The 72,089-nt window shown below is 31.9% G+C and overlaps 7 protein-coding genes, 2 long non-coding RNA genes and 1 pseudogene across 9 annotated transcripts; 6 read left to right on the plus strand and 4 right to left on the minus strand.

Annotated features, from left to right (window-relative positions):
* Positions 1-12,848: 12,848 nt before the first annotated feature.
* LOC115228925 (N-acetyl-D-glucosamine kinase-like) lies at positions 12,849-13,847 on the minus strand. Its single transcript, XM_029799374.1, has 5 exons — positions 13,763-13,847; positions 13,588-13,729; positions 13,392-13,537; positions 13,200-13,284; positions 12,849-13,168 (listed from the first exon to the last, which is right to left on the minus strand). The coding sequence occupies exons 1-5, from the start codon at positions 13,820-13,822 to the stop codon at positions 12,849-12,851; spliced, it is 753 nt and encodes a 250-aa protein (XP_029655234.1). The 5' UTR covers positions 13,823-13,847.
* A 4,290-nt stretch (positions 13,848-18,137) lies between these two features.
* On the plus strand, positions 18,138-18,662 carry LOC115228940 (40S ribosomal protein S12-like). Its single transcript, XM_036499043.1, has 4 exons — positions 18,138-18,144; positions 18,176-18,294; positions 18,326-18,428; positions 18,462-18,662. Exons 2-4 carry the CDS (start codon positions 18,176-18,178, stop codon positions 18,585-18,587), a joined length of 348 nt encoding a protein of 115 aa, XP_036354936.1. The 5' UTR covers positions 18,138-18,144; the 3' UTR covers positions 18,588-18,662.
* A 9,323-nt stretch (positions 18,663-27,985) lies between these two features.
* On the plus strand, positions 27,986-35,514 carry LOC115228926 (cGMP-specific 3',5'-cyclic phosphodiesterase-like). Its single transcript, XM_029799375.1, is given in 10 exon segments — positions 27,986-28,084; positions 28,282-28,389; positions 28,436-28,545; positions 28,578-28,665; positions 28,697-28,797; positions 28,828-28,916; positions 28,919-29,067; positions 29,100-29,176; positions 29,889-30,008; positions 35,232-35,514. Coding segments are annotated over 10 exon segments (1,224 nt in total).
* A 405-nt stretch (positions 35,515-35,919) lies between these two features.
* On the plus strand, positions 35,920-36,714 carry LOC115228941. Its single transcript, XR_003883280.2, has 4 exons — positions 35,920-36,035; positions 36,066-36,370; positions 36,404-36,574; positions 36,605-36,714. It is a non-coding gene; the product is annotated as an uncharacterized LOC115228941 (long non-coding RNA).
* A 915-nt stretch (positions 36,715-37,629) lies between these two features.
* On the minus strand, positions 37,630-38,271 carry LOC115228927 (tigger transposable element-derived protein 6-like). Its single transcript, XM_029799377.1, has one exon. It carries the CDS (start codon positions 38,269-38,271, stop codon positions 37,630-37,632), a length of 642 nt encoding a protein of 213 aa, XP_029655237.1.
* Positions 38,272-38,284: 13 nt separating this feature from the next.
* Positions 38,285-38,677, minus strand: LOC115228928. The gene has a single exon (XM_029799378.1). It carries the CDS (start codon positions 38,675-38,677, stop codon positions 38,285-38,287), a length of 393 nt encoding a protein of 130 aa, XP_029655238.1.
* Positions 38,678-43,354: 4,677 nt separating this feature from the next.
* Positions 43,355-44,245, plus strand: LOC115228929 (protein quaking-A-like). The gene is given in 5 exon segments (XM_029799379.1): positions 43,355-43,503; positions 43,579-43,712; positions 43,714-43,857; positions 43,892-44,035; positions 44,123-44,245. Coding segments are annotated over 5 exon segments (693 nt in total). The 5' UTR covers position 43,355.
* Positions 44,246-49,080: 4,835 nt separating this feature from the next.
* Positions 49,081-49,588, minus strand: LOC115228930 (annotated as a pseudogene).
* A 12,703-nt stretch (positions 49,589-62,291) lies between these two features.
* On the plus strand, positions 62,292-63,110 carry LOC118761276 (segment polarity protein dishevelled homolog DVL-3-like). The gene is made up of 2 exons (XM_036499044.1): positions 62,292-62,751; positions 62,782-63,110. Exons 1-2 carry the CDS (start codon positions 62,310-62,312, stop codon positions 63,108-63,110), a joined length of 771 nt encoding a protein of 256 aa, XP_036354937.1. The 5' UTR covers positions 62,292-62,309.
* A 7,364-nt stretch (positions 63,111-70,474) lies between these two features.
* On the plus strand, positions 70,475-70,810 carry LOC115228919. Its single transcript, XR_003883276.1, has 2 exons — positions 70,475-70,548; positions 70,582-70,810. It is a non-coding gene; the product is annotated as an uncharacterized LOC115228919 (long non-coding RNA).
* Positions 70,811-72,089: the final 1,279 nt, after the last annotated feature.

The raw sequence follows: 72,089 nt of genomic DNA on the forward strand, positions 1-72,089 counted from the left end.
ATTCACAAAGCTGCAACGGAAACCATTGGAACGACTGCATTCAGAAACCACTCAAACCCATTGAATCCAAATGTTGCCGAAATGGCAACAAACAAAAAGCCATCCAACTGAAAATTGAAAACACCAACGACAAGGAGGCAAAGGAAAAACTCAAAAGAGAACGTAGGAAATATCGAGAACAATCAAGAAGGAAAATCTTAAATACGTGAAAGCTTTATTAAACTCTCGAATATCAGAAGTTGAAGACTTAAAGGATGGTGCGCAAATGTACGCAGCCATCAGACTACTACGCCGACGACAACAGAAAACAAAAAGGTTTGTGCACGATGAACATGGGAAAACAATTGGAAACCCAATCGAAATGGTAAATACAATCGCCGACCACTTCGAAATACTATTCAATGGCAGGGCCGATGCTCTCGATGAGGGTGAAGAACGTTATCTAAACAACAAAATAACACACCTTGAAGTTTTGAAGGCTATAAAAAAATTAAAAAACAACCGTGCGGCGGGTCCAGACAACATCAACGGTGAATTGATAAAGTACTCCCCAATGGAGATCTCAACTATAATCACAAATCTCCTGAACGAGATGTTCCATGGAAATACCATACCGCCTATTGGGAAAGGAACGCTAATTCCTCTCCAAAAACCAACAAGCCGCAAGGTCCTCTTAACAACATTCGCCCAATCATACTCTTGAACACAATAAGGAAATCTTCTCGCTCGTAACACTGGAACGTATTAAGGACCCTGTTAATGAATATCTGTCGGCTAGCCAAAGTGGATTCAGGCCTGGGCGATCAACTGCAGATGTAGTATGGGGACATAGATGGATCTGTGCCATATCTCAGAAATTTAAAATGGCGACCACAATATTGGGCATTGATATGAGCAGGGCATTTGATACAATCCGCAGAGACAAGCTAATGGAGATCCTCAAAACTATTCTTGACAATGACTCGATCAGAATGGTTCGAGCACTACTTATAGACACCGAGTTAACGGTGAAGATCGGACCCGTACAATCAAGATCTTTCAAAACAAGCATTGGAACGCCCCAAGGTGATTCAATATCACCTGTACTATTCATTGTCTATCTTGAAGCGGCACTAAGAGATCTGAGAAAACTAGTGAAGCCACTTCAATAACTGAAGTGATATATGCCGACGATGTAGACTTTTTGTCTCATGATAAGTCGACACTCGAAGAACTGCTGAACATTGCTCCCCAGGCACTGGAAAAATGGTTCTTAAAAGTGAACATAGAAAAAAACCGAATATGTAACAATCAACCGGAGGAGGCAAATAGAACAGACGAAAAATGGCGAAACTCGAAAAAAGTGGAACTCTTTTAGGAGATAGTGAAGACATTATGAGGAGAAAGATGCTATCGACTGTTGCACTTAACAAACTGCGGACCACTTGGCTACGAAACCGCGAGGTTGGAACGGCCTTACGTGCCAAATTATACAATGCTTTTATTAAACCCATACTTTTGTACAACGGAGGAACATGGGGAATATCTGAGTCTGAATCAAAATCTCTTGATGCATTCCATAGAAGACAGTTAAGAATTCTTTTGGCATCAACTGGCCAAAGAAAATCAAGAACTCCACCCTATACAATATCTGCAACAGCAGACCCGTCAGTGTGGACATTACCGAAGCACGTTGGCGCCTATTGGGCCACATTCTAAGACTCGACCAGGATGTTTATGCTAACTGGGCAATGGAATCATATTACGCAAAGGACGAAAGATCTGCGTCCCGAGGACGCCCACGAAATACATTACCTATTGTAATCTCAAAAGAACTACAACGCGTTAAAAGACAACTGAAAAATGGAGAGACGACTAGATACTCTCAGGAGTATAGCATACAACCGCACATCATGGAAAATTATGACCGAAAAGATAGTCTCATATGTGGCACATGTGGGAACTTAATTAGTTTAAATTACATTATGTTCCTATGACAGTGCTAATAATAATAATAATAATATACAACATCATGGGCGATTCAATTCAAATAAACTAGCTATTTATTTCATCACAAAACATAACCAAATAACCCAGATCTCACATCATAGTATGAGACCAGCGGCTAGTAGAAACGACTGCGTTTTCGAAGGTTACTCCCAAAGGACCTCGAGGAGTGAACAGCAAGTTTTCTGCGGATGGGAAGTAGACTCAGTAGCGAAAAAGTGATCAGTACAGTACTCGTCAACACAAAAAAGGTTACAGAAAGGAAAGCTCTAGAATTAAAGATATAGAGATAAAAGTGTGGATTTTTTTAGGAATAGGAATAGGAAGTTTTATTGGAAACAGAGAAGGGTTAAAGGTTAGGGGGGAGTTGTATAATGAAACAATAGGACTACCCTATCGACTTCTTCCCAGAAAAAAAAAAGAGACCCCCTCAAGTAAATTTTTTTTTTTTTTTTTTTTCTTTTCTACCTCTGCAGGTACGTCCCAGTGACAATTGAGTTGGATTTATAACCACTTATAGCTTTTTCGACAGTTTCACCGACCATGGAGGATTTACTTTCAAGCCACAGGGGGATTGGATCTTCAACTTTTGGTGGTAAGCAAGCTTCAAAGCGAGCCTGCGAGACTTTTCAAATTAGTTAAGATGGTGTCCTTCTTTTTAGAGAAGTACCATCCCTCTTTTCCGTATAGTAGTCCCGGTAGGATCACCGTATTGAAAACGTAGAGGAAAGTATCAGGCTCCAAATTTAACTTCCTCAGGCAGAACAGAGCATTAGTTGCTTTCCTTTTACTTAATTTTGCGTTTTCGAGATAGTTTCCCTTTTCATCGATGAACAAGCCAAGATATTTAATTGAGTTTTGTCGAGGTATGTTCTTGATCAGGCACGGTAAATTTATTAAATTTCTGCTTTCTGTGATTCTCAGTAATGCGGACTTCTCACGCGCAATAATGAACATATTTTCATCGCACCATTGCTCCACTGTATTCATATATGATATAATCCTTTGTTCGGATAAGGCAGGTTTCGATGAAATGTCAAGGATTACAACATCATCGGCGTATATCAAAATTTCCGTCCGTGTGTTGACAGGAGACGGCAGATTGCTCATCACAATGTTGAATAATAGAGGACTGAGGACTGATCCTTGAGGGACGCCTCTTTAAGTTTCAGTTCATCCGAGTCATAGTTCAGAAAGCTTATCACAGAGCGCCTGTCGCGGAGGAAGTCTTTTAGCCATAGGAATAGTCCTTTGTCTATGTGACACTTCGCCAGATGTCTAGGAGACGAGGTGCCAAACCATATCAAAGGCTTTTGAGATGTCTAGAGACACAATTGTCAGACACTCTTTGAAATCCAGAGCCTTTACAATCGACGAATTGAGTGTATAAAGACAGTCAGCACAGGAACGACCCCTCCGAAAGCCCCACTGCACGTCTTTGAGATAACCATTTCTCTCGACGTGTTCAGAGAGTCGTTCAAACATTACCCTTTCCATTATTCGACTGATGGTAGGAATTAGGCTTATAGGCCTATAACTTGTCGCCAAGTAACCAGGTTTTCCAGGCTTCCGTATCATCCTTACCTCCGTCAGTTTCCATGAAGAAGGGACGTATCCCAAGCTCACACTGCGGGAGAAGAGACATCCCAAATATTCGTAAAGTTGCTTGGGAGCTTCTTTGAACATGCGCATGGTTATCTTGTCCTTTCCCGGAGCGTTATTTTTGGAGTATCTAACTGCATTTTCCACGTCTTTGCACGTTATAGATTCCGAGCACATTGGTAATGAGCTAAGATTGTCTTCCAACTTTTTCCATATCAAACAAAGCTGAATCAGATAGATTTGTATCCGGATTGACTTCTTGTATTCTTTTGAGACTATCAGCAAATATGTTCGGGATTTCTTCATGAGATGCAGGGGATCCATCTTGTTTTAGCAGTTTAGGTATAGTTTTCTCAGACGTCGAGGTTAATTTCGAGTAGACCTTCCAAAAATTTGGACTTCCTTTATGTAGCTTTTTGCACTCAGTATTCCATTTTTTATCCTTCGCCACCTTCGCCGATTTTCTTATTTCTTCCGTAATGGTGAAGATTTCACTTTCCAAAACGGACCGGTCACGAAAATCTGCGCAGCGCCGGAGTTTGTTCCTTAGACATTGTTTTTCCTTAGTAGGATTTCAACATTCATGTTTGGCATGTGAGTTTTCCTATTGTTTGAGACGATTTTTGTAGAATATGGTTCCAGATAAGACTTTATGTATCCAATAAGGGAATTGCTAGACTTCTCGAGGTCCTCAGATGAAGAATTTTCGTCAAGTTTAGGAGCGAAATTGCTCAGATAAAGTGTAAAACATTTTCGGTAGTGTTCCCAGTTTATAGTCGAGAGGTTATATCGTATAAAAGTTGGTTTACCCTTTAAAGGTCCAAGGTTGAGTTTGTATAAAATTGGTAGATGGTCACTTCCAATATCATTTAAGGTGTACGGTTGTTCCATAAATTGAAGAGTAGACATAGAGACCAATGCTACGCCCAAATAGTCCCACCCTCCTGGTGAGTAATGATTTGGGGTTTTTGATGTGATGACCGAGAAACTGAGAGATTCTGAAAGCTTCTTAAGAATGATGCCATCCCTGTTGGTTCTCAGACAGCCAAAAGATGTGCATTTGGCATTTAGATCCCCGAGGAGTATTGACAAATGATTGTGTTTATCGGCAAAAAAGTCCTTGATAAGCGATGAATAATTGGAAAGGGATTTTGAGTACATCCCTCCGATTGTTACCCACCCTTTTTCCAGAAGGACGTCGATTGTGAGGAATTCACACAATTCCTCGGACACAATTTTTAGATTTTTCACCCTTAGAGTTGATTTGTAGTAGATAGAAGTGCTGTTCCAGCGATCGAGCCCGGCTTCCACTTAATATCAAGGGAACGATAGCCATCCAAGTAGTAATCATCATGTTTTTTGATTTTTGTTTCGTTTACGATCAAAAGGTCCACGGGGTTATGGGATAACATATCCTCAATCTCTGAACGCCTTCTCTTTAGAGAACGTGCGTTCAGCGATAATAGACAGAAAGGGGCTCACGCCTGATCAATCCTTTCCCTTCCAAGAGAAAGGGACAACAGATTGTGATATCGAGGCCTTTTTCATCGCATATAGCGATTATTTTGCGAATCATAGAGGTAAGCTCAACGTCGATAGTTGGTGCTTTCCTCTTAAAGCGGGTTGGAGGCTCTGTGTGTTGTGTATTGGGAGGCAAAGTTGCGTCTTCACTAACATCTGTTGCGTTGAGGAGTCAAAACAGCGGGAAATTGTGGGTTTTCGCCATACAGATTCAACGGCCTCCGCTTTTGACCATACAGTTTTTGAGTGTTCTGCTTTGGCCAGTCTCCCTGTCCCTGGCACTGAGCTGCTTTTTTAGTTGTTCAGTGGCTGCCTTAGCTGAAGAGCAGCCACCGTAGCAAGCCAAATGCCCACTCAGACCGCAGTTTATACATTTTTTCTCAGTTTTTCTTTAACGGGCACATTTTCATATTATGATCACCACCACAGAAAAGACATCTTTCCACTTCTTTGCAGAAGTTAGCAATGTGACCAAATTGTTGGCAGCGAAAGCATCTTGTTGCTGGGTTTTTAAACCATTCGCATCGTATTTTTTGAAATCCCACTTCGATTCCCATCCTTACAAGCGAGGTGGCTTCTGCCCTCGAATTCAGACTCAACTTCCAACAGGTATACTCCGTCCATTTTTGTAGACCGTTGGAAAGTAAAACCGGGGTTGAGAATTTCTTTGAGGTAAAGATCCAGGTCTTCTCGGAGACCCAAGATGGTATCCCTTCAAGACTACGGTCGATGGTTGCAGACTGCACGCAGAAATATAATGGCCGTCCTGGCCAAATGGTTTGTTATACTCGAAGTCATTCACAAACGAGTCCCTATCACTAGAATTTGAGAATTCGAGGGTAAGTCCCCAGACTTCCTGGCAGTAATTCGGGCCTTCTGTGCAGTCTCGGATTTGGTTAGAATATTAAAGGACTTTATTCGTCCAATCGCATAATTTTTTATCTGCAGCGAGAGGACAAGAGACTCAGTACAGTTTGGATTGTTCAAAGAGACTTTAGAGGAGTGTGACCCCTCCTCATCTTTGATACGGATTTCATCTTTGCGTTCAAGCTCTTGAGACACAGAAGATTTTGAGTTTTTGATAGTTTTATTTTTTGCACCACGAGAAACGAACGTGTCATGCTGATTTTTTTATTGGCTGTAAAAATGGTTTAACCCGTTGATTTCAGCACGGATCCGGGACTATTTTTAGCGGGCGTGCTTTTCAGTGCACAGCCATTGTGATTTAGCATGTTTAGACCAGTTTAAGGGTGATAGGATTTACGCGAAACAAATAGGAATTGTGGTCCTCTCATATTTACATGTTCTTTTATCGGAGAATATTGGTTTCGTAGTGCAGATAGTCGGTGAATGTTGATTTCAGACACCCGGATATAATGCGCTAGTTTTATTTTGAACTGATTGAAGTTGCTTGGTAGAGCTTGCACATAAACAGGGAGCCCAGCTCGGACTTTTGTAGCTTAGAACAGGGAGGATTTATTGTTTGTATACTTGTTTGAGAAGTGATTTCTTGATACCATTTATGCAACCACTTAATGCTTTTAGAATGTTTGTTGAAGGACATGGCTGGGTAAAAAATAAGTCCAATAACATTTGGGTGCTTGGATAGCGAAAGGTCAGAAGCAAAGAGAGGTAGCTTGGGATGTGTGTTTGATGTCTTAAAAAAGTGACGAATACTTGGATGATGAAGACTCGAGTCGTTTTCGATGTGCCAATTCTCAACGAAAAATAGTTGTTGCTGAATGTTGAAAAAGGGGGCTTTCTAGTCTCCGTGTTTTGAGAAAATAAGTAGTCTTCTTGTAAGATAGTTCAAGTTGTTTGGGTCGTTGACCGGAAAGTCGTAAAATAACATGGTTGGAAACAACATAAAACCAGCGGTACCCCGTTTTAAAAGATAAAGTTATTAAAAAAATGGTCTAAAGAAAATAATTATTTCACGTTTTTACATCATCGGGAGCCACTATAAGGAGGAGTGCGCGCTAACGGGTAGCAGATACTCGATCAAGTTGACTAAAAGTCGGGGAAGGACTGGATCGGCGAACATCAAACGAGATACTTTCAGGTACTCTCAGAGTCCTCTTAAAACAATTGACTGCATATAAGCATGTCATAATTATCCCCAACCAACTGTTTTAAGTACCTCTTGTTTTACTTAGTCACATGCTAAAAGAGCATTTCATGTTTCATCTAGATTGACTTTACTAAAAATGATCCAATCCGAATAAATAAAGAACATAACAAAAATAAGAGATTTGGAAGAGTTCAGAAGTATATAAATTGTGAACAATAATGGTTATCCTTCCATACAAGGGTAACAAGTCGCTTTTTGGGCAAAATATTCAAAAAACTTTTGCGCCTTCTATCCAAATTTTTTAGATATGACTGCAAAATATTCTCTTAATTCAATTCCAAATAATCTCATTTCTAGTGGTAAAAAAAGTATTGCAAATAAATCTGTTTGTTATGTCTTCAAATTGAATTATTAACTAATTCTATTAAAATTATGTTTGAATATAAAAAAACTTATATATTTATGTTTTTTATTATACAAATATATTAAATATAAAATCCTGATTAAAAATGTGTTTTGCAAGCCAAAAAGAACTTTTACATTCACGTAGCGCTGAGCTAGAGTGAAGTCTTCTCTTCTACAAACATGGAAACCCTTGTGCTCTAATATGGACAAACATATAATGCAATTGCGGAGACTACGGCCAAACAAATCTGCGCGGACTCACGTGAAGAAAACGGGGGTACTTATTTGTTCCATTTTTCTTGTTCTGTTTAAGGAATAAAAAAGACATTAAAATGAATCTACTGGAAAGTTTATGATTTAACTTTCGTCAAGTTTTTTGAGGTTTCACACCAATCAGCGTAGAAGGTAAACTTCCTTAAGAGAAAAATCTTTTTACCCTGTCAAATCAAAAATTTCTTATTTGATCGACATTCACATAAACACTTTTTTGCTACAAGCATACCTTACCGATTTATTTCTCAGTTTCGTTGCTTTAAAACCCAAAAAATTGAAGGAGGGGATTATTTATATTATAAATTTGTTTTAGGGAAAACTTTAGTATGATGTAGCTTAGAAACTCCAAAAAAACTGGTTGATAAAAAAAGATGAGAACAAGTCTCGGAAAGCCATGTGGCTTTAACGGATTTCTCGGAGGATTCTCGAATTTAATTCTCAAAACGTCTCCCTCAAAAGTTTTAAATACTAAATTAAATGTGATCGTATATATTGTATTAAAATAATTCGGTAAGTATATCACCAAATATAGCGATCTTGAGGTTTTTAGTGAAAAATTATGACAATTTTTCACTTGAAAAGATAATTGAGTGTTTCTTCCAATTAATTATCAATTCGTAATAATTTTTCTTAAATAGTCGTAAATTATTATCAAAAAATGGTGCTGGCATGCATTAAAACTTTCTATATGATTATTTGTTTGATTTTTTGGGGGTAATTGAGTTTAAACTAAATATAGATCATCTCTATTATAAGTTGCTTTGTTGGAACTGATATATTAATAAATTACAAATTACAAAAATTATTTGAAAATTACTATTTGAAATATGTGGGAGTTATTTCATTAACCATTGGTCTTATAGCATTTCTTGGAACGGTTTCTGGAAGTTTATATGCATATAAGAAAAAAGGATTTTATGCAAAATTTTTCGTAAGAAATTTTTAAAAACAAATTAGTTTGCTTTTTCCCTTTTTACTATTCCTATTTTGTTATTTGGAGAAACAGTTATATATTGCAACAAAAAACAAACAGTTATCATTTTTAACCACAATTATTAGGTTCTAAACGAAATGCGCAATAATTTCATCAATGCAGTAAAAAATTATCCAATAAATAAACATGCTCTGGATAAATACCAAAATTATCATAAATGTTGTGGTTACTCATCTCCATTAAATTGGAATGGGAATTTTCCAAAAAGTTGTTGTTCAATTAGTCCTTGCAATATTTACAATGCAAATCAAGTTAATTTATTTTTCAGTCATAATGTTTAGGGATGCATTAGAAAACTTGAAAACGACGCAGAAAATTATAAATTATATTTGATTTTTGGGACTGTGATGGTTTCTCTAATAGCGGTTATATGCGCTAATTTAATTTAGTTATTCGGAATCTATTCCGCCTACGCAGAAATTACTGAAAATTAGGAATGTCGAAATTGATTACTAACTTATATTAACTATAGTATTTGTAAAAAGTTTTTAAACATTAATATCTAGTAAAAAGATAAAAAAAATATCTAGAAAATTTATGAATTTTATATTCAATTTTAGATAGATTAGTCCGCGTGTATTTTTTCATGAATAAAATCTAATTTTTTAACAAAACAAAGTAATCACAAAAAGCTATCATTAAAACGACAATCATCAAATAGCAGACCGCCCGTCGTTAATCATAATCATATAGCATTCAAAAACCAAATCACACAAAAATTAAAAGTTAGTTAAGTTAAAAAAAATTCCACAGTAACAACAACTAAAAAAGCTTAAACTAACGTGTAAAAAATCTTTTTAACAATTTCTGATCATTTAAAATTAACAAATAAATAACTATAATTTAATTAATTACTATTATTTTTCAAGTCCAAATCACTCTTAATCCTTTATTCGTTGAAAGACTGGTAATAAACCTAGACAAAACGGAAAAAACTACCATATCCCATCTATGGACGAAAAACAAGAAAAAGTAGAAAACATGCAAGAAAGTTGAATCTCTCTTTGAGGACTCGTTATTCGAAGGAAAGTGCTGGCTCTTGCCTCTTTCAAAATTGGACAATCTGGATGAGACATAGAAACCCGCTTTCGAATTCGACTGTAAAACTTCAATGTAGAATTAATCCTGCTCTACAACTCGGGGACCAGAGTCTAACCGTCAAATAACTAAAAAAGTTTAACTCTTCTCACAAAAAAAATTAAGACTACTCTTAGGAATTCGCTGGCCAAAAAAGATGAGCAATAAATAACTCTACATAACTACTTATACATTCGAAATCGCAGAAAAAAGTTATGTCCAATGAGTGATTGCTCTTTGGAGATGTTATGGAATCTTAATTCTGCTTACCAAACAAAACAACATATCGAGGTCATAAAGAATAACATCACCGACCACGCTTGACCATGAACTCAAATTGATTGGAAGAAAACTGAAATCGATAGGTGATCTGGACGATCTAAGAAATCTTACACGAAACAGGAAGGATGGAATTGACTAACAGGAAATATACCGAATCGCATAGAAATAGTGGAATCGTACTTAACTTCATGATTTTCCAAAAATTGCATTAATAAAAAATAATTAATCACTCTTTGCTAGTTATTTAATGCCAAAGAGTGTTCAATCCGCCAACAAATTAAATCGAATTCGAATATAAATAATCTCATACACTTAAATAATTAATCAACTTAGCTTTCAGATACAAGTAAAGATAATCAATAAACTAATTAAACATCGGAAACAGGCTTTAAATTGTCTCAAGTGCAGACGACTTAAAAAATTGAGTTTTTTCATCAAAATTTTTCAACCATAAATTCACTTTAAATCTCAGTTGTTAAATTTAAGTAAAAAATAAGCATAAAACAGAAACCCAATTAAAATAAGAATATCACGATATTATAAAAATAAATTAAGATAAACGAGGAAACTCTTCCAGACTCGATAAGTTGATACTTCCTGTATTTTTCTGAACTCTATTATTGATAAGTTTTCCATCGGGTCCATATTGAATAAAAGGAACAAATTTCTTTTCTTTTTCTTCCTGTTTTGGAGCAAATTTGATAGGAGCTTTATTCCAAACATTTCCAGAAGGAACAGGAATTTCCACAGGCTGGGGAACTGGCTTTTCACATTCCAAAATCTCGTCAGTGCTTAAATATTGTTAATTAAATTATACTCTTTTGCTACTGGAATTGGCGTTTCTTCCTCAAAATCATCTTCTTCCACCTGTAAATACAAATTAGAGGGGGAGATGTGATTTACCTTGTTTTGCTTCTCAGAATTCGCCATTTTTAAAGCATATTTCTGCTTTTCTTCATCAATTTTTTTGAATAACCGCTGCAAACTCATCGTCGTTGATTAACAAATAGAGCACAAGAAATATCAACAAATCGATAATGATATATATTTTATTTATTAATCCAATTATACATAAAAATAAAAATATAAAATAAATAAAATAATAATCTCAAATATAAACTTGATCAACACCGCCTGGCCTGTCTGCTTTCGGGGTCCCAAAAGTATTCAGGAGCCTGACTGACAGCTATCCCAATGGCGTCAGTCGAGACATTACTGGATAACGAATGCCTTTACATAGCAGTTTCTCTGGACTTGGGATTAAAAATCTGCTGTGAGAATGAATTCCGATCGACATTCTAGGATTACACTTGCTGTCGTAGTGCTGGCCGATTTTGTGGGCTTAATTATGTGGCAAGCTGCGTCATTACATCTGCTGGATTCCCTAATGTGCTAGAACTAGTCGTGTTGGATCGCAAAGATGGAAAGCGCCCAAATTGCCTGAAAATATTACCCATTGATCACGGGAAATGCCTCATCTGAGACGCGACATGCTCGGACATATTTTTAGCACATAAACTAATCTCGACAGTTGCTGAGTCCGATTCGGCGGCAAAAAACGCGGAACTCGTCAAAAAATACGCGTCCTTGGCTAGAAACCACACATTTGCACCAATAGCCGTTGGGACATTCTGACTCATCGGCCCAAATCGCTTTCTTTTCTACGTCGACGTGGAACAAAGATTGTAAAAAATAAGGAACCCAACGAGACTCGTCATCTTTCCTTGTTAAAAAAAAATCAAAATCAAAATTTATTCCAAAGACCACCGTTAACCAAAAGAAAAAACTAACTAGGTGATCCCGACGAATTTGATCATTGCTCTCAGCTTCGCTCTGTGCTGCTCTCTTGAGCCCACACAAGATCGTTGAGGGCGGATCGTTTCTTTATACCATTGATGCCCTTTTGTATTCTTCTCAATGAGAGTTTCGAAAGAGATTGGTGGTTTGATAGCTTCACCTGTATACCACCTTTCGGTAAGTGTGAAAGCTCTTTTCTGGGTTGCGGAGATTTTACGGATGTTTGTATTTGAAATCAGTGGCCCCCATGAGGCACAAACATATGAGATACATGGTTCCATATACTGTGAGTAGTGTTTTAACTATAGAGTGATTTCCCATTTTCCATAAACCAGTTAGGCATTTCAGGAGGTTGATTTTCTTTTCACACTTGTTCAGCACATTTGTGACATGTTTAGAGAAGTTCATGTGCGTGTCATAAGTTAATCCCAATATCTTTTGCCATTTGCTGAAAGGTAATACTCTTCCCTCCACAACAACTTCGATTGAAATTTTCGATAGTCTTTTGACTGAGGAGTAGAGAGTTGTGACAGATTTTTCTGTGTTGATCGACATCCGGTTTACGTTAAACCACTCAACTAGGTGATCCAGGTTTTGTTGTAATCTTCCTTTTGCTGTTGGAACTGGATTTTATGCGCCGGCAATTTAAAATAATCTTTTTCTGTGTTTTCTTTTTTTTGAAAAAATCTATACTCATTATTTAAATATTTACCTTGAATTAAAAAAATTCTTACTAATCGCCAAAAAATTCATAATGGATCTCAGTCCCTTCTACAACTAAAGTTTAGATTATTTAAGTGAAATTTAAAGGTTAATCAAAAATCAAATTTAAGGTTTAAATTAAAGAACTTCAAAGTTGGCAGAATAATCATAATTTTCAATTAAAGAACCCTTGGAACTGCATTTTGCTGCATATAAAGCAGCTCCGATAGCTGCAGTCTTTTTTAGATAAAGTAATCTATAGTCGACAGTTGGTTCCATTCCAGATTTGAATCCAGATTTCAACAAATCCCAACTTTTCCACATGGATCCTGTACAGACAATATCTACTGATGATTCGATCCCTGCCTTTCTTATCACTGCCATTATATGAAGAGCTAGATCTCTTCCAGCTTTATAAAAAATCGACTGTACTAATTCATCTCCATCTCTACCCAAATCTATCCAAAATAATAACAATACAAAATCAACCGCAAAGTGGTTTAGCGAGGGAAGCAATATTTGCAACCTTGAAATTCGAATAAAACAATTCCAAAAGATTGGTTATATTCTCCAACTATTTTAAATTTAAACTTCAATCAACTTAAAATGACTCATTATCATTTTTTCGGCACGTTCTATACTGAATGTTGACTTTTTTAAACCTTCAATGTCGTTTAATACGGTTTTAATAGTTTTTAATGATACAAAATATCCTAGAAAATATAAATTCATTCTACCCGATCCCTGATCTCCAAGAATGTAGCCCCAACCTCCACAAGTAATTTGGTGTCCAGTTTCAGTTAATAATGTGCAGTTTGATCCAGTCCCTGAAATAAGAGATATTCCACCTTTATTTTTAGAATAAAAAATATTAAACCACTAGGAGTAGCCGTATATATTGATCCCACCGTATCATTAACAACTGTAAAGCTTTTAGCGACATTTGAATAATTCTGATAACAAATTTTTAAAATTTTTTCTTGACATGCTGAAGTATTCACACCAGCTAAAGCAAGTCCCTGATATAATGATAAATATATTATTAAATAAACCACAACAAGCACGTTTACTTCATTCTTAATACGCTTGAGTGCTTCATCAATTAGAGACATGATTCTTCTAACACATTCCTCAAATCCAATATGCTAGAATAAAACTAAATAATATTAAAACCCAGTGATTAGAAGATTCTCCGACAGATTCTGATAAAATGTTGCCCTTTAAATCAGAAATAATTGCAGTCGTGCCTGTTGCTCCACTAATAGAACAATAATTATATTACAGTAACCCTTCTACGCCTGCCAAAACATCCATTATTTGTTAAACAACGACGGTCAGCTTAAAATATCAATTCTGCCACACCTTAATACTTTTGAGGTTTCTTTTGATCAAAATAACTTGTTATTTCAATATTATCATAATTGATTAAAAGTAATTATTCCTCATTATTACTATTGATTATGGAATAATCCTTAATTCTGTATATTTAAATATTTAGTTATGGAATATTTGGTTATGATTTTTTGACATAATTAATAAAATGCCTGAAAAATTCAAATATTGATATCTTTTTTTCATTTATATAACAAATATAAAAACTAATTTTATTCTTTATCTTTTGTTAAATTTTTTTTAAATGATTTCAAATATATTCTTTTAATAAAAGTTAATTTAGTTTATTTTATTTTGCTTCATTACAGGATTTAATGTGGAAAAAATGTTTGACTTTCTTTGCTGGTATTCTCGTCTCGTATTATATTTTGCGAAAACGAATTCCCAGATTTATTCTTAGCATTTTTTATCATCAAGCGACAGTTTCCACAAGTTCTCAGGTTAATATTACCCACCAAACTTGTACAAAATGGGACTACGATTGGGATAAGTTGTATTTAATAATATCCATCTACTAGTCCAAGTCCACTTAACGGAACTCAAATTGTTAATTCAAGCGCAAAGAGGAAAATTTATTTAATCAGACATGGACATTTCGATGTTGAAGATAAATCAAATATAGATAATTCTTTGACTAAATTGGGTTTTTATATCGTTTAAAAAATGTTAAAGGTCGTGAACAGGCACATTTTACTGCCATACGGTTACTATCGATGAATATCCCTATACAATTAATTACAACATCGACTATGGAACGATCTGTTGAAACGGCCAATATTTTTTATAAGTTGCTTAAAAAGCGATTAAAATCTAAAAATTCGTCAAAATTCATTTTGCCGAATTTTGAATCGTCGGATATGCTCAGAGAAGGGGCTCCATTTCCCCCAGAACCTCCATTAGAGTCATTTCATTCGTTTATCCAACATGTTGGTGTTTTGAGATACAAGTTTATAGTTTTTTAGTATTTTGAAGATGGTCCTCGTATTGAAGCTGCTTTTCATAAATATTTCTACAGGCCACCTTCGACACAAAAAAATGGCTCAGTAGACCTCCTTTTTTGTCATGCCAATGTTATTCGATACTTTGTTTTCAGGTATAAATCAGATTTATATTTTAGGGCTTTACAATTGCCACCTTGTGGATGGTTAAGAATGACTTTATCTCATGCTTCTATCACTGAGCTGACAATAAATTCTTCGGGAATTGTTTCGATGCATCTTCTAGGTGATTGTGGACATATTCCAGCTGAGAAAATCACATCTTAGTTGTATTAATTTTGTAAATACTTATGACGAACTTGTTTAACGAAAATTCCTTTAAAAATCTATATTTATGCGTCATTAGTATTTCAAGTCACTTTGATTAAGGACGTCAATTTAATTTTTTGAAAAACTAAGTAAAAATTGGTTTTGTGTTGTTGTATAGCCCCGATCTCACATGATAGGCTGGTTTAAATTCATTAGCTATTTATTTTATCACCAAACATAACAAAATTGGCAGTGATTCAATAAATAACACTAAAATTAGTGTAATGGATACAAACACTAGTCATCACTAAATAAACAGCTCGGCACGCAACAATTGTTATGCAACTACAGGTACACGCCTGTTGTTGTATAGCCCCGATCTCACATCATGGTATGAGACCAGCGGCTAGTAGAAACGACTGCGTTTTCAAAGGTTACTCCCAAAGGACCTCGGGGAGTGAACAGCAAGTTTGGGAAGTAGACTAGAGTAGCGAAAAAGATGATCAGTACTCGTCAACACAGAAAAAGTTACAGAAAGGAAAGCTCTAGAATTAAAGATATAGAGATAAAAGTGTGAATTTTTTTCATTAGCTGTAAAAATGGTTTAACCCAGGGGTCGGCAGGATTTTTGTCTTCGCGGGCCAAAATTTTATTTTTGTATGCGATCCGGGCCAAACGAGAAAAATCCTTATCGGTCACAAAAATAAGGCAACGCTTGCACATTGCGATCTTTCTTTATCAAGTTTTTTTTGCAACTTTCTTACGAAATAAAAATTTATCAGTTAAAAATGATTATAAAGAAATAATATATCGTTAATCTGACTAGTTGCTAAACGTAATATATCGTTAAGATGTGAATCGGTAATCCTCGTTCTCAGACAATTTTTTACATTATTCATTTTAGAGAATAACTGTTCACATAAAAATGTGCTTCCAAATATACAAGCCATTTTCATAGCATTGTCGGTTAATTGCGGATATTTTCTGACACATACAAAATTTTTGTAGAAGCTCAAAATATCCATTTCAGAAAAATATTTTGATTTAAGTGTACTGTCGCATTGAATTTCAAGTAATTCCATTTGATAACACCCTGGTACTGTCTCAGTTTCAACATCAAATGGGATTGAAAAAATGTTGAAAAGATTTTTATGAGCCTTAAAAATTATATATGCGCATTTTACTCTTAAAAAAATGTTGTTTGCTTTTGGTAATTTTGTTCGAGTCTCTTAATTTCCTTTAAGCGAGATTCTCCTGTAAACTTGCTGAATTTTTCTTGCCGACCCCTGGTTTAACCCGTTGATTTTAGCACGGATCCGGGACTATTCTTTAGCGGGCGTGCTTTTCAGTCCACAGCCATTGTTATTTAGCATGTTTAGACCAGTGTAAGGGTGATAGAATTTACACGAAACAAATAGGAATTATGGTCTTCTCATATTTACATGTTCTTTTATCAGAGAAGATTGGTTTCGTAGTGCAGATGGTCGGTGGATGTTGATTTCAGACACTTGGATATAATGCGCTAGTTTTATTTTGAACTGATTGAAGTTGCTCGGTAGAGCTTGCAGATAAACAGGGAGCCCAGCTCGGACTTTCGTAGCTTAGAACAGGGAGGATTTATTGTTTCTAGACTTGTTTGAGAAATGATTTCTTGATACCATTTATGCAACCACTTAATGCTTTTAGAATGTTTGTACGTCTGCTTGCTTTGTCCAAGATCTTCAAGACATGTTTGTTGAAGGACATGGCTGGGAAAAAAATAAGTCGGATAACATTTGGGTGCTTAGATAGCGAAAGGTCAGAAGCAAAGAGAGGTGGCTTGGGATGTGTGTTTAATTGTCTTAAAAAAGTGAATACTTGGATGATGAAGACTCGAGTCTGTTTTCAATGTGCAAATTCTCAACGAAAAATAGTTGTTGCTGAATGTTGAAAAAAAAGCTTTCTAGTCTTCGTGTTTTAAGGAAATAATAATGTCGTCTTTGTAAGATAGTGTCAAGTTGTTTAAGGTCGTTGACCGGAAAGTCGTAAAAATAACATGGTTGGAAACAACATAAAACCAAGCGGTACCCCGTTTGAAAGATAAAGTTGTTTGGAAAAATGGTCTAAAAAAATAAATTATTCCACGTTTTTCATCATCGGGAGCCACTATAAGGAGGAGTGCGCGCTACGGGTAGCAGATACTCGATCAAGTTGACTAAAAGTCGGGGAAGAACTGGATCGGCGAACATCAAACGAGATACTTTCAGGTACTCTTCAGGATCCTATTAAGAACAATTGACTGCATATAAGCATGTAGTAACTTATCCACAACCAACTGTTTTAAGTACCTCTTGTTGTACTTAGTTACATGCTAAAAGAGCACTTCATGTTTCATCTAGATTGACTTTACTAAAAATGATCCAATCCGAATAAATAAAGAACATAACAAAAATAAAAGATTTTGGAAGAGTTCAGAAGTATTTTAAATTGTGAAAAATAAATGGCTATCCTTCCATACAAGGGTAACAAGTCGCTTTTTGGGCAAAATATTCAAAAAACTTTTGCGCCTACTATCCCAAATTTTTTAGATATGACTGCAAAATATTTCTCTTAATTCAATTCCAAATAATCTCATTTCTAGTGGGTAAAAAGTATTGCAAATAAATCTGTTTGCTATGTGTTCAAAAATTGAATTATTAACTAATTCTATTTTAAAATTATGTTTGAATGTAAAAAAATTATATATTTATGTTTTTTTATTATATCAAATATATTAAATATAAAATAATATTAAAAACGTGTTTTGCTTTTCTCTGGTGGTGTTGTCAATTTTTTATTTTATTATAGATGACATCTACTATTACTCCTGAAAATGAAGAATCTGTACAAAAATTGTTTCAGGCTGCCTCTCTTGAAAATAAATTAGTCTGTGGATTGAATCAGTGTGTAAAGGCTCTTCAAGACTTGTATTAATTCAATGATAAAACTTTATTTAAGTGAAGCTCCAGAATTATGCTTTCTTGCAGCAGATTGTGACAAACCAGAATATGTTAAACTGATCCAAGCATTTTGCAAAACAAAGAATGTCGATCTTCTAACAGTTTTCTAAATTTAAGAAATATTTTTAAATTAGTTTCCACAAAGAGCGAAGCTTGGTCAATTTTGTGGACTATTTAGAATGGATAGGGATGGGGAAATTATTCACTCTGTTGGTTGTAGTTGTGCTCTTATTAAGGTTTTATATTTAGTAATATATTAGTCCGGCTTTGCTGATTCTGGGGATTTCTTGAAGCTGAAATCACTTGTTAATAAATAATTTGTTCTGATTTTCTGATTTACCTTTTTTCTTTTGAAACTAATATCTTGTTCAAAAATCATTTATATAGTCTTTATATTTAGAATGATAAATTTATTTTAATGCTGTTTTTTAGTATATTACATTTACTAATGCCTAGCCGTGATATTTCCTATTTAATAAAAATGAAGTAGTATAAGTGTTTTATTTTTTTATTCAAAGTTATTTTCGACCAAGAATCTATTTTAATAGTTAGGACTGGATACTTGAGTTGCTATTGAATAAAAGCTAAAAATTGATTTAACGTCGTAGTTTCTCTAAGTTTGTTTAGGTCGAATTAAATCTGGGCTTAGGTCTCGATTCTTGGGCCGACTTTAGTTGCAGACAACCGCTAATAGGTCTCCATTCAAGATGGTTAAAGGTGTCGCGCTTGCTTTTCTACGGAATCCAGACACTGTTTGGGCGAAGAAATGATTCATTCCGAAATTTGAAAATACTAGGTCGATTGAACGTAGAACGTGGCCAAAAATGATCTATTTTTATTTGACAATATCTTTTGACAGGACACTAAATTTTCATTATTTATTTTCATGGGCCATTTGATTTTATTCATTGATTTTAGCTAGGTTTTGTGAAAAGAATCAATAAAAAAACTTTATATATCATTTTTGAACCTATTTTTTCCTTGTGACTCCATTTAGTCGATATTTTTTCGATGCACTTATAGCAAGAGTCTTCCTGCGAGTAACATCTTCAAAGTCTTCTAGAAGCGGACCCGCTTTCTTTTGCCTTTTTCATAAATCTTCGAATTTTTGATTAGCATATATGATCATTGTAAGTCCCGTTTTGTCGGGATTTACGGATAAAAACCATTTCAAAAATACTTCTGAATCCGTTTCCGAACTGGCAGAGGCCTCCTTGGCTTATCCTCTTGGACAGATGCACCTCAGCATGCCCTGTCTTCCAGAAACAAAAAACTCTAAAAGTTAAAAAAATCGCCTCAGTTGTCTTAACTCACAACATGTTTTCTTTTTGCTAAAGAACAGCCTGCATGTCCCTAAACTTTTATATACATTACGCTTTTTAGGGTTTTTATCTCCATACCGATTTCTTATTCAAACCTCGAAAGTCCCTAAAATCATCAACTAAGTCGATCCTCAGGTTTGATTTTGATGATATTGTATAAAGGCAAGAAAAACTTCTGGCGAGGTTTGAAAGGATTTACTGGATTCACCCAAAGATCTTGTTTCCCAGGTCCACTTCTTCTCGATTTCCAGCAGCCGTCGCCTTTTCCACAAGACTACGCTTTTCAAAGATCAAAAAGCTACACTTAGTTCAAAAATTGCAGCGGAGGCTTATAGCAGTTATACTTACACCTATCAAATAAAGATTTCCTGACTATTATAGGTCAGAATATTATTCACAAAATAAAAAGAATACTGATTTAGTGAAAAATATCAATAATTAAATAACCACAAAAATGTAGTTTAGTTTTCACTTGAATCAAGTCTATAAATTTTGTACTGGTCTCCGTATTCGGTTGTCGCGATTTCGAAAATGCACCCAAAACATAAAAGAACTTCCCCGGAATTCATATCTTTGATTATCTATATCGATTCAATAAAAATATAATTGTTTATCACATTAAGAAGTGAAAAGTATTCAAGAAATAAATTCTTTTCCATTAAATTATATTTTTGAAGCTGAAACATAAACTTGGATAAATATTCGTGGAACTCTCATTTTGTATGGAATAATTAAATTGAGAATAGCAATATTCTTGAACAGGGATCTTATATTTTGTGCATAAAATAAGATTACTGATATCAAAGAAGCCATTTCGTTTCCAAGAGAATAAATTTTTGTGATAATCTCTATGTTCATATTGTCCGATCCAGTGAGCCTAAAAATATAATATAGAAAATATTTCTCACATCATGTTCCATAAAAATTTTGAATAAATCTCATCTAATTGTACATTCAAGTTAATCTAGCTTTGTTTATTTTATTTTCAGTCATATACCCAAAATTTTACTAAATAAAATGCATATTTAGGGCCTTGTTGAAACATCCTTCCATATTGTGGAGAAAATTTGTCGCTAATTTTATTTAGATTAATTTTCTAATAAATATATTTTAAAAAAATCGATAAACTTCATAAATGAAATCACAGGTAGATTCTATCCGTGAGAAAATATGTTTTTGCTTCGATATAAGCTTAAGTTAATTAGATTAAATATCTATACACATAACTGAAGCTTTTTAGTTTCTGAAAATATGTAATAATTATGTAATCTCAGTCTCACCCCGATAAAACCTCTGAAATCTAAATTATGCTGCATAATGTTGTTTATTGAAAGATTATATTGAAGAGGTGTTTGGTTGGAAAAAGAATTTCTAAAAGTTTTAAAATTTACTGAAACTTAGACTGTTGATTTGATGATATAATCTTAAAATATTTTAATCCAAACATTTACATTATTAGAAGAAAAATTAAAAAATTTTGAGCATGACATTTTTGATTTGTCTGGAATAAAGTAATTCGTACTAAATGGAAATGATGCTTTGAACGAAAAATCAAAAGAGTAACTATTTGTTTGTTTGTTTTTAATAAATTGCTTAATTTTAGAGAATATTTTAAATATACATCTCTTTTTTTCATTCGACGATTTAATACCTGGATGTGACTTGATACTTGTTTCCGAGTACGAGTCTTGCCAGTTTTTTTATGTATATAACGAGCAATAAGTTCGTTCCTACCTAATGATATGTTAGATATAAAATAAAAAGGCCAACCAAACATTTTCTCGTCACTAGCAACAACTATCTTTTTTCTCCCACACGGGGGATATATATTTAAGGCATCTTGAAAAATTTTGTCAACTTCGGACGACCACACTCCTTCAGAAATTGAATCGTCGTCAGAATTGATTCTTAGCTCAGCGTTGTTGACGATTTGATTTTTTTTGTTGTACCTTCCAAAATCGTTCCAGTTTTCCATTTTAAATGAACAAAGTCTGAAAATATAGAGAAACTCTATCTTTCAATTAATTCTTTTATGCTGAATTAATTAAATAGATTCATAGAATTTTTAACATCAAGTATTGACAGTTAACTATTCTATCTAGTCTACATAATCGATAAAAAACTTGCTATTGTCGTTCTCTAACGATTTGTTATTACATATTGAAACTTAGTAAACTTAACTTAGCATTAATAATCACAAACTTAACTAAATTAAAGAGAACTAATTCAATTAAAAGCAATATTGATGTAGCTAAAATAATGAAAACATGAGAAATAGTTTATAAATTAATACAGGAAAGTATCAAAAATTTAACAAGCTTGCGGTGGCTCTATTTCTTATCGCAAACCAAACTTAACCTTTGATTGCAGAAAATTAATTTTAAGCGGCAATTTTTTAGAAATGGATTTTTATTTCAATAGGCTTACGAGTTGCGTTTTTCGCAGAAAATTGATATTAATTAAAATTTTTTGATGGCTTATCTCATGAGATTATTGCAGCTTTTGTCAATCTAGACATAATCCATCAATTGAAATATTTAAAAACTAGCTCGGCAGCTCGCTTCGCTCACCGCAAAGCAGCAGGTAAAGAAGCAACAGGAAACAGTTTTAATTAAATACCTTAAGCTCAGGTTTTTTTCGGATTCGTTTTCTTTTTTTCAACTCCATAGCCAATCAGGATTCTAAGAAAATGCCAATGGCTTGTTGTTTTCTTAAGAAAATTCTTTAAAATCTGACAATAATTCTTTGAAACAAGTAAGAACTAATCCCTTACTTAACCATCTTGTTTCACAATGTAAAAGTAGATCGCCATAGATTGCATCGACTTCTCGTAGAAAAAGTCGAAATAATCATCTTTTTAAGGTCTTGGCTCGAATAGAATTGATCATTTTAACGATAGTCTCCATAACATAGTTAAAATTTAACATTTTCCCACATTATGCATGTTAGTGAATAATGCAATGATATGTTAAAAAATTCGGGAAATGAACATCTATCCGACAAAATGCAATAAATCCATTTTGATTTCCGATCATTGCAAAGGCTCCATCTTTTGTTATGGATACAAGTTTCTTCATTAACGGTAATTACTCAGATGATAACAAAAACTTTTTAAAAGAATTATAAATATTTTCACTACTTGTTCTTTCTTTCAGAGCTATGATAGCAAATAGCTCTTCTTTCACAGTTAGATCATTGAAGAGTAAACGAAAAAATACACATAGTTGAGCAATATCAATCGCATCGTTTGATTCGTAAAACTGTAGAGAAAAACATAAAAATGCCTACAGATTCTTTTTTAATCGCGAAAAAAAATTTTCAGAAATACTTTCAGTCCTTCTGACAATAAACTGTTTTGAGAGTGGCAGGTTTTTAATACAATTTGAAATTTACTGTTCATTTTTTATATCATCAAATAGTGAAGCAGAAACTTTCAACAAACAAGATTTTAAAATTTCACCATCAGTGAAATTTTTTTGTGGTTTAGTAGGAGACATGTCACTCGCAATGATGCAATTGTTGCAAATCTGGACGAATTGATGAAGTCTTTCAAAATTTTATGTTTTGTAAAAAAATATCTTTTTAATTTTTCAACTTTCTCTTTTCGTGATAAGGAATTTGAGGGAAAGTTTTTAAATACAAAATATAATTTGCAATTTATATATCGAAGGCGATCGACCAAGAAATGCGCCTCTGATAAAGAATTTTTCTAATTTTTTGGTGGGAAAGTTTTAAGGATTTCATCATGTGAGTCGGGGACATGGTTGTTGTTCATTTTAACCCAAATAGAGAATTTTTTAATTTTTTGGGGAAGGTTTTAAGGACCTCATCATGTGAGTCGGGGACATGGTTGTTGTTCATTTTAACCCAAATAGAGAATTTTTTAAATTTTTTGGGGAAGGTTTTAAGGACCTCATCATGTGAGTCGAGGACATGGTTGTTGTTCATTTTAACCCAAATAGAGAATTTTTTAAATTTTTTGGGGGAAGGTTTTAAGGACCTCATCATGTGAGTCGGGGACATGGTTGTTGTTCATTTTAACCAGAATAGAGAATTTTTTTATTTTCTTGGAAAAGGTTTTAAGGACCTCATCATGTGAGTCAAGGACATGGTTGTTGTTCATTTTAACCATAATCTAAAAAATATTTTTTTTAATTTTTTGGCTAGAAAGTTTTGACAATTTATTTGTACTTTGCCAATTCATTAAAACCAGCAAACCATCCCGAAAATTAATGAAACTTTTTTTGGAAAATGCCCTACCAGAAGAAAAATATGATTAATAGTCTAAACTAGACTGATTATAAATAAAGAAAAATCTCTCCAATTTTAGAGCGGGTGCAACAATTGATTTTTCAATATCAAGATGACCACCCGTAACTTTTTCTACACGACATGACATGAGCATTGAAATTAAAAAAAACTAAATAAAAATTTTGTCGTATTCCAGTTTGATAATAAATAATGAAACGAAAACCACCGCAAAACCTCCACGGGTTTACAGTAACGAAGAACCTGAAATACCTTGGGGTTGAAGTTGGATCCAAGGGTTCTTACTTCAGATACATCGACTCGAAGAGAAGGAAATGCGCTCAAATTCTCAGGAGCATAATTCATTTCCACCTTTGTCCGGAAACATTTTTATATGTTAATAAAACGTGCGTCGAATTATTGCCTACCTACGGGTTCGAGGGATGGTACCCGACTGCTGAGAGGGATGGCTAAGCTCGAAAAGACGAGACGATATGCCGGTCAAATTGGCAAATGGACTCCAGCTGGACAAATTCATCCCTCAAAAGACGGAAACGATTGGAACTTTTCATCCCGAATCTGGAATTAAACATAAAAAAGAGAGAAACAACACAAAAGAAGCATACTTTAATTTTTTCTTTCTTTTTCGGCTTTTCCTTTAAAATAAATAAATTCATTTATTCATTCAATAAATAATTAAGGTTGGTAAAAGCTTACAAAACTTAACAATATTGCCAAAAAACAGAGATGGAATATCTTCAAGTTTTAAATCTCTACTTTAATTTTTTTATAAATACACGTTCATTGTGATTGCAGAATTATAATTGAAAAATAATTTTTGTCAACTATAGATTTTGTAGCTATTTAAAATTATTATTTTTTTAGATTAATTATTTATTTTAAAAAATTTTTTAATTACTAATCATTTTTGGTTGCTTGTTGTGGATAAAAAAGAATGAAACAAAATGAATTGAATAAAAACAGAAATGGAGATAATTTTATCTCTAGAATATTAATCATTTTATATCGTGAATATATTACAATAACTTGCCATTCTATTCTGGACTTCCATGAACAAATTTTAATACGTATGATATTTGTTTTTTATATTATTTAAGATGGGATTTGCCTATTTTCCTTTTTGACATTATTTGTGGCCTTCTTATATTACATTCCTCAACATATCAAGTCGATCCTATCTTTAGTTAAATTTTAATATTATTCATAATAATTATCTTAATTAATTCTATTTCGTTTTGAGTAGTAAATTTTTTTGATAAGTAGATTTAATGCACTGAGCTAACGAGATGGTGAACTCTCTCTATCTTCTCCTCTGCAATAAGTATGGCTTGAGGCGGTCTAGAAAGCTTATCGATGTGTAAGAATTTAAAGGCGTGTATTAAGGTGGATAACCGAATACGAATTTCAATTGTTGTCCAGCATAACAAACCTGACATTGTGGTTCCTGACATTTAGTTAGTAAGGAGTACTAAACTGCATTTTCTCGGGACTTCAAAGGGCTTGACTCTAGTACTTGGATATGAATATTCTTTATAAAATAATAATCTAATTGGCTATCTAATAATCTAACTGAGTACTGAGACTTCTATTTTTAAAAAAGATTTAAGACATTTATTCATCAGGAGATCTTTTATAGGGATGATCAGGGCACTCTTATCAGAAACCTATCTATCGGTCAGGGTACGAGACAAGTGCTCTAAACCATTTGAAACAACATCTGGAACACCTCAAGGGGATTCGCTATCTCCTATACTGTTTGTCATATATCTGGAAGCTGCATTGAGAGAACTAAAACCATACTATGAAAGAAAGATCAATGTGGTGGCATACGCGGATGACGTGGATTTTATTTCTTCAGACAAGGACGCTCTGGAAAGCCTATTGGAGGTGATGCCAAATAGACTTGCTGAGTGGTTCCTCAATGTAAATGTGGAGAAAACAGAATTTACTGAACTAGCAAGACAGAAGTCTAAGCTGGACGAACATTGGAGAAAAGTATAGAAACTCGGATCTCTATTGGGAGACGAACAAGACGTGATTATGCGGAAAACACATGCAAACAGTGCACTACGCAGCTTGAAGGAAAATTGGCTAAAACACAAAGGACTCAGCACAAAAACACGGATACGACTATACAGTTCACTAGTGAAGCCTATACTTCTATATAACGCCGGAACTTGGGGACTTTCCGCTACAGACAATGACTTTGCCAAGTGAGGGCATTGAGTCGGACTTAAAAGCAACCACAGAGGAGGCTGGCCCTGTGAGATAGATGAGTGTGCTTAATCGGCTTTAATTCGAAAAGGAGAATCGACTGAGAACAGACGCATTAATTGAAAATTAATCATTACTCATTGTTCTGGTCAATAAACTAGTAATTGAATTAGTTTAGTTTTAACCGCGTCATTGCTAATTAAATCTATACATTAAATAGATAATTACATGAATTGTCCTTGAATCCGATGTAGCTACTTATTTAAAGATGAAATTTCAATTGTGCTCGATAAATGGAGGTTTGGTTTTTACGCAAATTTAATAAATATTAACTATTTTACGGGCAATTAAATTTATGTTAAATAAGATCATTCCGAGTTAGCTCATGATGAGTTCCTTCGGAAAATCTTTTAGGCGATATATAAGAAAAGTCACTTGAAATTTTTTTCTTGTTTTAGAATACTGATAAACAAGATTCCACTACAACTCTTTTTGAAAACTATGTTAAAGGAGTTTCTAGATCTTCTAAATCTATAATTTGTCATAAAAACGAACAATTAAAATCAATGAGCTACCCTGATATGTTTGAAGAGATAATTATGGACGTCGCTACTGAACTGGACGTGGCTTTGGTGTGTTATAAAATAATGCTATATGTTCAGGTTTTTGTTACTTTGAAGATATTTCAAGAGTCTGATAAAAGCAGATCGAAGTAGTCTGTTTTTAATTGATCAAGAAAGTAGTATGAAAGAATTAGTCCCTTTTTTATTTGATATAAATCAAACTTCAACTCTTGAAAATGCTCGGGAAGGGTCGCAAAAAAATGTTTCAATTCCATTGGGATTTGGTATTGCTGGCTATGTAGCACAACATAACATTCCTGTCAATTTAAAAGATGCATACGAAGTATTTTACTCAGATTTGATAATGTCTTTAATAGGACGCTAGATTTGACGATTCTATTGATAAGTTAACAGGATACAAAACCAAAAGTCTTCTTTGCCTGCCAATTACAGATTCTGATAATCAAGTGATAGGAGTTGCAGAAATTACAAACAAACTTGACGGAACAGAGTTTTCAGAAGAAGATCAAAATGTACAACGTCCTGATTAGAGTCTAGAATTTTCGTCGTTACTTAATTTTTTGTGGCATCAGTTTAATGAACGCGAAACTCTTTCAAATGTCAATCCAAGAGTTCAAAAAAAATGAGGTAAAAATTAATAGCAATATATAAATAGATTGTGTTAAATATGGCTCAAAAAATAATGCAAGAACAAAGTTGTTTATCCGATTTTTTAAAAAGCATAATGACAGAATCAATTGAAATATTTTCATGTGAATCTTGCTTAATTTATCTTTTAACCAATCCTTTTGAAATCGGTACAGATGTTGTAAGACTTAATTATACTAAATATTATTCACAGAAATTTGAATTCAGCAATATTTACAAAATTAGCAATGATGAAACATTCATGAAAATCCCGTAATCAAAAATTTATTTATTTGGATTTTAGATTGGAAGAGTTTATTGATAATAGTCTTACGCATATTGCAGTTACTTCAATTAAATTAAATGAAACTTCAAAAATTAACAAATCAAATTCCGATTCATACAAAATTGGAGTTAAACTAGAAAATCATATTTTTAGGATAAAACATATTCATTTTCGTCTTTAGTATGCACCCCAGTTTATGATAAATCAAAAAATATAATTGGATGCGTTCAGATTATTGATAAAATTGGAGGAAATACTTTTTCTTCGTACGAAAAAAGCATTTTAGAAGTATTTTGTTATTATTAATAAAGGCCTTTGCTATCTTTTGTGGTTTAGGAATAAAAAATGCAAGGCAAATGGAAGAAACACATACATTAATGCAAAAACAAAAACTAACATTAGAAATGTTCACATATCACATGTCTCCGTCTTCACAAGAGGTCAACAGAATAATTGTACCTGAATATAATTTTAAATAGTAAGAACTACAAATTGAAGAAACCAGATTATAAGTTGAATACTTTTGAGTTTAACGATTTTCCTCTGTCAGACGATGAAAATATAATGGTCATTGTTAATATCTTTCACAAGATGGATATTTTGAATAAGTTTCAAATAAAATATGAAGTTATTAAAAAATAATTTTTAATAGACGTTGGTAAAGTGGATTTGTTGTGTTAAGAAAAATTATCGAAACGTTTTATACCACAATTGGCGACATGCTGTAAATGTTATGCAGACTATGTTTGCTATGCTGGAGGTTGGTAATATTATATACTACAAATTTTCATTTAAATAAATTATAGACAGGGAAAATGATGAGCTATTTTACAGATGCTGAAATGTTTTTGCTCTTAGTAGCATGTCTATCACACGATTTGGATCATCGGGGGACTAACAATGCATTTGAATCAAAGTATTCATGAATTAGAATCATTAAAAATCAAGGATGGCCTCACCTTTGGTTAAATTATACTCAACATCTACTCTTGAAAGACATCATTTTGACATGACATTACTTATAATACAAACTGAGGTGAGATTTTTAAAAGATTTATAAAATAAAGGGAAATAATATTTTTGAAAACTTTACAGAAGATGAATATAGATTTGCTGTAAAAATGTTAGAAAAAGCTATCTTGTCTACTGATTTGTCAATCTATTTTCAGTAAAATAAAATGAATTTACTTTCGAATAGAAAACGGAGTAAATTCATAAAATTTACAGAACAAAATAAAAAAATTGAAACTGAAGAAGAGTTAGATCTTTTAAAGTACACAAATTTAAATTAATTAAAAGAGCAATGATGATGACTGCCTGTGATGTTTCGGCAATTACCAAACCGTGGCAGATTCAAAAATATGTTGCAGTAAAAGTAGCAAGCGAATTTTTCGAACAAGGTGATATGGAAAAAAATATTCTAAAATCTCAACCAATTGTACTATTTAATTATATTCATCAAATTTCTAGGATATGATGAATCGTGACAAAAAGAATTTATTACCAAAAATGCAGATAGGTTTTATTGATGGAGTTTGTATGCCTGTGTATGAAGTATTATTAATATTGCCAAATAAAATTAGGCCTTTTCAAAGCTACAGCCAGAATTAACTCCACTTCTCAGTGGAATTCAAAATAACAGAAAACAATGGCTTCGTCTTTCAAACAAATATGAAGAAACAAATGAATCCGGTATTTTTATTTATTTGTACAATAGTTATAAATTTTGACGAAATTTTGACTGGATGCCCACCAGAGAATATTTTTTATGAATCAGATGAAGATGGCATAGAATCTGCTCCAGTAAAAACTCAAAAAAATTCGCAAAAATCAAATATAAAAGTTTCTGAAATTATTTTTACGTAGGTAAAAAACGTGCTACTGGGAGAAACGACCAAGACAAAAAAAGAGCCTTTGAAAATTACAAAATTCAAAAGAAGTCAAAAAAGTTTCTTTTATTTTAATATTTGTAGTAGTGCCAACAACTACAAAGAAAAAATAACTGTATATGCCATAATAAATGTTGTCTCTAATTTTATTAAATAAAACTAATTCATTTTGCACAATAAAAATTTTAATTTACCTAAATTAAATAATATGTAAGAATGTCAATTTTAATCTTTCTCATACTTTCTTGACTTTCTCTATTCGTAAAGTGATTCAGATATGCAGACTCGCCTTTTTTAAAGTGCTGACAGACACTGGTGAAATTGTAGTCATACCGATTTAATGATAAATCTCTTTTATTTTTTTGTCCAGTACAAGATTCCTTTTTAATGATTCCAGTCCATCTAATGTTAATACAATGATTACTATTTTGACTCTCAATGACGAATTAATTTTAACTCTTTTGATAAAAGGTTTCAATCTCCACTTGTTGTAAATTTAGGAAGATGTTATTTCCAGTTGATGCCCGTGCCAGAAACTTCGATCGGGTTTGACGAGTTACGCCGTCATAGAAATCTGATCACATAAAGATTCCAAATACGAATACGATTTCGGATGGGATTTCACGACCTTTCTAGTTTAGAACAGCCGCATGCCAATAAAAAAACTCAAAGGACAAGAGAAACTCATTCATGTCTTAATCTCTGAATTAATCAGAATAACTAACTTACTTTTTCTCTCTTTTGCTCTTTGTGTGGCTGGAAAAAACAGAACTTAATGCACTTACGTCATTACACACGGAATGACATGGACTTTAAACTGGTGCATCAGCGCTAGCTCGTTTGGGAAAAAGTTGTACTTATTTCTCTTTTCCATTTTCACTTTCTTCAAAAGATCTAGAAATGTGATGTCTACTGCCATAATAAAATCTTCCCACTTTATCGCAAACCACAATGTCGGATTTGTTGTCCTGGACAACAATCAAAATGCGTATTAGAGTATCCACCTCAATGCACATCTTCGAGTTCTCAAACACTAATTAAACTTTGTGTTAATAAAATTCTTCAAATGATGGAGGTGTTTTACAACTAGTTGAAAATTATATGTGTAATAATGGTTACTCCCCACCTCGTAGCTAAATAACAAACAGTTATCGCCTAACTTTAAAAGTGATCACACCGTTTCCATTGACGATTAAAAACGTTTTAATCTTGCAAATATGAGAATAGCTCTTCTTATTTTATTTTCTCTTTTAATAGAAGCAAACATAGACAGATAAAGCTGTTATTTTTTGGGTTCTTGATGCATTAACAAATTCTTCAAATTTGATATTGACTAAAAAAATAAATTTTATTTGCAAAAAATATTTTTAAAATGATAAAAAATTTGAAAAACAAGTATACACGTTTAAAATAACCATTAATATTCTTAAAAAGTAGCAAATATTTTATTTAAGATTAAAATCAATCAAATTCCTTGCTTGCAGTACTACTTGAGATGGTTTGCACATTATTAAAGCAGGTTGGACTGTTTTAATTTGCGGACACGATGCTCGATGTTTAATTTTTGATAAATTAGTGGAATCGTCATATGAATAGCCAAAAAAGCTTTGTCTTTTAAAATAATTTTCAGGATAAATGGTTTTTTCATCAAATTTTGATATATTCCGGTCATGTGAAGAATTAAATTCGAACCATTTTTTTCTTTTATAGCTTAATTTTGGGAGATTTTCAAGATTTATTTTTAATACATTAATCCTATCTGTATATTTTTGAAGGATTTCTTTTTGTCATTTTCGATTTTTTGTAATTCCTTTATAAGTGACTGAGAGCTGTAAATATTCTTTATTCTATAGTCTTTTAGAGATGTATTTATAAATGTTTTAGAACGAGCATAGTCGTAAATGACCATATAATCATTCAACTGTTGATTAACAAATTAATAATTATAATCTTCCCGTTAAATCAATTATTATCAAAAACAATACAAATTAACCGTTCTTAAGACAATTTTTCCTACACAAAAAATTTGATTATAGAAGTCTTGACTAAGGCGTACTTTCAATTAGTGGCAATCAGGAAAACTTTGAAATTCGTAGTCGTTGAACACAAACGTGGCACTACGGTTGATAATCAAAACAACTAAAAAACAAAGTTGCGAAAGAAAAGAATAGTCTTATCGATAGAGGAGAGGAACTGGGAGTATCAGTTGACATGTCAGAGAGTCGGCCTTCTTAAAATACGAAGAAGAGAGATGTCAAAACATGACCTATCAACTGAGTAGCTATCCTAAAACGAGAAGAAACATTAATTAATGATAATATAATCTTCGAAGTATTATATTGACTATTATTCGATCTCAAACAATTTTTATGAACAAATTAAATTTTTTTCCTTGTGTTTCAAAACAGATCAACATTTATTTTAAAATTGCAAAATATGCATGGTTTGTTTCTGTGGAATGATTTTTATCATTTCCCTAATTAATAATTCAGGTGGATTGCCTAAAAATTAAATATTTTTATTTGTTTAAAAACTTTATTCATTAATTGTAATAAAGAATCTTAATTTTGGCATTTCTAAATTCTTTAAAATCACTGGGAGGTTAATAATCGTGATTTTCATTATTCGAAAATTGTTAATCTTTATGTTTAGACAAAAATAAAGAAAACTAATTCACCTCATTATAACAAATCAAAGTTCTAAGTAAATAAAGCAAGAATCAATGATAAAATTTGATTAAAATACAAAATTTTTAATTAGAATTTAACTTATTAAATAAAAGTAGAAAATTGTATTCTCATTACACGTCTAGAGGATATATTTATCAAAAAGAAAACCGGTTAGAGTTATCGTCGGAGTTATAAGTTAATGTTTTTTCCTATTTTATCCAGGACTTTCTCAACATAAATTGATGTGTTGTTCAACATCATTTGATTTTCTATTATTAAAATTTAATTTGATGAAACTTTGATAATCATATTGATCCAAAATAGCATAAATGTCCGATATAATCTGATTTTTAAAGATTTCTCTGTCATCGAGTGCATTTCTCAGTACATAAATAATTTCTTTTATAATGATCAAATAATTTTCTATTTGTATAGGTAAGTAAACAACTTTGTATTTGTTGAAAGAAATCGAATTTTATTTTATTTGCTTCATGTTGTGATTTTTTTCTTAATCGGCAAATTCTAAAATAAATATTGAGATAATAACTTTGAAGAGAGATTTGCTCTTTTCTTTTTCACAGATTTTCGAACATCTTGGCTTTGATAAGTTGATATTTTTTCAATACTTTCAAGTTGTAATTTTATAATGTTTATTTCCTCACCAAACTTTTTAAGTTTCATCGGACATGATAAAATTGTATTTGAATCTCCTCTGCGTATTTTTTTTAATGGATTCATCATATTTATTGGAGCCATTGTAATAACGGGATCCGTATAGTGTATTTCTTTAATTGGATTTATTTCATGTATTCCCGTAAATAAGAAGTTTTCTTTTGGTCCTTTTTGATAATTATTATATTCCCAAAAATATTCTTTTTTAGATTTGTTTGACTTTTGGAAAAACGTTAATTTATCTTTTTCTATCTTTGAGTTAAATGAATAGTTTTCATAACAATTATTTAAGTTTTGATCGTAATAACCCTTGTCAATAATATTATGGGAATAATCATAATTTGGAAAAATATTTGTATCGTTTAAATTAAAACAATTATTTAGTGTTTGGTCATAGCAATTGAAATTTTCATTAAAAAAATTATCTGGCTGAATTTGATATAATTGATTGTATGATTCTCCTTCGCAATAATCATTTGAATAATAATTATAGTTATTAAAACAATCAAAATTATTATAAAATGTATTATCTGGATACCAATAAGGTGCATTTAGATATGATGTTGATTCATATATATCGTTTACAAATGATGGGGGAATTACAAAACTATTTCCATCAATTTCATAATTTAAATTTTGATAATTATTCCATTGAGACATTATCAAAATTTATCGCAACTAAAAATGAACTTTTCTACTTATATACAGTTAAAAATCTAGAAATTTCGCACTTAAAAATCGAGTTTCATTTTTTACTTTAATATTAAAAATTAATAAATATTTTTACTATAACTTTTATTATTCAAGGATCATTTTAATAATGTTTATTTTTGATTTAGACTAAAAAAATTTGATAAACAAGTAAATCTTGTAGATCCAATAAACAAAGTTATTTCGTAGTTATTGAAAACGAAGTCCCGAATTTATAATTTTTGACTGTGTGTATTTATTTTAACACAGGAAATATAAGCTTTAGCAAAAAAATCAGCATTTAAAATTAGGTTTAATAATTTGTATATAATCAATATTTGTTAACCTAAAAATTGATTTTTAGATAAAATTTGCAAGTTGAATTAGAACTTTAGTTATCAGATTTTTATAATTACACTCAAGATTATTTTATTGGACATACTGTATCTCACGTTGCTGATTGTTTTTTAAGTTCTAATGTGATCCTGTGAACAGTCAGATAATTATAATGAGTACTTAATAACAGAACAAAAATAATCACTCTGTAGTCTGGATTACAATTTTAATACTAATTATAAAACTTGATCACATGTTTTTTTACCATAATAAAAGATAGTAAGATTTTTTAATCACCGCACTAAGCCTTTAATTTAATTTGTTGATATTTCTTTGTAGATTTATTTTTAGAATTTGACGGTTATCAAAATGAAATCTTTTTAAGCGTATGGTCAAGATAAAATGAAAATACAGCAATTGAAATTATTTTCAAAATCTACCTTTTATGACTATTAATTGAAACTATTTGATTGCAATAAATGCTAGTTAAGATCTTAGTAAAAGTACCATATTTGTGTACAAAATTATGATTTTGTATTAAAACGGTTTTTGATCTTTAATTATAAATTAAAAACTAATAATTTCAAATTTAAACTTTTAAAATATTAAAATTTAATACATTAATTCTTGTGTAATGCCTTTATTGCCAAAAATATGAGTAAACTACTACTTCTAGTTTATACTCAATTGGATGACAGCTTTAAAAATAAAGAAAAATTTGTTGATGAAATTTCTTCATGTGTACTGAAAATTGGTGTTCGATATCTGTATAACAGCCTGAGAAAACGCAATTCGTTTCAATGGGCCTACAAATTTCCAAATGAATTACTCAATAACTGGCATAACTTTACAAGTATTGGATATTTTCAATTTCGTCAAACTTTGCTTAATAAAACTATTCAATTTGAAAATCCACTTATTCATATACTTCGTAAAACATTTAAAGACCTCATATCAAGTTCAACTCTGTGGGAGTCTCCTACTCTATTATCCCCAATGGGGAAATCCACAAGAACCCCTGCAAAACATTCAAAACTTCCATCTGACTATACGAAACACGTAATTATAGTTGCCCGTATTCCTAATAACGAACAAGAAATTGGTGAATTTTCTAGCTTGTCTTTGTCAGAGCTAGAAACTATGGGAAGATCATTTGGGAATCTTATTCTGCCAGAAAATATTTGCAAAACTTTAAAACATAAGAAAATTTCAATTTTTTGGTTAAATATTGGCAATGGGGGTCGCTTTGTCAGTTTAATTGACAGTCTTCTCCGAAAAGTTAATGGAAGAGTTCTTGAAATATCTGACTTGATTAATTATCCTTCTGATCTTTATGGATTTTCTAGTTTATTTTATGAAAACTTTTACCAACCGACTGTTCTAAGTGAAATATCAACGATTTTGAACGTCAAATTGCTCGGTGAAGCTTCAAGTTTTGAATTAGAAATACATTTTCTTGCAAAAAGTGTCGAATCTCATCCACAATTGGATGAAATGTTTTTGCTGGCTCAAATGGATTATAAATTGCCTTCTCATCATTTTATTGAATTTTTTTCTCCACATTTTATATTTGCTCGTGTACCTGGAAATCAGTCGTCTTTGATTTTGGGAAATTTGGTAGATTCTTAAATTTTTAAATTGTAGTTTTTGTTTTCAAAAGGAAAATTCTGGATTTTATGTTGGCACGACTTTTCTCGTTCTTGTGGTTTTTTATATCCAGTAAAAGATATCGAAATAATCAAAACATGTTCCAATTTTTGTAAGTTTGTTTTGTAAAATGCTTTAAGGTGAGTCAGATACTGCCATAGATTTCAAACAAGATTATCTCGATCCGATCTACCAGCCACCAGTGGACGCATCATTTCATAAAGATTTTGAGAATTTTGATTTTTTTGAAGACTTTGTTGTGGACTGCGAAGATCCAAACGAAGACCTGGAAATACTTTCTAGTTGTGTATCTCAAAATGCTTCCCCTATTTTGGAATGTATTTATTTGATAAATTTATTTTTTAGTGTCTGAATTGGATGGAGAATGGTTTTCTAAGTTTGCACATGATTTGTATAAAAATCGGCACAAATTTTCATTTCAGGAGTTTATTTCTCGCCTTTATAACTCTGCTAAAGTATATTGGATTAACACGGAAAAAAATGTTTATTTAAGTTGTATTATGTTTATACAGTGGGAAGAAAATCTTGGTCAGTTTATTTACGATTTTTTTCTTTTGAGCTTTCCCGATCTTTTAACTAAGTTTTCAAACGATGAAATTGATGCAGATGAGTTTTATATTTTCTAGTAATTTTAGACTTTTATTTCAACTTTTGCTGTATTTTGAAGTAAAAACACTCCAGAATGACGAAATTGTCAATTTTTCAGTTTTTCAAGTTTGTTTTACGATTTAAAAAAGATTGAATCGTTGCTAAAGCAGGTTACTTTTAAAGCCGGACCTCCGAAAGTCGCCAAGTATATAAAGACTTTATATTACATGTGTAAATCTTAAATCAAGAAACTGAGTTTTAGGTATTATGATGTACTCCCCACTTTTGTTGAAGAAATTTACGATTTTTTGATGGTGGAATTGCCAGAAAACGAAAGGGAGGAAACTTGTGATGTTTTTGAAGATCCGAATTCTGACGATACTAAATCCCTGGTTTCATTAGAAGTCCCAAAAGACCTTTCCATCAACGAAATGTGTCAAAATTATATTTACATATTTTAAAGTCCTCTCCATCAGAGACCTCGGTTTTCAAGTCAAATTGGCTATCGATTGGATAAGGCGCCAAAAATTACTGTTCCATACTCAAGTGAAGATTCTTTTCAGACAAATTTGGGCTAATTTGTTTAATTTAGTATTAGATGCGGAAAAGGGGAAAATTCGACAAAAGAGGAGGGAAAGAAGACTATATTTGGGATCATACGAGAGTTGAATTTTTATTAAATAATTGTTAGAAACGCGTCAAAATCGAGAAAGAATAATGAAAATTGTTCAGGAAACTCCAGAAAAATATCACGGAATTTCTGTTTTTCACAGATCTAAAATCAGGGATTCGGTCGAATTTGTCTGTGAAACTCCGCCAAAATCTGGCACGCTTTATTTGGCTTAATATTTAAGGAGTATCTCAAAATGAGTTTAAATCAGTTCTTCCAGATTATAACACTTTTAATACTTCTTTTTATGGATCTGAAGTTGTATCAAGAATTGTTAAGAAGTCAGAGGAATCTAAAACATCTGCTGAGCAAATTAGTCCGAGAAAAGCCAATAGGATTATATTTGAAGAATTTTTTGACGATTAATTTTGTTTATTTTTGAAAACTATTTTTTAATAAAATAATTAGATATGTTAATTTTTTAACTGATTTGACAAATTCAGTGATTTTTAACTACAAAATGACAAATTTTATGATATGCGAATATATGAGTAAAACCTCTCGAATCCGCCGATTTTGGGACCGACCAAAAATCAATTAAATAATATTTTATAGTTGAAACATGAACTTACAATATAGATTAAGTATTTCTTTTTATATACAAATGGCTGAATACATAAAATTATTTATATTCAAAAAATCAGAAATTTTATTTTTTTAATTAATTTTCTTAAAATTTCCCCAATTCGCATAATATTTTCATGATCATCTATATCTGCATTTACCTGAGAAGCATAAGTTTTAATAATCTCTAGAGCTCTGAAAGCTTCTGAGAGATCAACTCTTTTCTCATTTGATTCCTCTTCAATAATTGTTTCCTAAATATAATTATTAAATAAAATCACTAACTGATTGAATTCATTTTCAGTATATCCATAATCAACAAATTCACTATAAGATATTGGATCGTCAATTTGAAATTTCTTAATTATTTCTTCATAATTATTTTCGTAGTTCTTAGATTCACTGTTGATTGTGATTGTTTCACATTTTATCCACTGTGCATGACGGAAACAATTTTTGATGGTTGTAGGAGTAACTTTATTCCAAGCGAAAAATGTTAATGTCGCAGCAGTTTTAAGGGTGATTGCATTAATTGCATTCTGACAATTTTCCCCTGCCTCAACCTTTTCGATTATATCATTTATTTTCAAATTGGTAAATTCGGCTTTAAAGCATTTTATAATTCCTTGATCCATTGGTTGCAAGAGCGAGGAAGTTCTAGGAGGCAAAAAAAGAATTTCAATTGAATTTAACGTGACAATAATTTGATGAGATGGACATTGATCTATTGCAAGTAGAATTTTTCTTTTTTTCTTCGCAAGTTCACAATCAAAATCACTGAGCCACTTGTTAAAAATTTCACGGTTCATCAATGCCTTATTGGAATGGATGTAGGTAACATATTTTCCAATGTTGAAATTTTTAAAACACCTTGGACTTTTGAATCTTCCTATCATTACAGGTCTTCTTTTATCGGAACCAGAACAATTTGCGCATAATTAGTAAAGAAAATCGATCCTTCGACAACTTTATTCCAGGCCTTGGTTTAGTGCACACACTTTTAGAAAGAATCGCCTTGTAAAAAACATCAGTTTTATCTGAATTATAGACATTATCCAATCCATATTGTTCAATTATTAAACTGATTGTTTCATTAAAATCAGCAATATATTTTTCATCATGATTTACTGATCCACTGTCTCCATGAAATTTTTTCAACTTGATACCATTTCGTAATTTACACTTTTCTAGCCACCCACGACTTGCTTTAAATTCTGGATCATTTTTAAGAGCTTTTGTAATTAACATAGAATCTGATAGAATTGCTCCACTAGATTCCATTAAGTTAATCCATGTTATCATCGCTACATCAATTTCATTAAATTTGAGTTTTGGAATTCTCGTTATGTTTAATTTTTTGATGTCAGTCCTATTCAAAAGGTCCGATTTTGATTTAAGGTCGTTTATAGTTCTCGGAGAAATTTTCTTTTTTAATCGTGAAGAAAAAATTCTGGAAATTTGAGGTGCAGAAACGAATGGATTGTCAAAAATATAATGTAGTATAGAAATTTTTTCGTTGATAGAAAGTCTAACACAACGACGCATCACAAAAATACAATTTAACGTGTAATTAAAATTTTAAACAAGAGGATTCAAGAATCATTCATAGGAAATTTCAAATTTTTGATTAAAACAAGCGGATTCGAGCAGCGGCGGATTCAAGAGGTTTCACTGTATTCCACATATGTTTTTATATACATTTTTAATAAATACTAAATTTGTGTGGTTTAAATTTTGATGTATTTCTTTTTATAGTTTCATTAGTTTAAATACCTATATTTTGTGTTTAAGTCTGTATTATTATTTTAGCATATTCCGTGGGGACATAAACCGAAAAGAGTTATATTCCTACACGTGCCACACACGACACGACCTTCTGTACCAACGATTTTCAGCTTCCGCGGTTTTGGGCCAGTATCCGAAGTTCGTCACAGGTCTTCAGGGTTTTCTTTAAAAGCTTCAAGTCGTCTTGCAGAACAACCCCGATCTTGTAAATAGTCGAGTTGCTGATTTTCTTCGACCAGTGTAGGCAGTTCAGGGAACGAAGCTGGTTTCTGTGGAGAGTCGAGGTTCTTTAGATCTGAATCAGAAATGCCTCATGTTGAGGAGTTGTAGAATAGTACAGGTTTGACGAAAGCGTTGTAGACTCTAGCGCGTAGTGATGGGCCCATCTGGCAGTGTCGTAACCAATTCTTCATGACAGTTTTTAGAGCAACAGCAACCAGTATTTTTCTACGAATTATGTCCTCCCGGTCATCAAGCAGTGAGCTAAGCTTCTTGGATAGTCTCCATGTTTCCATAAGTTGAGTGTCTGAGCGTGATATCTCAATCACTTCCGTCTTGTTCGGGTTCATTTTTAGAAACCATTCCCCGAGTTTTCCTGGTGCAATCTCCAGCAGTCTAGCCAGTAAGAAGTCGACATCATGCGCGTAGATAATTTCAATAATTGACTCCCCATATAGGCTTCTCAGCTCTCGTAGGGCAGCTTCGAAGTAAATCCCGAAGAGCAGTGGTGAAAGGAAGTCACCCTGAGGAATTCCCACATTTGTTAAGAAGGGTCTGGACAAAGTCCTCCCAAGGCGGACAGTAAGTTCCGTGTTTGTCAGTAGTACCTGGATAATTCTGGTTTCATCCTCTTCTAAGAAGTTCCGCAGGATCTTCATTAGCAGATCTTGGTGAATGCTGTGAAAGCTCTCGACATATTGATCCCCAGGATGATTGCGGTACTTTTGAATCTTTGGTAGGCTGCACACCGCCATCAGTAGCCCCACATAACGTCTGCGGTAGATCTTTCTTCTCTGGGCGGAGGTTTTCTACTGGGCCAATAGGTTTGTTAGATTTTTAAATAGGTATTAAAATCCCGGATCCAAGTGGGAGTAAGTCGTTAGGAGTAAGTTTAAGTCTGTAGACTGTAATCTTTCTAAAAAATTCTCGTTCAATTAGCAATGCTGGTTTGTTTGGTGCCTCCATTTCCTCATTCGACATTTTATTTTCTAATTTTTCTTCTTTTTTAATCTCTAATAAAATTAATCGAATTTTTTTCATACATTGTTATTTTCTACTTATTGCTTTCTCTTGTCTTCATGTCCTTAATTTGTTTCTCAAACATTCCTTTCCATCGATTTGTTATTACTTTGTTAATACCAAATTCTGATTGTGTAACTTAGGATTTTCAGTAAGCATGTCGTTGTTTATCGCATTGAGCATATGTTTTATTTTATTGTTGTTTAATTTTTCGTTTTCTATTAAATTTTCATGGTTTTTTAGACTAAAACAATTGACCAATTCTTAATTTACCAATTTTTTAATGTATTTTTTCAGAACTTCGTTTAATGATCGACGACATTTTTCTTCTGCTTTTGAAAGTGTGCATAATCTTTCATCAGGTTCTTTAATTGTTATATTTCATGAATATTTTATGAAAACAAAAACTAAATAACTGCTTACAACAAAAAAAAGTATAAAAATGACGGAAAAATTTCCATTAACTCTTTCGATCACGTCTCAACGTATTTCTCTAAAAATTCTTCAACATCATTTTTACCTAAATACAAGAAAAATTTTGGATTTCCATGTTAAATCATATAGAAATTTTTAATATCTTAAAGAAGGGGAATGGTAATAGCCTTCCAGTAAATATAGAAAGCTGGAAAGAATTAATGTATATACAGTGGAGCAAAAAAGTCATGGCACCTTTGCAAATTTTGACTAAATTTAACAATTCTTTGCAAAAAAAATTATTAAATACATTACTTTAAAAAATAAATTAGTAATATAGAACTTTTTAGATAAATTATTAAAAAAACTATCTTAAAGGGAATTGTAGTATTTCAGACTAGATGCAGACCTCTTAGGAAATGGAGAGTTACTATGGTCTTCTTTTTTCTGAGAGATTTGAAGTAAATAACCTGGGTACTTTTATGGTTCGTGTCTGATTTTCGGCAATCATTTATGTAAGTCTTAATGGCGTAAGAGTAGCATAGCATTGAATTCTTCAAGGCCCAATTTAAAGACTTCAGGTCCGTGATTGTATGAAATTCTTTTGAACTCTGATCACTAGGAAAAGACATTGTCAATGAGGCCTGAGAATGTTTCCATTTTTTTAAAGATTAATCATTTAAGAGAAAAGTGTTTTGAAATTAACTTAATCGGCCAGCAAGCCAGATGGAACAGCTATTCCCGCGCGCAACGGCCAACAAGATCAGTTGGATTAGGAAAGTAAATTCCCTCGGATTCTTGGAGCGTAATGAACAGAGGTAGCCAAGTTTCTTGAGATAATTAACTGTCTTTGTTCCAAAGACATGCGCAGTCTCGACTACAATTGTCCAAAACCAAAACCTGTCTAAGCAATGAGAATAGAAAAGCAGCGGGAACTCCTTAGGATATACTTGATTTTTTCGATCAAAAGATAAAATAAGCAGAGTGGGGATCAACATCTGAAACTTTATCACAAAGGGAAGAAAGAGCATTTCTTTTGGAATTAAGAATACGGATTTGAGCACCCAAGATTTCAAGATCTGCAGTACAAATAGGCCTTAGATCGAGCAACAAGCCTATGTTCCCAATTGATCTTTTCGAGATTTTTATTTGTCTACTTGCAACCATAAAAGGTATTCTTCGCATTGAGGTCACCAGTAACAAAGGAGTAAGAAGTACTGGAGTTTTTTTAGTAACTCTCCTTAATCAGAATTTTTTAAGCCAAAGTTATACGTTTTTTCTTTAAGGATAGAAATTCACAATCTTCTTTTTCGTTTTTTATCTCCAAGGGTTGCGGATGAATACCTATGGGAACTGGTTACATTTTACCTTAAACAAATCTTGATATTTTAATCATTGTAGTGGCCTGAGTTTTCATCGATCAGATTTAAATCAAATTTGAATTTTTTATAACTTTGATAAAAATAAGTAGAATCAATTGTTCATCTCACAAAAACGCATAACTTTCGGTCGGCTTATGTTGCTGATCTTTTCCTTTCTAAAAGGAAATGCTGCAACTTGTTTGTACTTAATCCATCTTTTGTGCTGCAGTGGGAAAAGAATTTCACCAGCGATTTGACATTTTTCATATCATTGTCCCTGGTAAGAAAAGAGAATTAGAATTTTTTAACATCGGATTTAGTAACAGGTTTTTTTTGATTTTGAATCAGGATGATTTCTTCTGGGAGCCACAATCGATTTCAGACAAAGCCATTTGAGGTTTATGACAACTTTTCTGTGTAGTATAACGAAAATGTTAGCATCTAAAGCACCTCAGGCTTATTCCAGCCACATTTTATTTTCGAAAAATAAAGCCTACGAAAAGTCGCTTATATTTTAAAGTCAAGTTTTAGTTTTCCCTCCGTAATTTCAAAGCATTCCAAGTGAATTTTTGAAACATTAGTTATGTCAACAGTTACCTAGGATTATGGTTACATCAATAATTACATTTATACGTTACATCGTCATATAGATTCGATAATTAATCAATTGTGATGCTCCAAACTACGACCACAAAAGTCTAGCTATTATTGATACAATTGTTCCATCAAGAAACATCCTTGCGGTTAAATAATTTGAAAATCGTGGTAATTAAGGTCGTTATAAAGTATTTAATAAGTGTTCTGAAATATAAATCGTTAAAAAAAAGATTGTTACTAAACAGTAAAAAACTGATTTTATACTAAGTATAATAAAGTTTTAAAAAGTAAAATCTAAAATAAACCATTTTGGTTTCACATGAACATAAATTATAAGAAAAAATTAAAATATCAATGAACGCTAAGGTAAATATTGACAGCTTAAAACATTTTGTTAAGTTGAGCATTAATCATTTTAATGATTATAATTCGGTACACATTAATCAATTTATATTGGCAATTCACTTAGAATTTAGGAAGAATTAGCAGCAGTTGCTTAGCGCTGTATATTATTTGCGTAACTAGGACAATTTAAATAATTGTATGCCAGCAATTTGTGCGCCGTATTTTTAAGTTTGCTGAATATGGCCGATGAAACCAGAAAGCTAAGCAAGAGTAGCAAAGAGAGTTTTGAAGAAGAAACAGCCTATTTAACAAACCTTCTAAAAGACAAGAGAATTCTTCTTAACTATCCCAATATATTTATACATTTAGAGCGTTTGCTGGATGAAGGTGCTCAAACTAATATATTTTATCATAAAATTAGTGATTTTCGATATAAAATATTAATACTAATGCTAATTATAGAGATCAATAGAACTCGCTTGTCCCTACTGAATTATAACAAAAAAACTGTTTTTGATGAACCACTTCCCGAACAAGCTGGACCTATCGTTACTTTAACAGAAAAAATATTCATTCCAGTTAAAGAATACCCCGAGGTAAAAGTAAATGATTGATTTAAACAAGTTCAATTTCGTTGGTAGAATTCTTGGACCACGAGGTATGACAGCAAAGCAATTAGAGCGCGATACTTCATGTCGAATTATGATTCGTGGTCGTAGTTCTATGAGAGATAAAATAAAAGTTTATTGTACTTGTCACCAGAGTATGTAGCTAGGAAGAGCAACATCGTGGAAAACCAAATTGGGAACATTTAAACGAAGATCTTCATGTTTTAATTTCAGTAGAAGATACGCAAGCTCGTGCTGAGGTTAAAATGGAACGGGCCGTTTTAGAAATAAAAAGACTTCTAATTCCTTCTGTACTATAATCATATTTAATAACCATGTTGCTGAAATATTGATCAGCAACATCAGCTATTATTGATTCATCTAATTTTATATCTTAGTTGGAGGGTGAGGACGAACTTAAGAAGCTTCAACTTATGGAACTCGCAATTCTTAATGGCACATATCGCGATGACAGTAAAAGCAGTAAAATTTATGTTTTTAATCACTTAAAGAACCCCTAAATCAATCTTATTCATTCGATTCTTCTGCATCTACAAATCAGCTAATGTTCTCTCCTTACCAAACTAATTATACATTTCCGATCTGCTATGCTTCTTCTATAAATACACCAAATTCCCAACAAGGGCAATCTTGCGTACAGAATCAACAATCTATGGGAATGATGGGATATTTTTCAACGAGTCCTTATATAAATCCAGTTGATTTTTCGACTGTTTTTTATGTGGATCCCTATTCCTCGATTACCGGGTCTGCCTATTTCGACAACACTCAGTCTTCCACAGACTTAAAACCTCCTATGGATCCTCAAGAAAGTTAGATAAATAATTAGAGTTATTTATTTAAATTATGGATATTATTTTTCTTGAGTCATTTAATGAATTTTGATACTTTTTATGTGACGTAATATACAACGCAGGTAAATTAGGAATTAAAAATATGATAGATTTTTAATTTTAATTCTTTGTTTTAGTACAAAGCTAGTTCATACTAACGCTATAATTTTAATACTATGTAACCTAGATAAAATTAAAATATCGTCTAAAATAGTAGGAGAGCTATAAAATTTTAAAAATTGTTATTCAAAAATCTGCGTTTAATTAAATTTTTATTCGAAAGTTCTACAAATGGTATATGATTATTGAATTTATCACTTTTTATCATAATATAACGGTAGAGAAAAATGTAAATTAAAGTGAATTAAAATTAGGAAGGAATAATTTTAATATTCCTAAATGCATAATAATAAATTTAACTTTTTAAATTTTATGGAAAATTTCATCAATTTGAAAATTTTCGTTTGTCAATATTATCTGTTTTTAGTAAATAGTGAGAACAGCTGTTTTCTAAATTATTTAAAAGTGACTATAAATAGAATAATTAAGTATTTTTTCTAAAAGGGTGATCTTCAGATTATGAATTGAATTAAAAACGATAATAATTCATTATAAGAAAGGGGTTAACGTCATTTAAATTTAAAAAATTGTTTCTCCCCAAAAAACTATTTCATTAGTCTTAATCCTTGGTTACGTGAAAAATGATATTGAATATCTAAATCTTGTAAATGCAGCATTCTGACAACCATTAACAACTATATCTAAATCAGAAAAATGAATCGAATCAATTTATAATAGTTTATGATGCTTCATAAAAAGTGTGGTGAATTCTATTTCACTGTGAAACGCTCAATTATTTAATAGATTAATACAAGGCTGCAAAATTTGTAAATTTAACAAGGCATTGAAAGTAATTTGAAGTAAATATACTTAATTGAAACTACATAGATTTGAATTCCCATTTGAAGAATAGGAAAAAATAAAAAAATGTTGAAAATATGTATATGATTGCGTCCAAATATAAAATAGTCTTTAAATAAACAGTTTTCAGTTAAAAGGTGAGGAAATGTGTTCTTTGTTTACATTAAAAATGATCTTGGACCAGTTTTGTTCGTATAAACATAAATGCGTTTTTAAAACGACTATTTTGTACATTTTCTGCAATGACTTTTCTCTTTCTAAATTACTCTCCAAACGGTGAATATAAATCCTAGTAGATCAAACCATTTAATTGACCACATGTAGCAGTGACTTTAAGAAAGGTTTGAGACTAAAATGATCAGTGACTCAGAATATATTAGTCTGTCTTTAAGGTTTTTGTTTATACTTTTTTTTATATTTCTCAAATTCATATTTAATTAATTATAATAAAATTTAATCACGTTACTTATATCTCTTCTCATGTAAATAGCATGAAATAATGTTTCGTGTTATGCTGAATCTATTTTTATAGGCGCAAAATCTTAAAAGATCAATTTTATTAATTTTCGTTATTTAAACAGAACTATTTCACGCCAATCCACGTCCGTGGAAAAAATCAGAGTTGAAAAATAAAATAAACTTATTTATCGGCACAAATATTACTCTCTTAAGAAATTAAAATTTTATTATTTTGACCTTCAGTATGGACATGTAGGTATTTAAAAGAATCGAATTTTTGCTGTATAAAATCTTTTTTCTGCATAGAAATTAAGGCAGTTAATCTTATTGCTGTAGATCAGCTACTTGGTGGTTTTTTGAAAAAAATGTGAAGATGGACTTACTTTAATTAGATCATTAACTTAATCTCGGCCATTTTTAGATTAAGATATTGAATTTCAAGATTTATTCTCAGTTTTTGACCTAATTGGTCAAATTATGCACTAGATTAGTGTCTCTCGAGATCTCGGGCTGGATTCCCATATGACTATATTTTAAATAATGTTATAAGAATTCATTAATCATCTGATCCAGATCGATTGAAGTCAATAGACCGTGTCACGTGAATACAATTGGTATCTTTCTCATTTTTACGTATATTGACTGCAATATTTTAATTGAATATATTTTCTTATTTTTTCGATTTAGATCTGTTGTCAATCTTTAGAGATGGTACTAACATTTGAATAAACAAATTTAATTTTTTATCAAGGAAAATTTAAATTCTACAATTCGGACCGACTTATTCAACAGTAAATGATATTTGAATTTTTTCATGTGAAGGCCAAATTCTCGACAGAGATGTAATTCTATACGTATTAGTACTTTAAAAAAAAAATTGGTATTTTATTTATGTAAACCAAAAGAGAAATAGTCATTGGCAGATAGCCAGAGTATTGCCTCTGACTATTGCTATAGATATTCTTTCGATTAAATACCGGTGCTCACACGGGTCGCCGGTAACCCTTCCGATTAATGAGGCAATGCGCTGGAGTAGGGTCCGAGTACTTTAAATAAAGCAATAAAAGTCGCTACAGGTCGTGTTTTATTGATGAAAGTGAAAACTTTATATTCGAATAATTAAGTATTGATTTATTAAAAAAATCCAATAAAAATGAATTTTCAATAATTTTAAAAATTTTTTCACATATCTATTTTAAGATAGGGCGAATTCTTTATGAATATATAACTGACGAAAATATCTAAAATTGATATTTTTACAAGACTGACGATAATAAAAGTTATAATTGAAATTCTTTATATGAAAAAAACAAGTTGAAGTGAAAAAATTTCACAAAGACCACCTGCCTGGAAACAAATTGTCGGTTCTCTATGAAGCAAAAATAAAAAATTATTCCGTTAGTTTTGACAAAGACATAGAATGAAGGTAGACGACGAAGAGTATGTCTCCTCGCAATCAAGTTGTGGTGTTGGCATGCCGCGAGAACACTTAGCTGAACAAAATTTTACATAGAAATACAACAGGAAAGTAAGTTTTTGGCAAGCTCTTTTTTCAAGCAAAGAAAAAATCACTGAAATTCTGGACTCCTAAATAGATAATAGTTAACTATAATTAAGCGATTTGATTTGACATAATATGAAAAAAACTATTTTTAATATTTTCAAATGCCATAAAAAACCGACATAATGATTAAGATGTTTTATAGACTTAAAAAAATCGGTTTTATTAAATCAAGTATACAACATTTTAACCTTTAAGTTATGATAGAAAATGCGAACTAAGAGATGACCAAATATCGTAGGAAATCAAAAATCAGGCTAGCAGTCGATTTTAAAAAATAATGAAAAATACCAATTACCAGAAATAATTAGTATATATTAGAAAATTAGCAAATTTCAATCAAAATTATGAATTCGAAGAATCTCGCTGATAATATTTTGCAATAATATTATGAGGAATTCTCTTTAGCATTTCTTTAGGAAAAATTCTAAGTAACCTCCAGCCAATATCCAATGACTCAAATATAGTTCGATTGTCATAAGCAGCTAAAATATATCACTTCTGTCACACCTTGAGATATAAACTGTCGTTCAAACTTCTCAAGAAACTCAAGATATAACAAATCTTCTTCATTCAGAGCTTCCTCCCCAACCACAGCCTTCATAGACTGAACATCCTTTCCAATTGCATAGCAGGCATACTATCAAATCAACAAGTTTTCAACACCAATTGATTTGATACGTCAGCGTGGTCTTCTCTAGTCATATCTTCCCCAATAGCTGATTTCATCAGTCGAGACAATGATGGAAGTACATTGATTGGTGGATATACCTGTCTGTTATAAAGTTGTCTATCGACGTATATTTGTCCCTCGGTGATATAACCAGTTAAATCAGGAATTGGATGAGTTATATCTATCATATATATCGTCAATATATTTACCGTCATTAGGCATAGTTAGGATTGGAATTTGAGTGATTGACCCAGAGTGGCCCTCCACCCGTCCAGCTCGCTCATACAAAGTAGCCAAATCCGTGTACATGTAACCCGGAAAGCCTCTCCTTCCAGGAACCTCTTCCCGCGCAGCCGAGACTTCGCGGAGTGCCTCTGCATATGAGCTCATATCCGTAAGAATAACAAGCACATGTTTCTCGCACTGATAGGCCAAATACTCGGCAGTGGTAAGAGCTATTCGGGGAGTAATTATTCTCTCAATCCTTTAAAATATAAAAAATAACCTACGTGGGGTCATTTGCGAGATTTAAGAAAAGACAGACATTTTGCATAGTTCCGTTCTGTTCAAAATCGTTTTTAAAAAATCTTGCGGTCTCCATGTTGACTCCCATAGCAGCAAAAACGATCGCAAAGTTATCTTCGTGTCCATCTATGACTCCTTTACTCGATTTTGAGGATACGAGCCCGGCTTGACGACAGATTTGAGCAGCAATCTAAATTTTTAGCACGTTTTAGTCCACTTCGTTGTGAGGGAGTCCAGCTGCAGAAAAAATTGGGATTTTCTGTCCACGGGCGATAGAATTCATTGTATCAATCGCTGAAATACCAGTTTGAATCATTTCCTGTGGGTAAATCCTCGACCACGGATTTATTGGCTGACCTAAATCTATTTGATAGGCCAAAGACCTTGAATATCCAAATATTCATCAGCAATCACTCTTGGTCCTCGGTCGATAGGCTTTCCTGAACCATTGAAGACCCTACCTGGTGAAATTACCATAAAAAATAAGAAACCAAGCATATCTTCTGAGACTGCCATCGAAAAAATATCGCCAGTAAATTCACAGGTGGAATAACGAGTATCAATTCCAGATGTTCCTTCAAAAACCTGGAAAAAAGTTTTTGAGGGATAAAAATAACTTGAACTACTGCTTTTGAATCTTTGATCTCCAATACTTGGCCAGATCTGACGGAACCGTCTTGAAGTTTAATTTTTACGATTTCTGCGGAATGTGGGAATTTAACGTGGTCTAAAATGACCAATGGGCCATTCACTGCTCTCACGGTTTGATAAGCTAAATATTTTAAAGTATGTTTATACTTAATCTGGGATTTACAATGTAATCTCTTTGAACTGCAAGTTTGTGTGTTTTGAGTCCATCAATTTTATTCATTTAATCTCCTAAAAAAAGTACTTAATATAATTTGTAACGATTAAATACCACAGGTGATGCTAATTAAAATTTGAAATTAGGTTTTCCATTTAAAAATATATTACTAATTGAATTAATTGAATTTAATAATTAGATTAGTTGATGTTTTAAGATTGTGTAAACATGATTAGGCTGAATAGAAAAATTGAACTTCAAATAGCTTGTGGATAAACGCTTGCTGGGTTATTTTGAAATCAGCAACAAGCGGTCCATTTATCTGATAAAATTAAATCTATCTTGGACAACGAATCAGTCACCACTCGGCTATTTGCGACCGATTTACTGTGCGTGGTGGAGGCTTACTAACTCTCGTTAGAACCTGGTTAAATATCCATGATTGTTCATCTCAATTAAAAATTTTTGATGATTCACCGATTAAATTCATTGTGATAAAATCACCTACTTTGGTCGGAAACTTGGTTATATATCCCTATCCCTCCATCAGGCCAAAGGACTTTAATCTTACTTTGTCCGACTTGGATAATATGGAGAGTCTGATACTGTGTGGCGATATGAATGCAAAGCATTCAACTTAGCTTTTATTATCACAATTTGAACAACCTGTTGTACTGAAAAACCCAAAGCAAAACATGAGAATTCCCTAGATGAAAAATAACTCAGTTACCTCCCCAGACATTTCATTCTGTTCACCACAGCTATCTTCATTCATTCATTGTTCTATTTCTTACGATTTACGAAGTGACCGCAACCCTGTAATATTGAATCTCGACAATATATCCTCCGTCAAAACAAATTGACACCTTGCTTTGAATTCAACAACGCTGACTGGACAAGTTTCACAAATTACGTTGACTATGCTTTGACTAACTTTAACATCAATAACTTCAATTCCCTTGATTGTGCCATCTACTACTTTAACAATGCAATCCTCGACGAAAGAAGACTTTTTGTTCCAAAACGAATAATTAAAAATGAGAGATTCAATCTTAGAATAAGGAAATCAACTGCAATGTAAGAAGACTACAAGCAAGAAAAGTCACACAACTCAAAACAGGCGTGAGTAAGCAATTATCGCTCTCTCGTTTATGAAAAATGTTGAGAAGTTTTAAAAATTCGAATTAACCAATGAAAATGTATGGATCATACTCAAACCAAATCTCAACAGACTAATGAAACACTATTGTCATATAAGTCACATTCTACACAAAAAACGTAGTCGTATTGATCTCAAAGATTAAACCAAAAAAACAAATTTCCTCTTTTCATACCTGATAAAGTCTACGACGTGATCATTCGACTAAAAAATGCACATTCATGCGAACCTGACAAAATCCTAACCATTTTAATGAAAAATCTTGGACCTGTGGCCATTATGGCGCTGACAAAATATACACCTACAATACAATCCCAACCACATGAAAAAAATCACAGATCCACCCAATTCTGAAGCCCGGGAAGCCAAAGGACAAGCCTGCCTCATATAGACCCATCTTTCTATTATGCGTGCCATCCAGAAGCCTGGAGAAACTAATATTAAAACTGATTTAACCATCTCTCTCACTTGTATCGTTTCAATATGGTTTTAAGAAAGTACTATCTACATCAGAGCTTTTCAAAAAATAATTCTCACGGCACACTAATCTTAAAAAAATCCACGGCACACATTAAAAATAAAAAAAATAAATTTTTAAGATATGTAAAACTAATTAAGACTTAATTCGAATGGTTGACAAAGCCACCCGCATTTCAGCATCAATGTTTCTCAAACTTTCGCGTTTGTTATATTTCATATTATGCAGCTTAGAAAAACCTGCTTCGCCTAAATAGGTCGTTGAAAACTGTAAAATTATGGTCAGTGCTTGTTTTGATAAACTGGGATATATGTTTTGAATATATATCCAGAATTCTCAAATGTCTAACTCCGTCATCTTTAATCTTAAGGATCGATCATAAAATAGCGAAATAACTTCTTCATTTTCTTTAATAGACAAGTTTTTTGATTCAGGTTATCTGACAAAGGTATCTTCATTATTTTTTGTTCATATTTATCACCAAACATAGTTCGAGCAATAATACGACTATCAAGTTTTCGCCAATTGTGTGAGGTTTTAGTTGTTTTGCTATCAATTCTGAAATCAGTTATGAACATTTTAATGATCCCTTTGTGTTTACAAAAGTTTCATTGAACATCATTTGACTAGATCTACGATACATAGTAAAAACTAAATAATACTTGTATTGTTTTTTAAAATGGATAAAATAATCCACAGATTTTTCGGAATAGTCCGGATGCTTGGAAGTAAAATGTCTCTTTAGTTTGCTAGGAACCATAGCATCATTTGCCAAGACTTCCATGAAAATTAAACATTGAGGTAGTTTATTTTTATCATTGCATATAAATCCAAATGACAAATAAGAATTTTTATAAGAACGACGAACTGATTTACCCATAAGCACGTTGATACGCACGTTATTAAAAAATTAATAAATAATGGCTAACCATGTAATTGTCATTTAATATATAATAAAAAAATGATTATTTTAATTTTAGTAATTATTTTAATTTGTTTATCTTTTTGAATTAATTTGGAGAAAAAAATTGTTCAAATTTGTATTTGTCAGGCGGCACACTAGAAATCGTCTCGCGGCACACCGTTTGACAACCTCTGATCTACATCCTCATATCTGAAAAAACTCTAACTTTATTTACGAAGGCTTTAAAACAAAGTCTAACACAGTGGTTCACAACCTTTATTTTTGTATCGCCCCCTTGGAATTTTTTTCGCCCCTCCAATTTTTATATCGCCCCCTTATTTCATTAGTAAAAATTTTAATTTAAAAAATAAGAGTTTTAATGAGATCCTTGTGGTTGATGAAGATTGACAAGTTTTTCAAAATTTGTACTTCTTTTCGTAAGTGTAATTCTAATGTCGCCTCTTTCTTCTATATTTAGTTTGTTTCTTTTTTTCCGATCATACTATTCAGAGTGCTGAATCCTCTCTCTACGCAGTATGACGTAGGAAAACATAATATTATTGGCATCATTTTTTCCCATAATTTCGGGAATTTCATTTTTATAGATTTTTTTCTCCTCAGAATTGTGTCAGGTTTTCATTTTTAAATTTTATTTTCAGTTCTTCGTCGTTTTTTAGTTCTTTAATTCTTCTTGACATTCATCATCAGAATCATAATGAATGGGCAACCAAGGATTAATCATCCAATCAGAAAAGTTTAAATTAATTAAATCTTCAAATCTTTTTTCAAATCTTGTTCCAAAGATTCTAAATGAAATTCATAAATTTTCAGATCGTTGTCATCAAAAGTGTGGTCACAAAAATCGAATTTTCCAAATTTTCTATTACTTAAATTAAATTTGTAAAATTGAATTTTTCAATGAATGTATTTATAAATCGTTTGCAATCAATTAAATTAACATAATCTCCTTGTAAAGCCAATGAAACTTCATTTAATTTTTTAAAAATCCAATTTAAATAAAAAATATTTTTTCTATGAATTTTGCAGGAATTAAACAATTTAAATTCTTCTTGTAATCTTAAAAAATCAACAATTGCACCAAATAATATCACAAATCTTTCAAGACAATTTCCCTTGGATAACCATCTTACTTCGGTATGTAAAAGTAACCTAACATAATCTTCATTTTGATTAGTGCAGTATTCACGAAAAATACGATCGTACTTGCGTTTCTTTTAATTTTATTGATAACTTTGATAACAATTTGCATTGATGCATTCAATTCTTCAGATAATTTTTTTGCAATTAAATATATTCATCTTTATACATTCTGACTTTTTTTTGAACACGACCCATAAAGATAACTAGAAATCACGCTTAGAAATTTAAATAAAATATAATAAAAATATCATATTATTAATAAATATTATTAGACTCGATTATATATTGTGACCGGTTTCTGAGCGGACCCGGTTTTTGGGAGGACCAGGTGCGTATATTAAAATAAAAAATGGATAAAATAATTTATTTTCATTAGAAAATAAAAATTGGTTTTATTTTTTATTATATTATTGTAATAATTAATTAATTAAATTCAACATAAAAAATGGGTTTCGTTGTACTTTCAAAAGCAAATCTTCAAAAAATTTAAAAAATCAAAGAGTTGAGGGATCTAGATGAAGTGATTGAAAAAGAGAAAAGCATAGATTTAGAATTCACGCAAAAAAATCTGAATTCTCTGACGGAAAGGCATTTGTTCGAAAAAACAATTGCTTACTCAGATTTTTTTGTATAGAAGAGAAAGAACTAAAACTAACAATGATTGAGGTTATTTATAAATCTCCTTATGTTCATTAAACTGATATCGAAGAATTCTTTTTGGTTATAATAATTATGTTATAAATGAAAATTTTAGAAGGCACATAATTATAATCATTTTGGCAGAGATAGAATGATTAGTCAGCTGTCAGAAAAAATTTACGGTGTTACTCGAAATGAGATTGAAATGTTATTAAAAACTGTGTTTTTTGTCAGGTATAATAATTAAAATAAGGCGATTAGTCAAAGAGATTAATGGCAACAAATTGGAGATTTCGACTGGATTTGGAAACGCCGAGGGGGCACCTAATGCTCACCGAAAAAGGACCAATAGCTCTCCTACCCCCTGGGACATCGTCGTCGCAGGACGATGCACTTTGCATAGGATTGAACCTTTCCGGAGGATCTCCGTCAAAGTGCGTCGGGATCACATGCTAATTAGTTCGGTCTTAACTGTGGTCTTGGTGTTTAATAAATAAATAAATAAAATAAAATAAAAAGCACTTTAGAAGGGTATGTTGGTTTTGTGAGCAATGATAAAATCAGAAACAGCTTAAGAAATTATTTAAACGTGGTCTAATTTATTGTATAACTATTTTCAGGATAAAATAAAACGATTTATACAATTTTTTGTGTGGTCCTTCCAAAAACCGGGTCCGCTCTAAAACCGGTGACATATATCTTTATTTTTTCAATGATTATCGACTTCTAACATAAGATTTTAATTTTTCAAACATTAGCAATCAGCCATCGCCCCCCTGGCAGAAAAAATCGCCCCTAGGGGGCGAATCGCACACCGTTGAGAACCACTGGTCTAACATATGTAAAAGACCACTCTTCTACAAGCGCTTCAAATGGAATGTTTGGAGAATATCATGCAAATATTAAAAGAATTGTCTACGAATACAATAATTATAAACATGACACTACGAAGCATATTCCATTTAACATTTTTAGGGGAGTGGGATATGAAAAAAAATTAGATGATAAGATTATGCAGTCTTTATTGGCTTTTACTGGTAATTATGAAATTATTTTACGATAAGGAGAAAATGAATACGAAGAAGTAGATTTTGTGTATCAAGAAAGCGAAGAACTGAATAAAATGCAAGAAGACGTACTTAACAATTTGCAAAGTGCGGGCGAAAAAATGAAAAAAAGGAGAAGATGGAGATTTGATGAAGAGGAAATATCAGTTGGAGATTACGCACTTTTACGGATGGATCAAGATATAAATGAAAACACAGGAAAATATCCTCTGTATGACCAGATAGATACATCTGCATATAGAGTGATAAAACAGGACGGAGGCACATTAGACTTAGAAAATGAGGAGGGGGATATTATTGAGAAAGTACATTTTAGTCGGCTAAGGAAATTAAAAAAATAATTTTTAATATTTTAAAATTGTTTCTCTAAATACGGAATTGCTAAGTTTTATAGATTTATCATATTTAGTTCTCTTTTCAATAAAACTATTGATAGTGTCAATATTTTGTGAATGAGTTTTTTCCTTATGTATTTTTAATTGTGACATTTTCAGAGAGTTGTTTTCCATTATGACGTCGCATATCTGCGTTTTATCGACGTTGTCAGATCCACTATATTGGGTAAAATTCATATTGGACATAAAAATCGTTCCATTTTCAATTAACCAAATAATACAAAAATTGGTCATAAATATTAATCGACCCAAAAATATTTTTGGGGCCACGTAAAATTTTTGGGGACCACATTAATAAACACTGTTCTATACGGACTGTAGTCATATAAAATTTGTAGATTGTTTCTTGTGTCTATTTCTATCTTTAAGAAGCAAGCAAAGATATGAGCTTATAGAATACATATGAAAATTGAGAACTCTTAATAGATTTAAATTTTCCGGATCAACAATTTTTTAACAGATAAAAAATTGAAATTATCAATTTGTGAATTTTAGAAAGCCAATGCCTAGAAAATCAAAGTGAAAAGATTAGAATTTAAAAGGATATACAGTCGGGTCATAAGGATAAAATGATTTGTGAAGGATTTAACATTTCAAAAGGAATGCTATACTAAAAAAGAAAAGAGAAGGAATCCTAGCTCAAGGCTACACAACATCCAAAGTGATAATTAGATACGAATTGAATGCCCAGGTTTATAAGATTTTTCGTTATCTCAGTTCAAAAGGTTTCCCAATCAATTGGCCCAACCTTACAGCTTATTACAAGTAAAATTGCATATAGAAACTGCAATCATGATTTCACTGTTTCTAATGGATGACTTTACAGATTCAAGAAACAATTCGACATAAAATTCAGACTTTTACATGGAGAATCACGATAAGCTGATAAAGGATGTGCGGAAAACTTTTGATCGACTTTCAATGATTTGCTTGAAAACTATGGCGGAAAAAAACATTTTCAATTGTGATAAAACTTTATTATTTTATAAAGCTGTTTCCAAAAGAGTTTTGTTAAAAGAAATGAGTCACAAATAGGACATAAAATAAGAAAAGAACGTATGACACCTCTTTTGTGTTGCAGTTAAACAGGAGAAAAATATAAACCGCTTATAATTGGGATTACGAAGTCACCAAGAGTATTAAAAGATGTGAATCTGAAGAAATCGGCATTGAATATGATGATTCATGCAAAGCCTGGATGACAAAAAATATGTTTAAAAATTGGTTATCTCGATTTAACAAAAAAATAAGAGAGAAAAGAAGCAAAATAGGATGCTATTTCATGTCCGAAATTTGCATGGGACGAGATTACAGACACTTCAATACAATATTGATTTAAAAAGCTTTGGAATATGACTGCAGCGAACTTGAACATTTGGATGATCAATAAATTATAAATAATGCGGAATGCGCATTCACAATGCTGCTAAATGTTATTCAGCAAGAGACTCCGGAAAATGTACTTGATCTATTCAGATTCAAAGCAGATGTAAAAACAAAAAATATGATTAAAATTAATTGATTTTGTATTAAAAAATAAAAATTGTAGTTCTTGGTTATATTATTAAAGTAAGAAATCGAACAGGATAGACCTAAATTTAAGGAAAACTCTCTTTTTGAGGAAAAACCTCTAAACTGAGATTTTCGTTTACGGAATCATGAAATGAATTTGAACAAATTCTTAAGCTTCTGTAAATAATCAAAAATGATCAAGATTGTCGTTAACTTTAAAATGACTTTAAGCACAATAACATCGGGAATGAACGATGTAATTCAAACTGATTAGAAAATAAAAAAATTATTTTTTCTCATCAATTTATGAATTGGAAAGAAGTCCAATGACCACTGGGAAACCAGTTTGCTGTACCAGGGGGTATCTATAGCAATCTTGCGAGGTAACTTGTTTGCGGCCACTGGCGAATTCTAATTTCCTTCTTTTAAAATAATTTTTTAATTTCACTATCAAAGTGTTTAAAAATTTTATGAATTTTGTACTCTTGTTAAATAAAAATATAATAAAAATATTCTTGATAAAATAAAAAAGTTATCACTTAAATTAAATTAAAAAATAAATAATAAAATTAATGAGAAAACCAAAAACGAGAGACCCTATTCCTCAATTCGGATTAATTAGCATTACTAATGTGTTCTCTTGTTCTTGCACAATTGTGTGGCTGACACTTGTGTAGTTTAGGCACTTACGTGTTTCGAAAATATCGAAATGTTCATATTAATGAGAAAACCACAAATATTTCATGGTCAGACAAAAAATTTCTTGTCTGGAAGGCTACTTGGTCTAAGCTTTCTCTTATGAACCTCGTTTTGTTGACATAACGCCCACGATTTGCAATTTTCAATGCCAAGGAATTTTAAAAAGTCTAGTATCCTGTTGTTTCGCTGTGATAAATTATCTGAATTCGTCTATATCTAGAGAGAAAAACATTGTGGTTTCTCGATAGATTTATCTAGTAATCTACAATTCAAAATTTTAAATTCTTCTATTACAACAAATATTTTATTATTTAGATTATATAAGTGTACCAATATTTTTAAAAAAATTTGGCAAATAAATATTGCGGTTTAGATTAGACGATACATGTTATTCATTATTTTTATTTCTGAATGATCAATAAGACAGGCGACAAATTTGACATTTCCATTAAAGCAATTAGTAAAGAAATTGTCCTTCATCATACATATAGTAATATATTTTAATTCTTAATCCAATGAAAATATCGAGTTTTTTTCATGTTTATCTAACAAGCTATTTTGAAGTGGTAAAAAGTCAATTAGATAAAAATTATTTAAAGAACACTCGGGTGTCAGTTTGATTGTCATTTCTCAACTTTAAGTGATTTTGGCATAATCATAATATTAATGTTACTTTGATCTCATCTATAAATTAAAAAAACTAAAACGAATAGTGCCAATTTTAAATTTATAACTGAAACTAATTTTTTTTAATTTGAGATTACTTGACATTAATATAAACGCTTTACGTTGAGTTAATAATCAATTTGCGCATTGTGTATCTATAATTTTTAGAACGCCGTATTTTGAATCATATTTTTAATATGGATTTGACAGGAAATTTTTTACATAAGGTTTCACATTTTGCTAGCGCTATTACAATAAGTGATGATTTTTACTTCAAATTAATACATGATTTTAAATATTATATAACACAAATTAGTGCGATTATAATCTCAATAAAAATGTGGTTTATCAATATTGTTTTATCGAATGCTTAATCGTCGCCTTACATGTAGACAAAAAGTACTTTATTAGATAAAATTTTGTAAAAATAGTTTCATTTTTTAATAAAATCTTTGCTTGAAAAGTGAAATATAGTTAAATACTATAGTTTAGTAAATTTTTAAAACTTATATTAACAACTCAACACTAAAATTAAGTTTTAACTGCTTTTTTAGGTCTGATATCAATTTTAAATTTAAACTTGCTTTTATAATAACTATTTAAGAACTTTATGAACTTATGTTCGCTTTGTACTTGCTCAAAATTCGTATGTAAATCTCCTTTGAGTCGTGAATGTTATTCTTGTCATCATTTCTTGATCTGTCATGGTATGAATTAGATGTTGAATTTGACTTTGTAGTAAAATCTAGTCAATGTCAATTATCTCAAATTTATATTGGAATTTTTGAAGCTATTTTATATATGAATTGTCAAATTCCAACGTCTTTGCAACATTTTTGTCGATTAGTTACCACACTCCTTCCAGGAAATCAACTCTGTGAAAAACTCAATATTTTGGGCTGGACTTTGGAGAATTTTAATAGATATTCTAAAGTAATTTTATAGGTTATAATAATTTTAGAATAGCGAAAAATCCCAAATAACCTTAATATCAAAAGAAGAAGAACATTTTATTTTATTAAAAATTCAAAAACTTTATACCGATCATAGCCAAACGTATACATCAAAACAGCACAAACCGGATGATTCTAGAAATATTCAAAATGCAAAATTCAACGTTGAAAATTTACATAAAAGCAATTTTCCCACTTTTGAAATGTTTGTATACTCTATCTTTCAACATCAATGTGAGCTTTATATGAGTCAATTATATGAGATTTTTGCCAAGCAAATGCAAAATGTTGTAATACAAAAAACATTTTCACAAGAGCAGTTAATCAATAGTTACAATAAAAACTTTAATCGTTCAAATGATACGAATACATCCGGATCGGTCATTCCGATAATAACCAAAACCAAAAAAAACTTCTCGTTTCAAGAAAATTTTTACGGAGGTATTATAACTGAACAAAACGGAAAGAAACGAGTTCTCTGTAGTAAGTGCAGAAAGACATTTTGTGACAGAGGAGCTCTAAAAATACATGTCAGTGCAGTGCATTTATGCGAATCTCATTTCTGTACTGTACCTGGCTGTAAAATGAGCTTTTCTTCTAAGAGAAGTCGAAATAGGCATAGTGCTAATAAGAATCCTAAATTGCATTGTTCAACAAGGTTTTCAACTAAAAAGTCGGAAATCTCTCCAAAAGATATTACAACAATGACTTCAAAATCAGATATATCTTATCAAAAAATTTAATCATCTATATTTCTAACATTACATACTAATGAACTTGTTTTATTTTTATTGTCAAAAATTGATTTGTTTTAGTCCAATTTTTTTTCAATTTGTTTTCCAATATTATTTTCTCAGCAGAAAAGGTCTTATTGTAACTAAAAATAAAACCGTGAAATAGACTGGATGAATACTTATATTGTAATTATAGACAACTGAATCAAGGCTCGTAAATCGTGATTTATTTAAAAATAGTCTTTTTTGTAATCAGCGTGTTAACAATTGATTACACTTTACAATTTAAGCCTGTGATTGAGAGTGCCTTGGGATATTAAACCCCCATAAAACTTTAATATGGCAAAATTGACTGAATGAATATTTCTATTGTATTGTGAAATAGACTACCTCTTTCGAATTAGTCATTCTGGAAACCAAAATTTAGAAAAAATATCAAATACGTTAAAATTATGTTTGAGGTCATGATTTCTTTCAAACAAGCGACTAAAATCTACCATATCGATCTTGAAATGCTCTCTTAAAGATTTCGCTTTAATTTCCATAAAAGAAATGTGTGCTTTTAACGGCTGACTTTGAAGAAACTCCATACATTCACCACAAGCTTTTCGGATTATAGATCTCTGATATTTTCAGAGTATTCTCTTAATTTTTTTAATCCACAATGCGTTTTCAAAAGTAAATTCAGACATTTAATTTATCGTTTTTAAATCATCCTGATAAATTACAATTTTTTGTTTTGTCGTGGTTATTAGCTTAGATAATTTTAGTAAGAAACATTTTGTCTTATTTAGAAATCTTGACTTCTTTATTTTAGTTAAACATCCATCAATCTTATTGCTTTCTAATCACCAATATTTTTATACTCTTCAATAGTTGGTACTAAATTTTTATGCAGAATTTTTAATGAAAACAACAATGTCTGAATATCAAGTTCGAAATCTAGATTAAAAATGTAACAGAATAGAATATGTAAAAAATATCTCACTACAATCATTAATCCTAAAAAAACTACAAAAACTATAAAAGCTTGTTTATAGATAGACTATACACTTAAAACATCTCGATTGGAATTTTTTTCTACTGTAATTGAGGTCTAGGAGCAACTCAAATTTATATAATTATAATACTGAGTTTCTACGGACTAGATAATTTCAAAATTTCGCTAAAAAACGATTTAGCCCTTTTTTCGAACATCAAACTTAAGGGTTTGTACAAATAATTGACTTTAATGCTCTACTATAACAAAAATGGGTTTTAAATCGAATTCAGTTATTAAATCAGTAAAATAAATTAAAGAAAATGACTATTTTCGAATTTTTGGGAATGATTATGAAGACATAACGTGCTATATGTACTAACACTGAAGCCAAGAAAGCAAAGTAAAAGAGACGCCCGATTTTCCAAAATAGTTTGCCTTGAGATTAATCCGAATATTGGAACCAATCTTGAGTTCCATTTAAGAAATGTCCTATGATCGAATTAATTAAAGATTTTATAATAAACATTATCAACGTGGATCACTTAGCAAAATACAGATAATTTTATTACTTAATTTATAAGTAAAAGACTAAAATGTTAATTCTTTGATTTAACATTGATAACAACTGTAACTTTTTCACTCTCTGCTCGCCACATAATATATACATTTTTTTTAATTAACTATATTATTTAAATATATTTTTAATTTAATTATCAAATAAATTATTATTGCTTTGTTACACCTTTAAAAAACATTTTAAACATTTTGTTGCATTAAAACTTTCTGAAATATGTCCATAGTTAAAGTAATGTTACATTTTGAAAATGAATCCACCCCTTATGTCTATGAAATAAACAGTCAAAGATGGAAAATATATTCCGAACTTGATCATATGCTTGTTCCAGTCCATTTACTTAAAAACGAATTAGAAATATCTAATAATTATCGTTTTTTTGTAACATCCCAAGATGATGAAATCGGGTAATCTTTAATAATTATTTTAGTTCTGTTCGACGTGAAATTAAGGACACAGATTCTATTAAAATCAATCCAAATGGAAGAATTGATTTATGGGTTTTTATTTTCTCATATATATTAACAGTTGATTAAAATTAGTGACAAGAATTCACCCGCAAGTTCCGCCTGTGTTGTTTCTAACAGGTTACTTCATATTGTAGCATATGCCTTTAAGCGATTATAAATATATTGATTAATATATTAATTTAGATATCAGGAATCTGTTGATATTGGTGGAGAACCAGCCCGATCGACTCAATCTTGGTATTTAAATAGTCATTAATTTATTCTTGTAGTATTTCTTCTATAGCTACAGGTTTTTCCTGGTCAAATCTAAATCGGAAATTAAAAAGAAAAGTAATTATTTTTTAATAATCGAAAGCAATTTCCCTGCAGTAGTATTTGTCAATCCTCAAGCATAATGAGCGGACTTTCATTTTCTGATGTTAAAATTGTGCATGTGGACTTGAGATTGTCTCCTTATGTCCCATTCGGGATTACTTTTTCCGGTCGGATCAACTCAATCGGGCACGATCAGGGAATATTTATTGACTCAGTTCTTCCTGGGTTTATAATTCTGGTCATATTTAGTGGAGCGGCTGATATTTATGGCAGATTTCGTGTAGGAATGCTCATTCTTGAGGTCAACGGAACTTCTTTAGAGAATATTTCAAATTTCCAGGCTTTAAAACTTTTAGAAGACTCTCTTAAGCCTGAAAAGTATTTTATTTATTTTAAGCAAAGATATGGCCTTTCTCTTGTTTTGGCGGAGTTTTCGTCTCCAAATTTAATAAATTCGTTGCAAAAGGATCCGAATTTAAAGTCGGCTCATTGCAGTGATTCGGGGACTTTGGTCTCTGCCAGTAGTTGTATTGAAAGTTAAGAAATTTTAGGGAGAATAACTCAGAATGATAGTTTGAGCATAAATTCAGATATGTTTATTATTGTGGCGAATATGCTCAGAAGTGATATTCCTCACTCGTTGCCTATTCGTGACAGAGTTTGGCTTAAAATGCCAATTTCTAACGCTTTTCTGGGCTCGGATTTGATTGTCTGGCTTTTGCAGAATGTTGCTGGGATCAGACGTAGAAAGGAAGCTTTGGCATATGCAATGACAATGTTGGACACTGGGTTTATCAGGAGCGCTATTTTGTCAGATAAAAAACAGGATTTTTCACAGCAGCGTTATTATATGATTGCCCCACCAATTGTCGAACGTTGATTTTTGTTTTTAATTTATTTAGGGCTGCGTTTGTCTTCGGGTGCTGTTTCTTTGTTTAGTGAGAGTTTGGTAAGTAATATAAAGCCAAAAACCTCCCGTCGTGTTAGTGAACCAACTTTTTCTTTATGACTACTTTTTTTTATTTATTCTTTGATTTTTTGTGGGTTAATTGTATTTTATTAATTGAAATTAGTCTAATATCTTAGCGATTTTTTAGGACAGATCAATTTTTGAGTTCATTTTGAATGTCATTTAACCGATTATTAAAGTAAATAAATAGCAGCTTAATCTATATTTTTGTCGATTATTAATTTACCATAAGTGGTAATAGATAAATAAAACCAATTAACATTTGTTGCATATAATTGTACCATGTCGATACTTTATTATAATGAACCTTTTACTAAATAAATACAGTAATTAACTACCTAATTTTCTCAGAGTGAACAAGTAATGTCACTCCACATACTTATTTCTTCCTCTTTTTTAATTCTTTTAACCTCTAAGAAAGCACAGCTTTACGCCTCTCTCTAACCAAATGTCAGAAAAAAACTAAATTTTAAGGCACCGAACGAAATATATAGAGTTCTTATAAGAACAGCTCCATTAATACAAGCACTTAGATTCAACTGCCTCAGATAACTTTTTTACTATTAGGTGTTCTTTTCGTTCTATATAATTTATTTATGCTTTCCCATACTGTACATCCGTAAACAATTGTCGGTTTAATGTATTGGGTGTATAGAGACTCTAATCGGTAATTTCCTTTGGCGTCTTCCAAGTTTCCAAGAAATGCTTTAAGAAAGTTTAGTTTCTTATTGAATTTCGTCAACACGTTTTCCGTATGGGGAGTAAAGGTTAGAAAGGTGTCAAAGGTGATCCCTAGTATCTTTAGAGTTTTATTTTGAGGAATTGATTTCCCTTCCATGATCACATTTATCGACAAATTCCCCAGTCTTTTGTTAGTTGTGAAAATTGCTAGCTCAGACTTTTCCGGGCTTACTTTCAACAGATTGGCATTGAGCCATATACACAGGTTATTTATATTTTTCTGTAATCTTCCCGTAGCTTCGCTGACACATATGTCTTTCGATGCAACGATTATATCATCCGCATATGATAGTAAAATGTCATTCTTGTTTTCAGGAAGAGGCATATTGTTCAACATTAGGTTGAATAATATGGGGGATAGGGGGAACCTTGTGGCACTCCATTCGGTAGTAGCCTCGATGCAGATCTTCGATTGCCCTTGTAGACTCTACCCCGACGTCCATTCAGAAAATTGGCGAGCCATAGTTTTAAATTTGGTTCCATATTAAAAGAGTAAATTTTCTGCGTAAGAATTTTTCGGGAGACCGTGTCAAAAGCCTCGTAAATATCAATTTAGCATACAATCGTTTTTTCTTGTTTTAGTTTCCTTCTCAACCCTTTTTAATAAATTTTAAGATTGGATGGATTTTTGATTGTTTCCATATATTTGGAATACTGTTTTCATTTACTGACTGGTTGTAGATGGCCGTTAATGCCGTGATAGCTACAGGGCCCAGTTTCTTGAGCAGAATCATTGGTATTCCGTCTGGACCACAGGAAATTGTATTCTTTGTGTGTTGGATTATCAATGTGACTTAATCATGTAGAAAAGGGGTTGATAGATGTCCCTTTTTTGGTTTTCGTACAAAATTTGGTGGCCTATTGTGTTTCTGATATGGTTTGTAGTTGTGCTTCATAAATCTTGCTCCGGATCGCCATATTCAGTGTCCTTATTCTCTTTGTTGTTTCTTTGGTTAAAATTTTTTTGCGTTTGAGGAAGTTTCTTTCCTTTATCAGTTTGATAATTTCTGGGTTTTGTTTTCTTTCTGATATTTTCCGGTATACTGCCCTATCGAAAGAGTTGGGTTCCGGATAAAATGTGGAAAGTTTCGTATCGACGTATTTCTTATAAGCTGACCATTTTTCATTATTGTAATCGTAGTAGGAATCATGTTTCTTTCGGGTCATTGGAGAACAATTTATCTGTATAATGATTGGATTGTGATCAGTCTGTAGATCATAGTTTACCGTCCAAAAAATAAATGGTGCTAATTTCGGGGAACACAAGGTTAAGTCTGGGGATGTGGTCGATTCTTTTCCGTTATATGGCGTCCTTGTATTTTTCTTTGGATCGTTCATAATGGACAGCCTCTTGAATTGGAAAATAATGAGGTTTTCTCTCGCATCCGCCGGTTGTTTTTGAAACCACAGAAGGTGTTTGGCATTAAAATCTCCGGAAAGCAGTAAGTTGTCCACAGTAAGACAGATCGACAGTAAATCCTTTGGCGCGTGACCCCGGTGGGGGAATATATAAGTTTCCAATACTAATAATTCCGTTGGAGGTATAAATACTAAGTCCCATGACTTCAGAGTTAGCATCTTGGGCCAGTTTTGTAAAGATTTCATGAGTTTTGTGAATGCAATTCCCTTCCTGATAAGGGTCATTAAGCCCTCACCCGACCCGTGGGTAACTTCGTTTCTTGTAGCAGGCAAATATCGATATTCTTTCTTTCCACGAGTTTGTCCCCCTTGCTTTTGAGACCACTGGCGTAGTTGGTAAAGAAGCCGAGAGATTGTTGCGTATGCTCTGCGATAAAATTGCCTTGAAGACCCATGACCGGAGGGATTTTTTATTTCATTTCATTAAGAAGAAGAAAAATGGTCAATTATATAAAAACTTGATCGAAAAATTGACAATCGTCATTAATACACCCATTTTTTATTTTGCATGTCTGTGTATTTTGAATCAATTTATGTTGTCATTATAATTAATTTTATTGATTGGATACAATTTTGATTGTAGACGACAAAAGGAAGTTAAAGTCGTATAATATTACGGATTTTAAATTAATGATTTTATGATTTCGTATCTAAATGAAACAATAGATTACTCTTAATTATCTATGCACTAATTTAACAAAATAATAACTATTAAACAAATTTAATTTCGAAAGTTAGAATTTTCAAAGCACATTGAATCATAACACCAATAATCTACACCGGATTCAAAATCAAAATATTCGAAGGTCAATGAAAATTTTCCTAATACGAATTTTTCCTCAAAATCGTGCGAAGAATTGAAATTTTCAAAGATTCGGTACTCTATTGTCTCAAATCGGACTTTCTTTGCTTAAAATAATCATCTGAAAGTATTACTATTTGTGATATCTTTATGTTGTCTGTTGTTGGAATTGTTCGGTTTTTTTAAAATTGAACGAATTTGTAGTGTTTCTTTTTCAGGCTTCATTTCATCGGAGTAATCCCTTCCGTTCTTTTTATTATTAAAATTTATTTCTGTTATTTTTTCTGACATTTTTGTTTTCAAAATGCGTTAACAAAATCTTAGTTAAAACTGTATTTAACTGGAACTATACTATTTATTATTTGAAAAAATAAAAAAACTAAATTCTAAATACATTAATTAAAAAAATAAAAATTATTTTTTGACCATGATCAGGCTGGAAATATTTTGAATTCGAGCCTTAATTACAAAAATATATACTGTCAAACCTCTCCAATTTATCATCTCTATAATTTACCACTCTCCTTTTTTATTAAAAAAATGAAATTCTGTTTTCCCTTATATTTTTTATTTTTTGCCATTTTATTAAAATTTTTTTATTAAGGGTTATTAAAATTTTAAATTAATCACGTGTTTTTGTCTCGTGTTTTGGGGAATCATTGTGTTTTTTAAGTTTATCAAAATACAGGCTATTTCTATTAGAAAAACTATGCTTGGAGTGACATTTACTCTAAGACTATCGACAATTGCTGGAATAAAACAAGCCTCACGAATTGAATAATTGATGATTTTTTGTATGAAATCGGGAAATTCGGAGAATTACTAAATGAACTAAACATTATTGATGTACCCGATTAGGAGAAAATCCTAGAGATCGACTTAAGAATAAAAGATCGGATTATTGACGACAGGATTTTTAACAATGACAAAAAACTTGGAGGAATGTGAAATGGAAATAGAAGGTACTGAAAATTTAAAAATTGGATTGGATGATGCTGTGAATAATTTCAACAATTTCAAAACACTTTTTGTTTTGCCCGAACATTTTTTTAATGATTGAACTCCGTGTCGGGCTGAAAATCTGCCAGTCGCACAAATGCCGTTGTGGGGGAACTGTTGACGAGTACGGTTTGCATCCCCTCGCTTGCCGGCGGAGTGCCGGTCGTGCCCCCCGTCACAGTGAACTCAACTCAGTCGTACAGAGAGCCCTCGCCTCAGCAGGCATCCCGTCTATCCTTGAACCTGTTGGATTGGATAGAGGGGATGGCAAACGCCCTGACGGCATGTCCACCTTCCCCTACGAGCAGGGGAAATCCCTTATTTGGGATTCTACCTGCTCGGACACGTTCTCGCTGGGAAATCTCGCTCTGTCCGCCGCCAATCCTGGGCACGCTTCCAGGCAGGCCGAGGAGCGAAAGATTCTCAAGTACGGCCACCTGTCCAACTCGCTGCTCTTTACTCTAATTGCCTTGCAGTCCTCCGGGATCTTCGGTCCCAAGACACTCCGCTTCCTTCGCTCGCTCGGTCGACGGATTTCAAGGACTAGTCACGATCCAGAGAGTTTTCTTGGCTCCTGGAACGTCTGTCGATCGCTGTGATCCGAGGGAACGTCTTCGCCATTCGCGCGGCTGGTCGGGTGTCTCGTGAGGCCTTTAACTAACTTAGCTATCTGTAATTTTTGTCTTGTTTGTATAGATTGTTATTGTATTGAAAACTATCGAAAACATACTTAACAAGGAACGGAGAAAAAAAATATTATTAGATTATCTAACTGTTCCTAAAAAAATTTTATCTTCTTTATTTTGACTAATAAACCAGCTGGAAACAAAAAATAGAAAAATAATTAAAATCATGATAAAATGACATTCAAGCTTTAAATCTTTTTTTACCACCTTATTTTTTGCCACTATTTTTGTCGGTCCCGTCGTTGGCAATAAATAGAGGGTTGACTGTATCCAGCTACTAAAAAGATTTTTAAACTGTTTTTAAATATTCAATTTTGCGAAATACTTTAAATATGAATTCATAAAAAGTTAATTTTTTGTTAAGATGATGAATTCACTTTTTTGCACAATTTTTTTCTCAGTTTTGTATTGGCACCCTAAACGCCTAGGAACTCAATCCCATCTACAAGAAACTCCAAGACGCACGAGATCTGGAACAACAAAAGATGTCTATCTGTTGGTTGCAAGAGAAAAAAATACACAACATAGACGCTCTAAGATAGCAGATTACACGCTTTTTACTTTCCTACCTATTGTCACTATGACCTAGGGTTTGTAATCAAGTAAAAATTGAATAAGCATATATTCTGAGTGTGGCCCGTCTCGGACAGGATTGCGGTGTCTTAAATCAAATGGGGAACCAGATTTAACTTCCTGGTCACAATCATTAATGTGTAGGTGCCGACTGGAATCAAAGTCCTTGCTAACTTGGAAGAACTTGACTTATTCTATTCTACCCTCATACATTCATACAACAGTATCAGATTTTTGTAAATGTGCTTCATTGCTAGAGATTAGAACTCCAGTGTCTTGAAAGTCAGACTCGGAGAAACATCTTTTGGATCGCATGGAAAAACAAAAGAATTATGCCTGGAACCGCCTTGATTTAATTCTTTACTTGTTTAAACCTATTCTTATGTAACACGAAAATTCCTTATCCAGCCAAGCACAAGACGACCTGAATATTCTATTAAATAAGCTAAATTCTCAGCAAAGATGCATTTACTTGTAAATTCGTGGTCATATTGAAGACAGATGATGACCACAAGCTAGCATATAACTAACTGAACAGGAATGCATGGAAACGTATGTGTAGAAGGATAATAAACGTGGCAAAAAAACTTAATTATGAATTTGAGTCGTTTTTAATATTTTTTGTAAAAGTCGTCTTTTTCCATAGTTACATGATTGTTTAAAAAAATCAATTATAATGATTTATGTCGAAAAATAGATACGTCGATAATGGAGGTGGCTTTATAATTACGTTAATATTTCTAGGGCTCAGTCACAGATGTGCAGAATAAAATTTGATACGAGTATAAACTAAATGGAAACCGATCAGCCAAATTGACTTTGTAAGTGCCTTTAGATTGTAACTTGAGTGTTTTAAATAGATTAAAAATTGGCTTAATTTCTTTGCCAAGAATGAATCTCTAATAAATCACAATTCCTTGCTTCAAGACAGAATTGAAAAGAAATGACATAGACCTTTATGGAATTTATCTAGTAAGATTTATATTGATTAGAATAACTGGAAAAGACACCACGATCAGGAAGTAGCTAGTAAAATTCCATAAACGGCCAGTCTAAAAATTATTTTAAAGATTCATGTGCCAAAGATAAGCAATTCTCTGAAATATTGGTTTAATGATGACTGAGTAAATATCAAAGAAAGAGTTTTTAAAATACCTTTCAAGAAATAATTAAAATTAATAGATCATTATTATTAGACACACTTTCGCGATGCCTGCTCCATCTATTTTCTTTTGTGCTGTGGCTGAGATAGACATCCTGTTCCGCAGTGGAATAATTAATAGATTAGTACAGAATTAATGAACACGATAAGCTTAATGATTTTATAGCAAGTAGCAGATATCCATTTTAAGTTTCTTTTGACTATTTTGACCTTCTTTGGTCTTTAATTAGGTGTACTAGCTTTAGATTTCAATTGTTGGCTATCAAATGCCCTGCGAGAAAGTTGCATAATTGTAGAAAATATCTAATTAAAATTTTTCTTCTAAAATAGCCGCGATTTTTTGTTTAAAAAAATATTAAAAGCTCGTGGTATTATAGAGCTGCGCTTGAATATGGTACAAAGAATCAATACAAATTCTTGGGAATTTAATTTTTATTAAAAAAACAAAGTTAAGTCTCTTTAGCTAAAATATTAGCTTTATAGTTGCCGCATTTTAGTATCTTACAAGTGTTAAAAAAATTTCTTATAGACTACATAGTTGATTAATCTGATTAAATATTAAACCTTCAAAATATAAGTATTTTAATACTAAACCACATTTTTGTGTTAATAGTTCGCAAAAACCCACAATTTCAAGGTCTATGATCTTTACCGCAAGTAAAGAAAGTCTGTAATTAAAATAAATTTTAATTTTGAATTTATAAAATTTTGAATAAATAAATGTCAAAATATTTCATTAAATAACTTTATCGATCCAATACATCTAGAAAATTAGTATTTAAATCAATTATCTCAATTGTTTCTTGAAAATTCCATTGTGGAAATTTCCACTGTGGAAAATTCCAGCGTAAAAAATGAATATAAAAAGCCGACGGCGCGTCGTGCTTGTGTACTTGTCTAATGTCAGTGTCAGTTTGTGTTTGTCGAAGAGGCTCTTTTGTTACAATCCTTTCTAATGATGAGAGGGTGCTTGAATTTGGTCTTTTTATTTTTTACTAGGAAAATAATGATCAGGTTGTCTACGATGAAATGTTTGAGACTCCTGAGGAGGGAGTTTCTACACTTGTGAGACGCCTTTCGGATGCTGGATTCACTCAAACAAGCAATTTTGAATTCGAGACAGATGCCCCAGACGATGAGATTGTCTCTGCTCTCACTGAGGGCACTGATTAAGTCTTCTTGTTTTGTTTCTAACTTGATTTGGTTTCTAAAATTTTTGGTTTTATTATTGGTTAGACAGTAAAATTGATTTTTCATTTTGGATAATTCCTTTGTTATTTAGTCGATAATTTATTTGGATGGTTTCACACTCGATTAAAATTGATTCATGCTTTATAAATTTTTAAAAGCAATTTGTTTTGGGTAATGTCAAAATAACTATTTTGACCTACATTTTGTATTTATATGAATCAAGTTTACATAACATTTAATTTTGAACATGTTTTATAATCAATTCTGTTAGCTTAGGGTTCAAAGAATATATTAAAGACCTAAGCGCTTACAACGATTTAAGCTCGAAATTGGTATTAAAAATGTCAAACTTGAAATGAAAATGGTATAGACTATATAAAATATATATGGTATCGACAAGTTATTAATAATGATATAGATAAGTGAAAACAATGATAAAACTAATTATTTAAAAAGAATTTAATGAAAAATTTTAGTATTAGAAATTAATGAATTTATGCATAAATAAATATTTATTATAGTACATAAAATTATGATGAATATGAATTTAAAAATAATCTGAGGTTAACGATATGGAGTAACAAAATTGAGATTGGAGTGTTTTAAAATCATTTCTTCTTAAATATCAGACCGATGACTGATGTGATCAAAGAAACGTGAGTTATCGATTTGAAAATCATTAATAAGTGCCTTCTGAGTAGAATAGAAAACGCTACTAAAATATTTCCTGGCTTCGGTCGTAGATTTTAGAATTTTTTAATTTAAAGAATATAAATAACTGTTTTCTTGTTACAGTAAAACCTCTGGTGCTCGCCACCTCTGTTACTCGCCACCTCTATTGCTCGCCACATATTTTTCAAAAAATTAAAAATTTCTAGTAAATTTTGATAAATATTCTATTGCTCGCCATTTTCTAAATCTCGCCATTAATTTTTAAAAATATTTTTTTTTGTTAAACTATTTTTTATATAAAATATTTCAACCACGCTAAATTTAACATGCGTAAGTGCACAAGATTGTCTTTTACTGAAAAACGTCGGATTATTGCGTACATGGAGGAGAACAAAAGTCTCACGATGGACCGTATAGCTTACATTTTTTCTTCTGTTTTGAAGAAAAAAATATCTCGAAGGGCTGTGAACGATTTAAGACTTGGAAAAGAGAAAATAATGTCTACTGATCCTATTTTCTCCAATAAGAAGAGATTATCTAACTTAACTTATTCTGTTATTGACACCGAACTATTAACTTGGATGGAATACATTGAGCTTAGAGGGGAGTTTCTGGACGATAATTCAATTTTGTTGAAAGCAAAG

The sequence above is a fragment of the Octopus sinensis genome, unplaced genomic scaffold, assembly GCF_006345805.1.
Source record: "Octopus sinensis unplaced genomic scaffold, ASM634580v1 Contig11382, whole genome shotgun sequence".
Taxonomy (NCBI): Eukaryota; Metazoa; Mollusca; class Cephalopoda; order Octopoda; family Octopodidae; genus Octopus; species Octopus sinensis.

Bases quoted from the DNA above. Each gene is read 5' to 3' on its own strand.
- LOC115228925 (XM_029799374.1), bottom strand. From the start codon at position 13,822: ATGTCTCTAATTGATGAAGCACTCAAGCGTATTAAGAATGAAGTAAAC. The intron at 13,538-13,587 runs GTTTAATATTTT...CTCTTATTTCAG, and splicing joins ATATACGGCTACTCCTAGTG to GGACTGGATCAAACTGCACA. The intron at 13,169-13,199 runs GTTGATTTTGTA...TATTTTGGATAG, and splicing joins CCTCGCTAAACCACTTTGCG to ATTTGGGTAGAGATGGAGAT.
- LOC115228940 (XM_036499043.1), top strand. From the start codon at position 18,176: ATGACATCTACTATTACTCCTGAAAATGAAGAATCTGTACAAAAATTG. The intron at 18,295-18,325 runs GTATTAATTCAA...ACTTTATTTAAG, and splicing joins GTAAAGGCTCTTCAAGACTT to TGAAGCTCCAGAATTATGCT. The intron at 18,429-18,461 runs GTTTTCTAAATT...TTTTTAAATTAG, and splicing joins AGAATGTCGATCTTCTAACA to TTTCCACAAAGAGCGAAGCT.
- LOC115228927 (XM_029799377.1), bottom strand. From the start codon at position 38,271: ATGATAGGAAGATTCAAAAGTCCAAGGTGTTTTAAAAATTTCAACATT.
- LOC115228928 (XM_029799378.1), bottom strand. From the start codon at position 38,677: ATGATAACATGGATTAACTTAATGGAATCTAGTGGAGCAATTCTATCA.
- LOC118761276 (XM_036499044.1), top strand. From the start codon at position 62,310: ATGAGCGGACTTTCATTTTCTGATGTTAAAATTGTGCATGTGGACTTG. The intron at 62,752-62,781 runs GTAGTTGTATTG...AAGAAATTTTAG, and splicing joins GGGGACTTTGGTCTCTGCCA to GGAGAATAACTCAGAATGAT.